General features: G+C 45.4%; 1 protein-coding gene across 1 annotated transcript; it reads left to right on the top strand.

The window, feature by feature from the left end:
* Window positions 1–30,717: 30,717 nt before the first annotated feature.
* On the top strand, window positions 30,718–38,813 carry meox1 (mesenchyme homeobox 1). Its single transcript, XM_034570725.1, has 3 exons — window positions 30,718–31,694; window positions 35,838–36,010; window positions 38,661–38,813. Exons 1-3 carry the CDS (start codon window positions 31,181–31,183, stop codon window positions 38,781–38,783), a joined length of 810 nt encoding a protein of 269 aa, XP_034426616.1. The 5' UTR covers window positions 30,718–31,180; the 3' UTR covers window positions 38,784–38,813.
* Window positions 38,814–67,038: the final 28,225 nt, after the last annotated feature.

Raw genomic sequence — 67,038 nt, forward strand, 5'->3', positions numbered from 1 at the left:
GCTCGCAGACCCGTCTACGTCTCCGCCTGTTAAACCTTACACCTCGTCCGCCAACCTGCTTTTCTTCACAGCATTGTCCTGCTGTCATAGCTCACACACGACCTTTGACCTCTCCAGGCAAACCGCAGGAATTCAAATTACATCGGCAAGTTTCCGTCTCTCCTCTCCTCTCCTTTGAAAGCCTCTCACACCCTTCCCTCTCCTCTCTGCCAGTCAGCCATTCATAAACACTCCTCCCACTCAGACCGAGACAAATCACGCCACATGTAAACAGGAAAGTCGGTGAATAGACTTGACCTCCTGCCGTTTCTACATATCAACCCGCATGCAGTCCCGAGCGGCCGGCCCACGAGGAGCCCTCCACATGCCTCTGATGTTCATAGTGTTATTCCTGTGTTTGATCCCCACTTGTCCTGACTTTTATTTTATTTTATTTTATTTTTTTCTGTGTGAATTTTCTCCCGCCGCCTAAGCAAAAGGGCGAGGAGCATGTGAGCACAACTGTCGGAGAGCGTAATCGCTTCTGACAGAGGAATATCTGTCACAGGGGAATAACGGCTCTGTGGTCAGATTCCCAGCGAGAGGAAAGTTCTCGGTGTTGGATGGAAGGATTTGCACGGGGAGCTTTGGAGTTTCCAGCGAAGATGCTGACTTCGAGGATACACATGCTGCACAGTTTGACTCAGATTCACGATTCTAATCAGAATTTCCACACTTATGCTGAAGACACAGAAAATAACGGATCCTCAGACTTGACTCGGAGAAAACAAAAATGGCATTGCTGAATTTCTAAACATTCTTATCATGTGATTGTTTTTTTCCAGGCGGATCCGCTTCACGCTTCTCATGAACCTGAGGTAATTTTCACCACGAAGGGTGTGTTCGGTTAAATCCTCGCTGTATTCACAAGATATGATCTTTTGACGGCTTGTTTGCTTATTTAAATTTTCCTGCGATTAGTCATATTTCTGTGGTGGCAAGGAAACGGATTATTATTAGTATTTGGGCCAAATATTTAATGTTCCCATTATTTCAGCGAGTGCATAAACAAATACGTCACCAGCGATTCATTGCTCGTACAATAACACAGCGGCTGTTTCCCACAGTTTGACCGGAGCTGGCAGCGGGGCTCCCCTCTGCCTCGGAGCGGCTGGGACGGAGCCAGCTCAGGGTTCAGACCACCGCCGCTCTGACACGCCCGCAGACCACCACCGCAGAGTCACACGGCGCTGTGCAATACACACTCACACACACAGAGCCCTACAGCTGTGGTCACTGACGACATACACCACAGCGTTGCATCATGGGTACAGGGTGCTGTCATGATCGACCTCGTCACCTTTCTGGGGTGCTTGTCAATTTCTGTTTTTCACTTATAAGTGCAGGGCTCCGTGTGTTTAATAGGTTCAATATCATCGGAGGAAAATACAAATTTTTAAGAAATCATGTGTTCGTGGATTGATTCTCAACCTGAGGGTCACGACCCCATCATTTCTGTGGGTTGCCAGATGCTTGTGGGGAAAATAATAACTATAATATGCTTAATTAAATACAGTTAAATTGTACCACAGCCTGAAGACATGACAGTTCTCAAAAGTGAAGCCAAAGCGTCTTGATTGCCCGCTCATGGTCACCTGCATAAAACCTGCCTCCTCCATGTTAGCAGATGGGACTTGGACCTGTAATTTTAGGTAGTTCATATCACACAGTTAATGTTTCCAGTAAGTTTGCTTTGCATTCATTAGTCGATATAAAAACGAGGTAAAGGCCGTGTGGTAAAGCGGGACCTGTCTACCGCGGCCCCCTCCCCCGATGTCCCAGGTGCGCATGCTAACCCACTAAGCTAAGATAATGACGGTGGTAAATATGCTTTTTAAAGAGCAGCCTGTTAGCATGACTGCAAACTGTTAATCTTGTTTGTTTGTGTATTTGGCTACGTTTTCTTTCTGTAATTCAATTTATCAAATTGAGCTCTTGTTCAGAGACGAAGTTCAGTGAGATTTGAAACATCTGCTTTGTGACTGTTTAAGTGGAAAAAAAAAAAAAGTCGTTGCCACTGGTGAAAACTAATTGCATAACTCTGTCATTAAGCAGAAACACGGAGCTAGAGGTCGCGACCCCGCCTCCTCGGTCTCTGTCATCATTCCGAGCTCCGGGGAGTCGTACAGAGGATGGTGATGTCACCACGAGGACCCTCCCTCCCTCACATTCCTGTGTCAGACCAAACCAAATGACATACGACTGCACTCTCAGCACACGCAATCGCCACTGGCTACATTTACACACTCTGCATAAACCTGACATGCGACCCACAGGACCCCCGGCTGTATCCACCCGTTAACTCGCATCTGTTTCTCAGCATTTCGTGGCACAGCGTGGTCACATCCCAAACTCGGAAAGAAAATCATTTTCACGTGTTTTATTTCCTCAGTTCATGTCATATCTTTGAATTTGATATCAGATACCAACAATAATCCATCTTTCAGCCTGAGTGCCTGCACAGTATGATCTACGAAATGTTTAGGCCTGTGGACGAAGTCATTTCACAAGTAAACCCACATGGAGAGTGACATTTCATCTCTGCACCACAGACATCTGAAAGTTCGGGGCTGTGTAAATAAACCCAGTTAAGACAAATAAAAAATATCAGATGCACGTCACTGAGACGACGGGTAAAAAGAGATGTGAGTCAGCAGTGCAGCCACAGCGGAGCCGTTGTGTCCCGTGCCATCGAGATTAACGGCTACACTCCAGCTTTGGATGTGGCCTCCGGGACCGGGGGGGGTGGGGGGGAAGTGTGTTGTGACGTTATTCTAGTATCTCAGTTTATTTGGTGGGAGACTTTCCAGAGCGCAGGGGCTGCAGCGAGAGAGACCCCACCGATCCCTTCTTCATTCTTCTGCTCTGACGTGCCGTGCTCTCACGGAGGGAGACGTGTAATCCGAACGAAATATATATCGACCGCGGGGAATATCCAGAGCAGCGCTGCAGCACTTGTCATCTGGCGTAAGAGTCTAAATCAAGAGCGTGAATGGGAAACGTGGAGATTCTCCTCCAGTGTGGCAACGATTTCCACGAGATTTACTTATTAACGCGATCCCAGCAAAAGGTGTGGTGGAGTCATCGTCATAGAAACTCTTTAATCCTCTAAAGACGAGGCTGAGTGCATCATTAAAAATAAAAAACGATCTGACGTGTGTAATTTACGTACGTGGTTGTTTCTGCCTGTGTGTGTGTGTGTGTGTGTGGTTGTGCGCTCTGGTGAAGGAAAAATAGTCGTGTTCTGATTTGATCTGAGATATTTTCTTTAGCTGCGCTGCTATTTAAAGAACCGCTGCAGTGACTCACAGGACAAATGCCAGCGAGCGTGCTGATACCCATCGCCAGAGCCTGGCCCCCGACCAAGTCTGACTTTTAGACTGGGTGCAGCATGACGTACAAATAACAGTATTATTGTCTGGATTTCCAGGAGATAGGAAGGACCAACACAATAAGAGTTTTTGCAGTTGTTTAGGTGTGTGTGTGTGTGTGTGTGTGTGTGTGTGTGTGTGTGTGTGCCATAAGGACAAACAGCCCTGAATAAATATCCGCTGGTTTGCTTTTGTATTTAAAGGAAGAGTTGGACATTTTGGGAATAAACTTTATTCTATCCAGCTTTAAAGATGCTGCAAGGGGGAGTTTCCCACCTTTGGACAGAGCCAGGCTTCCTGTTGCCCAATTTCTAGTCTGAACGCGCGGGGGGGGCCAGGGGTCAGCGGGTCGTCCACTAACCAGAAGGTCGGCGGTTTGGTCCCAGTCTCCCCCTCTCTGCCTAAAATACAGTGCAGCATCTCCCAGGGAATTTCTAATTAAGAGGGGAAACTTCCATTCTCACAATTTCCGGGTTGTGGAGTCAGGTGCTCACGAGATTCCAGAATGAATGGGCCCAAAGTAAAAATTCTGAATATTGAGATTAAATCGTAAGTGGACAGGCTTTGTAGACGATCTACTTGGCTTACACGCCATGAGTCTCTTCATGTACGCGTCCGTCACACGCGGCGCCACCCGCCCCCACACGTTACCTCTCAAACTGTGGGAAACACTGATTCAAAGGATTTCCATCAAACCTTTTGTCAGCCCAGGAAATTTATTGTTGTTATGGAACTTCTCAAAGCAGCACTGCAGCGCCACAGTGCTTCAGTGCACAGAAGGAGTTTACAGATCAATGCTTTCTAATCCGCTCCTTCAAAATAGTATCCAACTGCTCACACACACACAACCACACACACACACACACACGCACACACGCAAACACACACTTTACTTTACGCTCATCAATCATCCTTTTTTCCACAGGACTGTCCTCCAGGATTGAGTCTTGATGTCTGTTATGAAATCTGGACCATGTGTTGTAAACCAATATTAGTGCGCAGTCCCTGGGCCTTTCAGCCGAGCTTGGTCCCGTGCCTAAGTACTCCTCAAAATCAAATCCATTTATAACGCACTGGTGCATGAACATTTGCTTTCCCTTAAAGGCCCGAGCTGGAATCGAAGCTGCATCATTAAAATCACCCTGCCGGCTTTGCGATGGCATGCGTCATTGTGCTGAGAGCGTTCAGCGACGGACCGACCGACACAGACTTCTGACTTTAATGTGCGTTTTTGGAGCTATTTACAAACACGTGAATAAAATGATTCTTTTCCTTTTAGCTGTGCCTGTAAAACTGCCACTCTAAATAAGACCCATACAGAAATACTTACGTCCCTCCCCTCCCCTCCCCTCCCTCCGCTGTGGAGGGGCCACTGGCTCCGTCCCTCAAACCAAACTGCAGTGACAGTGATGGGGGAGAAGGTGTGGGGGCCGCGAGGGGCCGCGAGGGGCCTCTGCTGGCTGTGAAGCTGAGGTCCAGCAGGTTGACAGTTGGGAACCTTGTCCCTCGGATTTGCATTATTTAGCTGGACGTGTGCATCGTTAACACATGCTCCAACAGCTGGAGAGTAAAAAGGTTCAGTGATTTACATCCTCCATGGTGCAAAATATTTAATAGGAATCAAATGCATCAGTGTAATCATCCATTTAAAAGCTGGCCTGGTGTTTCTTCATCACGTTCAGTTCTTTCTTGTGTTATCACAAGAATCGGTCGTGTATTTTACCTTTCGTCGTACATCTGCGACCACAAGCGAACGCATGTTACGTGTGCAAGCTTTCCTTTTTTTTTTTAAATCCCTGCTCGTATCCACCCTGTGGGGTTTCCCAGGACAGGCCCCTCCCTGACGCCGCACCCGGGAGAGAAGACAAGAGAGCGAAGGAGGGTCCCCGCCTGACAGCACCAGGGAATGACTCCCTCCAAATGCTATGCAGGGTGACATCTGCAAACCATAACAACCCCTTTAAAACCCCCCGAAAACCTGATACAAAGAACAGGGCCACGGCCTTTTTTCTGTTCACATAATGAGGCCACGGGATAAGCATCTTCACAGAGAGGAGGAGGAGGAGGAGGACGAAGAGAGACTCCTTGAAGTTCAAGAGTGTCAGCTTTGTTTTACGCAGATGAATTAATAAGATGTCACTTTCCCGCTAAACATTTATATTACACCTCAGCGCTGCAATTACACACATGACAGAGACCATAAGCATCATCGCACTGAGCGATTCAGCGTGTTGCTCCTTCGCCGGGATGTTATTCGTCAAAATTATTTCAAACTGTTGCTCTCTTGCACTTTCGCTGAGCTCCACTCCACTTTGACAAATGCAGGTTATTACTCCACTTTGATACGATCTCCTCATCTCGGGTGAGTAGCGAGAGGAAATCCACGGCCTCTGAAATTCCTCTGCCCCCGCCCGCAACCCCTCGCAATTGTTCCAATTGTGTGGGTGCATCGAGTCGTGGCAGACTCGACGTCCTTAAACACAGACTGGCTCCTTTAAGGATCAACTCCATCAGACGCCGAAGCAGCCTGAGGACTCTGTGGTCTGCAGCCACGTTTGGAAAATGGCGGCCAGTTTCGCCCAGTCGTCGTTTACTGTAAAACCGGGTTTCGTGTGACGCAAGATGTTATCGGAACACCTGAATATCACTCACGCCAAGTGTGAGATTATGAACAGATCTAGAGTGTCTGATATTAAATCGAACAATGACCCGTGCAAACTAATCCTGCATATCGAGGCTTACGAAACCACCGGGCAGTGATCCGCTGTCAAAGGACCAGGTGGTATTCAATCGGACTGAACGTGGATACAGTTTGCTCGTCTGACCCAGAGAGGGAGTCGACCAGATGTCTTATCTTTGTTAAGTCAGTTGGAGGATCGGTGTCAGAAACGCCAGCACGCTCCACCAAAGCCCCGCGGCCGTTCCCGATGCAACCTTATCTCAGTGGCCGACTTACAGACGGCTGAGGAGGAGCTCCGGCGCTCAGACTTCACCTCGGCTTCCTCCTCTCATTTCCTCCTCTGTTGCCATTTTTGTTGAACACATGTAATTGCGATGTACTTTTCCCCTTCCCCCCCCCGCCCCCCCCCACCACCCCTCTGGCGAGCAGGGAAAGCCCTGTGGATTCATAGGCACTGAACCCTAATTGGGCTAATGGCGGTGGTGTATCTAAATTACCTCCCTCCATCCATGCGGGTTGCTGTGTTTATGTCTGCTGCCTTGGGTAAACTGCCCCCCCCCCCCTTCCTCCTGTCATTTATCGGGGCACTTGTTTGTTGTAGAATGCAGCTCCACTGCAGATCTTTATCGACGTGGCCAAGTGACCTGTCTGTTTTATTTTTTTTTCTAAACCCGCAGTTTGGAACCGCCGCTTGGCTGCGGAGGCCTTTTCCCTGATGACTTTTGTTTTGAAAGGTCTGAAATAGACGATTATAATTCAAAAATGCAGCCATTTTACATTGTTTGTTTGAGTATTGAATTACACACAGTGGAAAAAGTCTGTGACCATGAAAACACATCGTCTGTACACAAAACAATGAGGAAAAAAACGCGAGGAACGGTTTAACATTTCGGGAAATCGACTTGTTTAGTTTGTTTCTGACAGTTGAGATGGAATCTTGATCTGCAGTCAGACGAGTGCGAGAGCTGCTAAAGGCAAACGTTAGCCTAGCTTAGCTTAAAGAAAGGAGTCAAGGTCCGAGAGCGGATGTTTCACGGCTCTAAAGGAGCAGCGTGAGCGTGAAGAGCTGAAGCTGGAGCGCAGGGAGTGCAAGCAGGAGACGTTTGAGTGCGAGTGCAGAGCTTCGGGGGGGGGGGGAGCATTTCAAAATCTGTACGTGAAGTAAATAAGTCCTGTTCTAAAACTGAGAGACCACCAACCCACAGAGATTTCTCAACTTTCACTCATTTACTTTCTCTTGTTTTCACTTGAGTCACCTCCCAGTTTTGGTCTGTTTGTTTAGTTTGTTTGTTTGTGAGCAAGATGAAACAAAAGCAAATGGTCATATTCTCACCGAGTTCGGTGGAAGGTGGTTTGGTTTGGTGGTTTGGTTCAGAAAAGAATTTTGGTGCTTCATCCAGAGTTGTTTTCCTTTTGTCTTTAACATTGTGAGATGGTTCAGTTTGGACATTTTCACTAATCTCCCAGGGAATAACTCTGATCTGACTGAAAGAAATCTGGCACATTTAAGAAACTGATATCTACAAGTGCCAGAAATTTTGTGCAGCTTGATTTAATATAAGATAAGTCTTGCATTGAAATATGCATTTGACTGCCTTACGTATTTGTAGTTTTACTTGCTCCTCTTTTACCATTTTGTTATTTTATTATGACGGCTCGTAGGAAAACTAGAACCATGAAAACAAGATCCAAAGTTCTTCAAACCCAAATTTTCTGATACCTGATGACATAACTGAGGTTTATGTGATGTGATGTTTCTTTCATGTGGAGTTACTTTTCCCAAATGTGATGATTTTAAAACCCGAAGCCAAATGACAGAAATGAGCTAAACGCCAAGATCTGTGTGAGAAAAACAAGTGCAGGCCGTCATGGTAAATTATCTTCATCCACTTTCACCTTTCACTGTGCATCTGATGACATGTTGTTGTTTCCTCTCACAGTGAATCAGGCGGAGAGAAATAAAGAGAGGGCAAAAATGTGTCTGCCAATACTTCCTGTTAAACATGTTTAACCAGCACTCTGAGTGCTAACCCAAATAACACTCGCGACCTCGGCAAGAATGAAAACAAACCGAGGAGCGCGGTCGCTCGGTAGCTTCCCCCCCCTCATGCCTTCATGTTCGCATGTAGCCTGCTCCTGCCAGTGAGGAGGAGCCGCTGCACTGACAGATGGGATGTGTGGACCCACATGAGCAGTCACATCCTCCTGCAGGTGACCTTAGGCGACCCCTGGCTGCCCCTCGTCTCCGCAGGATCCACATGAACACACTCTGCCTCCGTGAATCCTGCTGTTGACACTTGATTTTGGGTATTTTGGGATTTCCCTGAGACCACAGCCTCTTCCAGCGAATTAAACTTTTGTTTATTAATTTTTTTTTAATTCAGTGCCTTATTATTTCCACCCGCAGAAGAAGCTTCCACTTCCACTTTCGCTGCTACTTTGGGAAAAGACAAAGAAAAACACACAAGGGCTTGACGTCCCATTTCCTGCCCTCGTCCCGTCTGTATCTGGTGAGTTTGGAGCTGTCCACTTCCAGCGATGCAGAGTGAACGTGACAGTGAATGGCAATTAGATGATGCACAAGATCGTGCAAGTAGCTCTGCAACCCACGACAGGAGCGAAGGAGTGAAAGGCAACACTTGGAACAGATGATTCAGCATGTCCCCGGTAACCTGGAAGAGACGAAATGAAACGAGGAATGAAATCGGAGGAGACAGGAAAAGATAAAAGTGGAGGAGACGAGATGTGACAAAGGGAGATGAGGAGATAAAACGGTGCCAAACGTCAGAAAATGTGACGTCAAGTGCAAATGGGAAGAGGAAGGGAGAAAGCAACAGCTCCACCACAGCACAAGAAAAGGTTCCTGTGTTATTGGAGGTGGATCGAATGAGGCAGTGCGCAAACAAACAAATCAAATTCAGGATGAGCAAGTTTAAATTACAAACTTTATAATAACAATATGTCAAAATGTTCTTCTCCTGACATTTGTTCGTGACTTGCGAGTGAGTCTGTTGTAGCGAATTAAGGAGATAAGATGAAATATGACGCCAAGAAAAGACAGGACACAAAATGAGACAAGAGAAAAAGGAAGAGATAAAACTTTTAATCTTAATACCTACTTTGCCTTCTTCCTCCCTCCCTCCCTCCTTCCCTTCCTCCCTCCCTCCCTCCCTCCCTCCCTCCCTCCCCAGCGCCCGGGCCCGGTCCAGGTTGAGACCTGGAGCGAAGGTCGTCCTCCCGAACCTGCGAGTTCTGCAGGAAAAGGTGATTGGAACCATGTGAGATGAAGCAAGCTCTGGAATCGGCTTTCCAGATGAGCTAACCGCCCGAAAGCTTAGCCGACAAAAATCTGGAGACGATGAAGAGGTCCCAGTTCTCCGCCCGAGCATAAACACACAAAAAAAACAAAAAGAGAAACAATAACCATACACACTGCTGGAGCGAATTTACTTGTATACGCAACAAAGGTGCCAGTACACAAACTTTGTACACGTACACTGTCAAAGTGACATTTCTAACTCTGGCATCGATTACACACCCCTGTGCACGACGCACACTCTTTGAACCGGGCTTTTCCAGAACATGACGGAGGCTTTTTCTTTATCAGGAATGTGACCAACGGGTTTTCACCAGATTCCCAACGACCTGAGACGTTCTGTGAGCCGCGCGTCACCGTTACCTCGGGAGGGAAATCCATCCCTGAGAAGTAGGTGTCACCACAGGGAGGCGGGTGTGCCACAGTGAAATGCATCTCACACAAACACAAACATGCAGCGCTGCCCAAACTCCTTTGTTTGTTTGTTTGTTTTTTGGGTGTAGCTCTGAAACCATGGTGCCGGTTCCACACAGACGCACCAATCCTCAACGGTTGTCTTGCTGTGTTTGCCGCCGCAGTTAAGTGTTTAAAGATCAACTGTGACCTCACAAAACAGGTTTGTGGCTCTAACGCAAAAAATGTATATGCTAATTAAGACCGTTTTTTGTGTCAAATAGGATAAAATGATGATGTGGAGACATTTCAGTCGCAAAAGTCAAAGGTCAGATTCACTGTGACTTCATCATGTCCGACAAAACAATCATCCACGCCGTAATAATAAAGATGGACGACGCTTCTCAGCAGCAGTGCTCAACCAATCATGAGACAGCTAAAAATCTCAGCTGTCAATAATTTGCATGTCAATCACTTACAGGAAAAATTTGTATTACTTAAAATGACAGAAACCATCTTTGAGGAAACTTTATTTGATTTACTTGGGTCACAACTTTGTACTTTAAAAAAAAATTCTCTCTGTTAGAATTAAAATGTTGCCAAAAATGACATTATTATTCAATATTTTCAATATATTACACCGACTGATTGGTGAAAGTTCACAACTGCGAGGAGGCACTGGTGAGTTTCTGTTCAGATTCCCTCTCACACACCCACACACACTGACGGATGAGAACTGGCTTCAGTGGAGCTGGCGAGGCGTCGCTGCAGCTAATCACACTCAGGCACCGCTCTCTGTGAACTCAACTGTTCCAGCAGCGACGCCAAACTCCCAAACTCCCATCTCCATCGCCACCGCCGCCATCGCCGCCGCCGCCGCCGCCGCCGCCTTCTCTCTTCTTGTGTGTCGTGCCATTACAGAAAAAGAAGAATGACCTTTTAAATGTGGTTTCTTGGTAGCTCGGTGTTATCTGTCACAATAAAGTCATGTATCTGGTGCTTGGCAAGTTCTTTTTCCCTTCTTTGGAAAATCAATAACATTACTAATCACTCAACAACGTAATTAGTCAAACTATTAGTTTCAGCGCTTAACAACTCGCCACATGCAAGTGAATTAAGTCGTAAACACAACGTTATCAACATATGAGGTTTTAATAGTGAATATGTTGGAAAACAGTTAATTATTTACACATTCAACTGCAGCTTTCATTAGAACTTAGTGCCTCAAATATTCACTTTCTTTCAACGTTGTTTCTTTCCACCAACTTCTGAGGAAAATATCTATTTAGCAGCTGAAGGCTCCATTGACTTCACCTGTTAGTTGCTAATTAGTCACTATTTCCAATGTTGTTACAAAAATATTGGTTATCTTTAATAGGAATAGAGACATTGGGGTTTTAAGTATGAATTGAGACGCCATGATTGACAGCTCAGACTGGCCGAGTGGGTCCTCGTTACTTCAACTCCAGATGATGTCATCAGCACAAGATGGCCGCACACGTCTCCGGGATGTTCTGGCTTCAGTTTTGTTCACATTGGGAGGAAGTGGAAACATGTCCATTCACTGGTTTATTTGCGGTTTTCAACTGTCCAATTTCTTTCAGTGGATGTGTTTGTATCAAACTTGTCAGAAACCAACCACTTCTAACGGATATTAACTGGTTTCCAGTGGCATCTGGTCACTGGGGTCTACCACCGTGTCCAGGTTTCATAGATCATGTCCGTGGTGAAGTAATCAATTCATCAGGTTATCCCCCCGTTCTCTCATCCTGCACCAGAGAATTAGTTCAAGATGGTTTGCATCAATTCCGGCTCTTTTCAAGTGGTCGGCGCTCGGTTAACCGCGACACAACATGTGGTGCGGTCCCTCCTCACTTCAGGGGCCACAGCTGATCGAGTTCCTGGGAGAGAGAGAGAGAAACTGCCACGTCATTCACGTTCATGTGCGTCTGCGGTGTTTTCTGCAACGAGGAAGACAAACAAGACAAGAGCACGTTTCTGCTTTTAAAGATGGGAACTCCTTTGACGATGCTGCCACATATAAGTATACACATGCTTTCCAGTTACAAAAGTGAGGACAACTCAGAATGAGAATCCAGGTTATTGACACTTCCAGTGAAACACAGTTCTCCTAAGGCTAAAGACAAAAGTCACAAAAGGACAAGTGCCTCTCCAGAAGACACAAGGTCTGTTTGTCTGCTTCACCATTTAGCTTTAACCAGAGATGACTGGTCTAGCTTACTTCCCCCTAATGACGCTTTCTGTGTATGAACTTACCGTATCAAACCTCCTGCTGACACCGCCAAGGGGCAAAATGTTGTTCACATACAGCCCAGAACCTAATGAGCAGTCTGTAGGCCCGCCGAGTCACACTGTGTCCTGTCATGGCTTCAATACAAGTCAATGACCCCCCCCCCCCCCCTTGGTCTTGGCCTGAGCAGAGTGTGTCTCCAGCTCTGCAGGCGTGTTCCTGTGGGTATTTCTCTTGTGTCAGCGAGGAGGTGGGGCCGTTCTGAGTCGGGGGGGATGTCGGAGCGAACCGGCCGCTGAGAAGGAAAGAAAATCTCGCAATCAGAGGAAAACAAGCGTGATTGGAAGTCAGCAATTTACCATGATGGAGATAACGGAATGGGGGGCGAGATAAGAGTGCCACGATTTAGCTGAATAGGCAAATCCCCTGTAGGTTTGTGTGAATGCAGCTCCACACGCACAGCACACGCTGACCACATCAGCAGACACGAGTCCTGTCCGAACCGTCCTCTCTCTCTCTCCCTCTCTCTCTCTCTCAGAGATATCGTGTTCCTCCTTCAGCAGCAGCTCGGGTGAACGTGACCTCAGCCCCAGTTCGCACTTTGTTAGAATAATATCTGATTTAACTCTATTTCCGGCTCGGCCATGCCGTCCAACAAACACGATTAGTCTGCGGTTGGGAAGCCGGTGAGGCGTCATGGCCACGTCGCCACACCACTGACTCCGGGTCGGGTCACGTGCATGACATGAGGATGGGATGTGGGGAGGGGGGGGGGGGGGAGCAGGTGATGGCATTGGAAAAAAGTGGGTGGAGACACTATCGGAGAACAAGGCTTTCGGTTTTATTATAGAAGAAGTCAACGATCATGTCTTTGTGCAAATTTTGAGACAGATTTCAAAGTAAGAGCATGGATGTCTTTGCTGGACTGACCCAATCAGGAAGCAACTATTACTGACGGACCTTTACTTTGTCATTTGTGTCGAATTAAAATGTTTGCGATATGTTTGGAGAATCGAGCCATGAGAATTATTTCTTACATGTGTTGTGTGATCGGCCCCAGTACATCGTAACGCTGCATGCTGAGCTGACACAAAGAAAAATGATTCAAAAAATATCTGTTTTCATATTTAAAAAATTGTTTTGATCATTACACAGTACAGCAATAACTGCATCAGTACACACACACAGACACACACACATACAGACCCACACACACACAGACCCACACACATGCAACACCCCTGGGAAAGATAAAAGAAAATGTTCGTTGAGCGACATGAGTTTGTATTTATTATTATTGCATCCACGATTTTTGGGCTGAAGTAAATTTGAAACAGTGAGAGCACCTGCACCAGTTTAGCTCCACAAGCTGCTCCCACTCGCCAGATTTCCCTCGAACAACATATAGTGTAATGTTGGACTCAGCAGAGACGTAATGAAGCAGAACGTTTTCTTTTTCAGTGAATTCACATTTCTCTCTGTGGCTTTGTGTGTTTTCCGTCCAAATACAAACTCAGGAAAGCCTGTTTATGAACGTTTCAATAGAGAATTCAAATCTGCTGTGAAATCTGATTTTAATCTCGGGGGTTGTTTAAAAATATCTCAAACATTATTTCTGATATTAATCGCTTTTTAGAATAATATCGTTAAGGTCGATGGAACTCACCTCAACTATTGTGCGAAGGTGCCGCATTAACTTGACCAAATATTTAGGCTTTTGTGTGAAGAAGTTTGTGCTTTGTGGTGTGTTATTTAATGGACAAACACATGTTGGCAGTATCGAGTCAGAGAGCAGTGAGAGTTTATATCTTTGTGAGGACCGTTCTCAGCATCGACCTTGTGGAGTTCAGGACATTTTGGGAAAATCACAACTTTTTCAAGGGTTGAGTTTGACGGGAAAGATAATTACTTTTAGAGTTAGAAGTTAAGAATCTGATAAGTGCTCTGAGGGACATGGGCACGTGTGGAAAGTGAATATTAAACACTGAGAAAGTTCCTCATTAAAACCATAATTGATCGGTTAATATCCTATAACAGAAGAAATAGATAAGAGAACAGTGGCAGGTCATCGGGAGCTTTAGCTGTCGTAAAACTTCCCCCGACCTCCGAGGCCTCTCCCCTGCTGTTAAAGTTAAAAAGATGAGAAGTGAATATATGACAATCTATATTAAATAATAACATAAGATGTATTATAGGAGAAGTGTATTCAAGATAATTGAATAAGTGTATTCAAACCGATTACAAACATCGTGGGTCAAGGGGTTAGGGGCTAGGAAAATGCGTTATACATTGTGTATGTGTGTGTGTGTACCTCTGTTATCTCCATTTCTGTGATTGTGTCCATGTGTTGGTGTCTTTAAATATATTTGTGCGTGCTGTTCCCTTTGTGTGTCTGTGTGTGTTTGCATGAACACAGTTGTGCAGAGCTTTGTGCGTCTGTGTCACAAAAACAGAGTCTCTGTTGGCATCCTGTCGCTGCTCTCCGGCCAGAATAACCACACACTTAATCTCTCCCTCTTCTTCTTCTTCTTCCTCTTCTCCTCCTCCTCCTCCTCCTCCTCCTCCTCTCTTCCCTCTGCCGTCACAACCAGCCTCTTCATCAAAGACATGGATGTCTCCAGGCTCTTTGTTAAAAGAGACTCTTCCTCAGCACAAACAAACAGGACTTGTTGTCGTCATGTTCACTTTCTCACTGACCACAAAGTCACAGAAGTTGCCTGTTTGCTAATCTGTGACTTTACCGTTCAGACTCTGGTTTGTGTTCGGCGTTTTACGGCCTCGTGTTTTCGCCAGCGAATAGCGAGGAACGCAGATGAGCTTTGAAGCAAGTTTTCCTCTAAAGCAAGTGACATAGCAGCATAATTCAAAACACAGTAAATCAACGTGGATTTCAATGGAAGAAGAAAACATAAACTTGATTCTCAGTCCAGGTGAATTATGCATCGCCCGCTTCTACTAATAGTCTCGGTTCTGAATCTGTATAAATAATCATCCTGGAAATGAGGACGACCTGAGCATATACGTTATGGGTCAAGGTCGCGGCGCCACATGTTTTCAAGTGAGGCAGCCTGTCAGCGGTGTTACGACCGCAGTCAAAATGCAAAGACGCTTTCTTTCGACGCAGCTGCAACCGATTCACAAAACAGACAAACACCTGTTAACGTCCTCGGCGTGAGCCAGCGCAGGCTCATGGTTGCACCCTAATAACTGCCTCGCAAAAAAAAAAGCGTGATGCATGTCAGGCTGACAGCCGGATATCTGCAACACGATTGAGGTGTAATTTCTTTACAGGCCGTCACTTTGTTCCCGACACCTTCTGCTGCCGCTCCGTGATCCACGTGGGCTGCGCTGCCCTCCCCTCGCAGTGAGGGACCTGAGGTAACCCACTCTGAGGTGGCCTGTTAAAAACGTTCCATCTCTAGTTTTTTACAGAAACGCTTTTAGATTTTAATTTCACAGATGTGTGGCTGCGGTGTGTTTCCAGCTGATATTGTCTTTTCTTCCCGTCTTATCTCCTTCCATCGTCATTCCATCTCCGAGCAGAAGGTTATGTGAGGCTGAGTGAGTCGGGATCAGAAGATCCGCTTTCTCCAAACATCGCAAAACCAAGCAAACACAGCTCCGTCCCAAAATATCTCCTCAAATGAGGACAGATGTCAATAGATGCGAAGGGTTTCCGGATAAGAATGAATCTCGAAAAATACACAAACAAAGTTGTTGTGCGAACAGCCGGCGGGACATGTGACGTGAGCATGTGACCTTTATTCTGTAATGTACGATAACTACAGGACACATATTAGACACAGTTTAACCTCATCTCCTCGTCCTCAGCCCCACAGTTTGACTTCTCTCCTTCTCTGCATGATTACACAAACAGACAACGTAAACACACACACACACACAGGAAGTAGAGGGCATCCGTCTGACAACTAATCACCCTAAACTGTGTGCTAATAGTGAAAGCGGTGCATGTGGAGGGGAAAGGAGGAGCGGAGCGGGGGGGGGGGGGGGGGAGGAGGGGAGAAAAGGAAAATAAACAGCGGCAATAGGAAGGGGAAAAGGGCAATTTCACCCGAAAAAATATTAATGTAATCAAGGCAAATTAGTCGGTTTGGGATAACATTCCTCCGGAGCAGTGTGTTTATTTTGAAAGTAAGTAATGGAAAGTAGTGGCGGGAACACGGGGGCAGAACCAGACTCACCTACTTAAACACTTTACTGTAACAACCACGGATTTTTTTCAACTTTTACCCTCTCGTGTTTATCGCAGGCGCAGATTACGTAATAACGCACAACAACGCACGATAAGCTGAAGTCGGGCTCTTTCTCTTTCGGTTTTCTGTCAAATTCCGGACAAACAGTCGTCGCGCTTCATTTGGAACTGTTTGGTTGCCCCGCCCGCACCGTGCCCATTCAAACCCAACGGCGTGAAGCGCGGTGATTTAGCTGAGGGGGGGAGCTGTCACTTGTGATCGACTGCGACCACATCCTGTTTTGTTTTTGCGCGTAAGTACAGTACAGTTTTATTCATCCCCTGTTCGCTGTAGCTGAGTGATGAGCAGCGGCGGAGGATGGAGACAGAAACGCTGTGATGCTTAACCAAACAAGATGTGCTGCGGGTCTTGAACTGTTCACACACACGGAGGAAACGCACTTCCTACTCCTGAATGACATATGTACGACGTCTGCGCACACATGCAGTGACTCCTGTTTATTGAGTCGGATGTAGAATTGTCCTCCAGGTTCACAAAGCGTGGAAACAGACTGTGAAGGATTTCCAAAACGCACGTTCCACAGTTCACCCTGGAGACGGACGCAGCTCGACCAGGCCACGTCACAAACCTTCTACTGGATCGATCGAGGCCTCGTCTTCTCCAAGAGCTACAACAATCCATATGTGCACGGAGCGGTGTGGAAACAAGGCGCTGGCCTGCTCAAGTCTGCTTTAAACAAGGTTTGTTTGTGTAACGTGGCTGCATTAGACACATGCTCGTGTGGAATTACATGATGGATGAGCCGGAGTTTAGCAGAAAATGTCATTTCTGTAGGTGCAACGTTAGTGAAGGTTTGAACAGAGCGGTGGAGAACGCAGTCGCACAGCTCCCACTGGTGGTCACACGCTGTACAGCCCCGTCTGTTCAGATCACACAGGCCTTCACTCAGGAGAAGCATTAAAAGCTCTGTTTCCACCGCAGCACAACAAGCTCCACAACAAATGACAGCAATCTAACGGAATCCCTCTCGCCTGCAGGACTCTCTGAGAACCAGGACACAGCGATCCCACGAAAAGGAATCTAATAAATGTTTCACAATGTGGCCTCTTCAGTCGACGTGGGGCTCGTTGTCAAACGGCATAAACAAACATGACGTAGCCGGACTGGTGTGAAGCACGAAAGCAACTCGGCGTCTTTGAATAATGAGAGGTCACGGCCTGGGTTGGTTTGCCGTCGATGTGAGACAGATGTGAGGGGAGAGAAACGCACGGGTGGTGTAATCTGGGTCAAGCTCACAGGCGGAGAGACGAGAGAGTCCGAGTGCAGGGGTCCTCTCTGAGCGCCGTGTGACCTCTCTGAGCGCCGTGTGACCTCTCTGAGCACCGTGTGACCTCTCTGAGCGCCGTGTGTCCTCTCTGAGCGCCGTGTGACCTCTCTGAGCGCCATGTGACCTCTCTGAGCGCCATGTGACCTCTCTGAGCGCCGTGTGACCTCTCTGAGCGCCATGTGACCTCTCTGAGCGCCATGTGACCTCTCTGAGCGCCATGTGACCTCTCTGAGCGCCGTGTGACCTCTCTGAGCGCCGTGTGACCTCTCTGAGCGCCGTGTGACCTCGAGCCGCTGGCCCCTGAGTCAGCGTCACTTCAGTCCCTATGGCAACACAGGAAATGGATTTTGGAAATATCACGTTAGCAGTTTCTTTATATTTAATTATGTTTACAGAAATGTTTAAACCTATACTTTCATTTAATTACAGTAATAGTACTTTTTATTGTGTAAAATCTAAATTTATGATGTATTTTTTATTATGAAAGTAGACGACAGGATCAAATTAAAAAGTAATATTAATAATTACTATTAATTGTACAGATTAAGAAGAAAGAAAAGAATGTAAATAAAAAATGTATTTACATTTAATATACAAAAAGCTGGTAATACTACTGACACATATCTTCAGGGTTTGTTTTATGGATAAATAACATCGTCCAGTAGCTGTTTTACTAAAATTGTATGATTCAAAACAAGATGTAACTTTCAGATTAATTTTCACAAATAAAAAACTTGTTAGAAATAGTTTCAACCATTGTATCCACATCTTTATTCTCAATATTAATTAATTTCAAGAACGGTCGACAAACCCTGAAGCTCCATGTTGTATTTTTGTGTCTTTGAGCTCTTTTGTTTTGGTTTGACTTCGTGTAGCTAAGTTGTTTCTATCGAATAAAGCTCAGAAGATGTTGCAGCTCCTCTGGCTCAGGAAGCCGGGGATCATGGGTAATTTCCAGCGTTCACTTTAATCAATATCAGCAGATATCTGGTTTGAGGCGTTTCCATCTTTGAGCGATTGTCAGAGTTCGTCGGTGCTGATGTATTTTCAAATGTTTGCTCTTAAAGGGCAAAAGGTTAAACGTGGTTTATCTCTGTAAACCACGTTTCTTCTTTTTTCCGTTAACAAGGTGATGATTCTCTTTACACTATATTTCACCAGGAGTTATGAATCTGTCATTTCTATTAAAACTACAGCCGGATGGTGACGTTTTCCTCCCAAACAAGCCCCAAGCTCCATTCAGGCTGAAGAGTTTATCAAACAGCGATGCCGCTTTCAATCAGTCACAACCGGGGCTCCAGCTGCAGAATCGGGGGCCGGAGATCCACAACCGAGCCCATTTCGTCGGTTGCTTTTCCTTTGCTCCGTTTCAACTGCTTGGATGGGAAACAACGTTCGCGGGTCACTGTTCGTGGGGTCAGCGAAAGGAGCTGTAAATGTTTCTATTGGCACGGACGAGCATGTCAACAGGAGTTTGGCAGAACAAGAAGCCTCAACCTATGTGTACATACCCAGAGCGCCACGCTGCACCTGACCTGCAGGAGGAAGAGGAGGAGGAGGAGGAGGAGAAGGAGGAGGTGGAGAAGGAGTTTGAGGTTTAACTACTCATTCCTTCTCTTCTTGACGTCCAGCCATCACTCTCCCTCCCTGCGGGGAGCAGAGGGATCAGAGCGGAGCCTTCATTCTGGCTCAGACTTAGCAACGAGCAGCTCTGGCCTCCAGGAGAACTCCTATTCTCTCTGGCACATGTTAAGGCGCTCTATCATCCCTCTCTCGCTCCCATGCTCTCCCATGCTCTCTCGTCCCCACTCCCTCCTGTCAGATCTGTCTTCACAGGGGCCTGTAAAATTACCTGGCAGGAACCAGTCAAAGCACTGGACGGGACCGATGTCCCCGGTGTCCCACAAACTTTTACAAACTTTTTTTTTGTTTCATTAAAATGGAGAGTTCACTGAGAAGCATTCCGCTCCTCGGTGCCAGAGGTTCAATTGTTGCTGCGAAAGCTACATGGTGATTCAATATGAATTTATCTAACTCCAAACTTCTCTGAACAACGGCTGTTCGATTAAATTTTACCAAACATGTTGAAGCCATTGCGGACCAGTGGGTGTGCATTCTTCTTTCCTGTTCTTGGACAGGACCTCGGTGAATGTTTGCGATGTTTGGATCACTGCTGTCGCTCGGCTCTGCAGGACGGAGCTGCTGCTGCTGCTGCTGCTTCAGGAAAACTCACAGTGACAGTCTTTGGATTTAGGAAAATTCACTAAATGAATCTGTAAAATGTAGAAACTCAGAATAGAACTATTTAAGTTATTATTGTGTCTCACGAATGACTCAAATTATATTAACCAGCAGATTTATAAACATAATTTTTAAACCTAAGCATCAAACCAAGAGTTAATTTGTGGATTTCATTACTTTTATCCACATTTATATTCACTAGATCCAGATTTTTATTTGAAAATTTCAACCAATCAATCCCCCAAACACGGCTGTTTATTTTCATCCATGAATTATTCTCTGAAAAATAAATGCAAATATCTCCCGATGTTTAAGAAAGCGAAAATATAAAAATAAATTGCTTCATCATTCGTCCGTCGACAAAAACATAACTTTCTTTGTTTAGGTTATGATACTAAATATCTAACAAAAACGTAAAGGTATCACAAAAACGTATCTATAGAAAAGACACTTGTAAACATACACGTGTGTGAATACTTATATAAAGTATTAGGCTTTTGTTTCAGAAATTAACTGAAGGATCTTCTGTTTGTAAATTATCTGACCTGCACCGAATACAGATCATAAGAAAACTCCCAGGTTTCACTTTGTTGTTCACTTGTTTTTATCATCATCCACCTTCACAGTTCAAGTCTGTCATCTTCAAAATAAAATAAATTCTGAACGTTGCACTGAATGAGAGCAAAGTCGTCCCCGCAGTTCCCTGAACAGGAGGTAGAGGGCAGTGTTGTATAAAATCTTCACACTTGAGGAGCCACTTGACTTAAAGTTGTTTTTTCTCCGCTGGTGCTTGAGCTGCTGAGTTCAGACGTTTAGTGAATTTAAAGAAAAACACAAATCTCAAAGTGGCTTCACTGTTTTCTGACATAAAGAAGTGACAGAGATTATTTCAACCAAAACTCTAAAATCCTCATAATGTTTAATGTGTTTTTGTTTAAAAGGTGAAACTGTTGAATTGTGTGGTCGTCATTTAATATTTGTAATTTTTTAACGTGCCATTTAAATGAATGGGACAAATTCATATGCCTTTTTAAAACATTTAGCTTGTAGGTTAATAATATTGATTTATTTTAAAATATTATATTTTATCACAGCATTTGTTACAACTGTTCAAACTACACTGTAAAATTCTCACCGTTTTACTCTCAATTTTTTAAGCGTTTAAATTCAGAAACCTACGATATCATCACAAAATAAACATTTTCATCGCTCTACGATGATTTTAAAGCAACAAACAGTGAAGAATGTGTTTCGTCTGTCGGTCCTGCAACAAACCGCATGTTATCCAGCGTCGTATTTCCCTGGACTTGTTTGGCAGTTGTCTCTCATTCTCGTGGTTGCAAAACATCTCCAATAGCGAAGCAGTGAGGGAGCCAACGGGTGGATTAGATACATGAGAGAGAGCCACCCAGACCTCATCATCACATTATACAACACTCAGCGAGCCACGTCTGGTTCAGCTCAAAACAAAGTGAAAGTGATGGGGACCATTTTCCCCCTCCAGGAGGGATGGTGCGTGGAGGAGTAATGGAGGAGTGATGGAGGAGGGGGGGGTGATTGTGGTTAAAGCACAGCCATGGGAAGAAGAACGCGGAAAAATGTTGGAAAGGAATCGTGCCCATCCACGGAGGTGACGAGCAAACTGAGCAGGACTGTGGACGACAGGATGATGAGTTTGGAAAAACCACAATCTGAACGATCACATCTTTTATGTGTGACACCCACACATGGAAACAACAAACACACACACACACATGGACACAAGATGAGAAATATGAGTGTGTAGACACGTCAGTGTTATATTAACTAAATATACATGAAATCATAATGTGTGTTAAATCATAACAGAATATAACATTATTATAAATTACATCACTGTCTTATTGTGACTGATGCTTGTCCTCTTCCTCCCATTGTACAAAAGTGAAGCTGTACTAAATAACACACAGTCTAATATCCCAGATACAGAGGCCACCATCTTGCACAAATGACTTCAGCGTCTGGAGCCACGGAATCAATCTCAGCTGTCAATCATGACGGATAACAAACTTATCAGAAACACGAACACGTGAACAAACATCTGTGCGATAAGAACTATAATGGAAGAAAAGTTTATCTGACGTGTAGCTGGATTTTCTTTTGGTTTGGTCCACGTTCTGTCCACTAACATGGAGGAGACAGGGTTTATGAGCTATACTGCAGCCAGCCACCAGATGGCGATTGAGACACTTTGGCTTCACTTTCGGGGGGGGGGCTGGCATGTCGTCCATCTTTAAATGAATTTAACACAAATGAGAATCAACTTGTCAATCCTTGTACTCTATGAGGAAATAAACCTATTGGAGTAAAAAGTACTGCATTTACTGTCCCTCATTAGAAATTCACCTGGTGATTGAGTAAATGTACTTTCCCCAGCTGCGCTCACATGAAAGAACACAGCGATACACGGAGGTGAGGACACGTTCAAACACGACACCACAGGATCAGGGCTCACACCTTCTTCCTCTCCTTCCCGCCCTGTCTTAGTACCGGAGCGGCGTTTGGAGCGGCGTTGTCGGGACGATGCTGCGGAGCCCGATCGAAGGACTTCCGAGAATTCGCTGGCTTTGTTGTGCAGCTCCCCCGAGCGCTGCAGCCGGAGGTAATGGCTTTAGCAGGGGCAGGTACACAAAGCTCCAGTGGCCACAAACCGGAGCTGGACAAACTTTACTGTTGACATCTGGAATTTCTCTCCTCCCTTTCTTTTTTTATTCTCTTCCTCCTCTTCTTCCTCTGTTCCCCCCCCCCCCCCCCCCCCCCCCCCCCCCCCCCCCCCCCCCCCCCCCCCCCCCCCCCCCCCCCCTGTTTGATGGAGGGCTGACTCACTCGGTGCAGGATCCATCATCGTAAAAGCGTCAGCCAGCTAAATATAGACATTTGTTTTCTTGTGCCTGGTCTGGCACAGCCTTACTTCACCACACATGATATCGTGCCCTCCTGTGCTGCCGGCCTGACCGCACCCTGAACCCCTATAAGGTTCCACTGGTGCGTGTACACACGGGGTAATTATCATAATGGAGCCTGTCAGTGGTAATTTATCTCACATCACACGTAGTTTGTGTCGGATCCTCGTCCGCTGCAGCTCTGACGGTTTCAGTTTTTACTTTATCTCTACTGAACATGCTGATTCTAATATTTCCACTTCAAACCCTCAGATGATGAAACTAATGAAGATACCTCATCCCAGTTATTAAGACTTGTCAGAGTATTAAAGAACGGTTCAAACACCATCTCCAAATATCTCTGGGACAGTAATTGCTGATGTGTGTGGTGGACCCCAGGAAGAATAACTAATGCTTGTGCTGGTGCTAATAGGATCCTAAGAAATAAAGAAACAAACAAACAAACCATCAGGTCCAATTAGACGTCACTGAAAACCAGAGTTTATCTTCGATATTCAGCAGGAAACTTTTGAAATATTAATAATTCTATGTTTGGTAGATTTGCTACAGCGTCTGGCTGCAGGGGGCGCTGTTGCTCAGTAAACAGTTACATCGTGTTGCTTTAACTCACAAATATAAATGTCTCCATTTATACCCAGAAACAACTACACACACATTCAGAGTCATACATGTGCATCGGTTTAAATGGGTAAATCTAATTGCACATGCATTTTACCTGCATCATTTGCACACACACAAACACACACACGGTCACAATCAGCTTCCGAGCACACAAACAGGATGCTGCTGCTCAGAAAAGACAAAAACAATGTCAACACAAATCACAACAACTCGTCCACCTACATCACTGCAGGGAAATGATGTGTGTGAGTCTGTCCACACACACGTTCAGATTCGTGGGGAGTCGTGCTCCCTCCGCCGTCCTCCTTGCATGTGAACGTCTTCTTTCCTGCGCACGGCTGAAATTCTCCAACCTCACCACAGTGAGCTCTGGGGAGTTGGTGCCCCTGAGCCTTGGAGGTGCAAACCCCAAAGAGCGAGTGTTCGCCGATGGAGGAAACGTTCGGCCCGGGGCCTTCGCTCCCTGCTGGAGGTGTTTGTTGGCCGAGGCCGATCCTGACAACCCTCCAGGGAGGACGCTCAGCCGGCCTCTTCAAAGAGTCCCAGCTCCCAGAGCAGGAAGTCCAGCCCTGTGCTGTTTGGAAACAAGATGAGGCCGACAGGAAGGAAGGTAATCCATGAACACGCAACTGTGCTACTGTCCACACAACTACACACACACACACAGACACACACACGTACTGGCATCAGTCCCTCAGCCACAAAAACCTGAGTATTCCTCGGACCGCACAGTTGTTCAGCCTGATTTATCTTGTGTTTCGTGCTGTTAAATAGTCGAGGTGATTGGTGTAGATGACTCTGGTTTCCTGTGTGGCAGCTGCATGTGAATATGTGAATTTACTCCACAGGTCCGAGCAGTTTCCCCTGAAGTGAAGCAGCTCTCAGACCTGCAGCCAGTTCCTTACCTCCTAAAATAACCTGAAATTTGAATGAAATTTGGTTTAACAAGACGGATGAGAGGTCCCTTCTTGGAGCCAGGTTGATTTATCTGTCTCTGGCATCTGATATCATAGAGCATGTGATGGTTCTTCACAGAAACTTCCTGCCGCTGAGAGAAAGATTGATGGCGACAGCGTTTTATGGGCTTGTCGAATAAGAAGAACCGAGATTCAAGGTTTAAAAACAAGTGAATACGTAGATGGAAATGACAAAAGTCTTTAATCCAGAGGAAAATATCACGACAGCGTCCACAAGGATGATCTGACTCCTACACGAGTGACTGCTCAGGTTTGCTTCAGCTGTTCCTGCTCAAAACCACCAGAGAGCACTCTTCAATTGATTTTCCACGGAGGAAGTATTCGCACTGCGGCCCACAGCTGAGTGAGAATGTGGCTGGAACAAAAATCTGCTGGAGCTGCCAATGAAATCAGGAGCCTGGCTTCCTCAGCGAGACGCGGGCTGCTCCTGCTCATATTATACAGCGTGTGGTAATATTGTGGCTGCAGGGAAATTAGCTGTTGCACAGCGGCGTCTGTGAGGTGGAGATTAGCTGTTTTCATTTTTGTAACGTGACCCAACGTGGAAGCTGCAGACGTATAATAAAAGACAAGACAACATGTTTGGGGTCGGTTCGCTGAGAACTGAGAAATTCAGCGTATTCCGTGCAGCGCAAGACGAGAAGTTTATTCTCAAAACCACCAGGACGAGTTCACTCTGAATTCAAGCAACACGATATTTCTGTTTAATAATAAGATATAAGATACATAAGATATGTTTAATCTTATGTATTTAGTGTTTGACAAATCTACCACATCTTTCTACGGAGCTTGATATTTTAATTTGACTAACATAAATATGAACGACACAACATCTACCAAAAGTGAAGCCAAATCTTCTTTATCGCCCCCTGGTGGCTGGATCCATTATAGGCTATAAACCCTGCCTCCTCCATGTCACCAGATGGGACATGGACCACTCTAAAAAGTCAAAGTCATTTTAGGTCGTTCCTATCACACTGATGTGTTCATGTTTCTTTAATTATATAAAAACGAGGTTAAACGTAATGATTGACAGCTGAGACTGATGATTGGTTGGCGTCGATGACCTCGATCCTGCGACTCCATCCCCGATCACTGTGGCTCCAAATCACGTCATGTACGCAAGATGACAGAGCTTCTATATTTTATATTCATTAACAGGAGAATATTGCAGGTTTAAGGTAAATCCTTTCTGTGTGATTGACCTAATATCTAAAGACTGAGATCTGTAAACTGACGAGCTGATCGACTTCGCCCCTCTGAGTCCTTATCATGATTCCCTACCGAGGCACCGTGGTGTGGAACCGGCCCCGAACCCGGAGGATACTCTCTGGGAATCGAACTGTAGAAATATGGTAAACAACTCTCACAATGCGAGATGATGATGAGCGGCCGGGGCCTCACGGAGCTCCGAGCTCTCACATCCCCTCACAATAGCAAGAAGCTGCTGCCAACACCTGATTCCAATCATATGTGATCATATGTGATTATTAGCACCTGTGGATGCCCCCCCCCTCCTCCACACACACACACACACACACTTCCAGAGACAAGATAGTTTGCAGACTGTCCCTTGTATTTGTACTAATATTGCAACAGCCACAGTTTTTAATGACGGATCTGACGTCCAGAGATTTTAAATCCACGTCTGATCCAAATCTTTGCAACACAACTATTAGTAAAAAATGCTGAGAGCTGCACTGTTGTGGCCAAGTATTGTTTATAATGAGCCTCGTCATGTGCACTGTTTCTTTTTTCATTTTACAGAAATTGCTTATTATTGGATGCAGCTTTTCTGTTACTTCTAAAGGAACTTGTTGGCTTGTGGCGATGTAATGGATCCAGATAGAGCTGTTCATTCGAGACGTGTCCTGATCACACGAGTGTCGACAGGACTCAGCTCATAAATGTTCATTACTCAATAATCTGATATTCTCCAGATTAATCCATTAATCGCCTAATTTGTAAAAAGACAGAAATCACTTTTTTTTTGCAGTTTTGCTTAAAAAATCATCTTGAACAACTGATTTATTTTTTAAATAATTGCTGACATCAGAGCTTCATTACCCAGCCAATCAAACTAAAAGTTGTCACAAACCTCTCAGTCTAGCAGCAACATCCACAGGGTTCATAAATAAATAAATACATAAAATATTATGGCGTTAATCTAACATTTTGGTCAAACTTGAATAAGCTGCTCTCGTCAATATCTTTCAGATTTAGAGTCGTATGAAAGTTGCAGCTCGAAGCTTCAAACCAGACTTCCAGAGAGTTTTAAACGTTTGCTGTTTTGGTTTCTCTCTCACTGATCTCATCGGTGCAGCAGGAGGCAGCTGCTCCGCTGGAAACCACAGATACAGTCAGAGAATAGCACAGAGAACATTTGGCAGAGAGTCAGATACTTCCGGATGAAGGTGGTGGAGACCAAACTAGAGCTAAAAAACAAATAGACTGGATGTTGGACGTTGGAAAATGAATGTGGAGAAACCTGAAAAGAACAGTCAACACACCTAATGACTGTTGGTGAAACTGTCAGCAAACTAAAGAATACAAAAAACACAACAACCCTTTCACCACATCTCAATTTGCCTGAAGCTACTTATGGAATCTATTGTGTTTTTTAAACTGTTACTGAAATGTGCTGCTCATGAATAATCACTTCCAGCTATAAGAGCTATTGTTCACGTAAACTCACAAACTCGACACATTTCACTGCACAATGAGCTTCCAGGTTGTTGACGCTAATTCAACTTGTGGTTCAGTTGCAGAAAATGCTTTTCAGGATGATGCTTTAAATGCCAAAGCTGTGACGCGCTCATATAATCTCATGCAGTGTTTATGTATTTGTAGACATGGGACATGGTTTTTAATGTGCAGCTGTGGGAGTAATCTGTGTAAAAAGTACTTCAGAATCTTCAGAATCAGTATTTTACCGCGTTTCATTCTATCATTTCAATAAGAGAGAAAAAGACAAATCCTAATGCAGAAGTTTCTCTTGTGCTACTGGTATTTCCTAATGACTACATGCGATGATGTCTTTCTTGGAAGTGAAAGAAAGCAGTTGTTTAGTCTGTGAAGTAATATCTCAGAGGTTCTGACAGTTACACAATCCTGGACTGAATCACCTGGTCGCATGGTTTCACCCATTCTGGGAAATGAACTTCCCTCTCTTCCCACTCTTCCCACTCTTCCCACCCTTCCCCTCCTTCTCGTGTCCATCCCCCGCTCGCAGCCCGGGACAGTAGCAGAGACCAGAGACTCCCACAGGCCGGGAAGACCCAGGTGATGTGAGCGAGGGGTCGCAGGGGGTCACGCTGTCAGACACAGGAGACTGATGGAGGGCCCCGGTCCTGCCAGTGTCACGAAGATGGATCAAATGAAAACACACACACACACACACACACACACACACACACACACACACACACACACAGACGCACACAAACAGATTTGTCTGGTATGAACAGATTTCTATGACATTGTGCAACACATGAAAATAGACCAACATTATGCAAAAATTACATCTGTGCACTTTGTCTCTATTTCATACTCTCACTTTCTCTGAGTTGTGAACACACACACACACACACACACACACACACACACAAGCACACACACACACACACTGAGACTGACAGAAACAGGTTGTCGGCAGGGTGAGGGGAGATGTGACTCACGTCCAGCTCATTTATCTGCAGTCCATGTGTATGACTGAGCTTGAGTTCACATACCCCCACATTTCTCAAACAAACAGGTTTCTCACACACACACACACACAAACACACACACTCACACACACACACACGCACGCACACACACACACACACACTGCTGCTACATTGAAGAAGATCAGACTCGTCATAAAAACTAAGCTGTGAAGTTTCTTAAAGGATGAGAGCGGTGTTATTTTCCTTTTCCCTTATTGTCAGTTAATCCCATGATAAGTTACGATGAAGGAAGATTCTAATAAAGTTAAAGAAAGTGTAGTGATGACTTTCATGTGATGAATGATTGGTAATAAGCCGTAGATCCTGTCTCTGTTGTTATGTGAGTATGAAGAACTCAGCTAGCTCTGCCAGTCACTTCACATTTAGAACCAATCATATTTAGATGAATCTTCTTTAGCCATTTATTGGTATATTCCAAGTAGCCAATTAAAGCTATTAACTGTCGTTTTGAAGCCTCGAGTTTGAAGCCTTTTGTCTGCGACCTGCTCCCATTGGACGGTACTAGCTGTCAATCACACTGTGTCCACGCCCCCAATGCAAACAGTGCTTCATCGTCTATTTGACTCTAAATGAAAGATCATTTGCTAAATGAGCATCGTGCTGTATTGAAGAAGACTTGAAACTTGACCATTAACTACTTAGGAAAACGTTTACTCACGTTATAAATCAAGCGAATGAGTAAAGTCGGTTTTATGGAAACAACAAGCGGAGTCGCCCTCTGGTGGTCGGTCGAGAGAACACAAGTTTTAAGACGTTTCCACAGATGTCCAAGGAAATGACTTCATCGTCTTGGTGATATCAAAAACGTGTCTTTCTCACTTTAGCAAAAATATGAGCAAACTCCCTTTATCTCTTTGTTTGAGACACACGTGCACTGACGTATGCACACACACACACACACACACACACACACTCTTAAATTTATACTGACACACAGATGGCCCCTGCTCCGACCACAAATGTAGTGTAACCCCTGGTCCCTGTGGTGCGGCCGGGGCTCAGACTGCCAGTAAAAGCGAGGGATGCTTCATGGCTCAACAATTTGCTGGGTAAATGGAAAGGGTTCGGTGTGTGACCTCAAACACTCTCCTCTCTGTCTCTCCCTCGCTCGCTCTATCTGACTTTCTCTTTCCCTCTCTCTCATCTCGTCTTCTCCTGATCTCATTGGTTTTTCTCCTAATCTGATTTTCTCTTGGCTTCTCTTTTCACGTCTTCTTTAACTTTTTCCTTCTTCCCCTCTTCGCCTTCGGGGCATTTTAATTCATTACCCTTGCAGATCACTTTTTTCTTGAATGATTTTGTCTGGTCCACAAAGGAGAGTCAGGTTATATTCTAGTATCCAGAGAATAATAAAGAGTAATTTTATCAGCTCTTAAGTCATATTTTCTTTTCCCCTTTTCCTCCTGGCTTAGTAATAGTCACCAGCAGACGTCCAAGAGAAGTTTTCCTGTGGTACAGTTTACATTTCTGTTATTTCATATTCCTTTTCTTCTTTTCTAGTAGCCTGAATCTCAGAAATCTCCTGGTCTCCCTCTCTGTCTCTGTCCTCTTGGACGGAGGTGTGACCCACTTCCCCGCCGGTCCGAGGGGTCAGGAGCAAAGTGAGGACACTCGAGGAGGAAGGAGAACCTCAGCGCGCAAATATGAGCAGCATGAAGAAAAAAAACTCTGCATTTCTGTAAAGTGTGGTTCAGTGGGTTTACTGGGTAACGGATACGCTGAAATTCAATCCAAAGTCGGGTTTAGCCAAAAAGGTTTTAATGGTATTAGAGACATTACTTCATGGAGAAGTGGCTTCTCTCGTGAGCAGCGTGCAGAGATTAAAAATCAGTGATCAGAAAATTGAATAATTACATCCTTGCTTGATCCAGATGTGGGTCATCTACATGCGATTGCTGTCACACACACACACACACACAAATGCAGCTACCGCTTCGTATCTTAAGACGTAAAAAAACTCTGACGCAGAGTTTTCTGAGAGAAAATACGAGCTTGTACTTTTGAAATATGGCTCTGAAATTTCATATTGTGTTTCACTAAAGCGAGAAAAACCTCAAGAGAGCGGCGAGCGCAACCGACGTCGGACCCGGTCCTCTTATCACCTCGGAAAGTGAGGGAAAGTCCTGCCAGGTGGATTTGGGTGTGTTGCTTTAATGTGCACACACAACCACACATGCACACACATGCACACACATGCACAAAAGCAGAGGAAGGGGGAAAAGAAAAGAGTTTTGGGATTGGACGGGACAGGCAGGGATCAGGGGGTTAACTTTCCCCCAAAGGGTGTCAAAAAAGGAACTAAATTGGGTGTCAGAAAGTGCTAAAGAGCTGAAGTAAGTCCGGGTCCCCGGTTCCCATGTGGGTGGGTGCTCGCTTTTATATTTTATATTTTACAGACAATGTCCCTTTAAAAAGCCCCACGTCTGGAAAGCCCATTAGATGTGCATATAAAATTTCCCCCGTGATTAATAGTTGATGAAGCAGGGTTGTTTGGAGGGTACTACCAACATGTGGCCGGCAGGGCTCCTCCTCTGCAATCTCACGTTACACCCCATAAACTTGCCACTCTTTCCCACCTATATGTTTAAAAAGGAGGAGGGCTCACTTGTCAAGAAAGCCTTAGAAGAGTTGTGAAAACAGCCAGCCCGAGGAGGGGAGTCCTGCAGTTGCGGATGCAGCTCTCCTGTCGAGCCACAGGCCAACTCAGATCAGCCAAGGGGGGGGAGAGGGTGTGTGTGCGAGAGCAAGGCATTGGGGGAAAGTGTGAGAGGACCAGAGGCTCCAAAGGACGTCACGCACTCTCCCAGAGAGAGAGAGGGAAACACGCCGCCACAGGAAGGTGTCTGTCCTCACGCGTTCTGGACTCTGGACGAGTCGGAGGCCTCTGACAGGAGTGAGTATTTCCAAGTATTGCAGCGGTGGAGACGAAGATGTGCTGAAGTGGATGATTCTCCAAAGAGACAAAGATACAGATTTGCAGTTGTGACTCACTTTCTGAGACGAGGGTTCAAATTCCTCGAGAAGGACGAGACTTGTGTTAAGACGTATCTGAAGAGTGTGAGAAGAGTTTCTGCATCACCATGGATCAGCCGGCCAGCAGCTGCATGCGGAGCGCCCACCCCGGCAGTCCCATCTGGGGCTGCATGAGGAACCCTCACGCAGGGGTCCCGGGGGCCAACCTGCAGTCGCCCTACCAGCAGGGACCTTTCTCCCTGCACCAGAAGCCTGACTTCCTGGCCTACACGGACTTCTCCAGCACCTGCCTGGTGCCGACCGCGCCGCACGCAGCCTACCCCCGCGACGACAGACTGTACCAGGAGAGCCAGGGCGGCTACCAGAGAGCCGAGTGGCAGTTCAACCCCTGCGAGACGCGGGTGAGAGCGCCCGAGGCCTGCCCGCCCGTCGTCGCCCCCGCCGCAGTGGTGGGCGGCGGCGGCGGTGGCGGCGGCGGAGGGCCCGACCTGGACAGTGTGGGGGGAGAGAGGCTGCCAGGTGCTGTGCCCGGGTGCCTGGAGGGAGAGTACTCACCCCAGAGCGTGGCGTCGGCCGACTCCGACAAGAAGAGCTCCAATAAGAGGAAGAGAGATGTCACAGGTGAGTGAGGGGCATGCTGGGATACATGGCAGCTGGTGTATAGAGGGAGCAGATCTTAGAGGAGGAAAACATCCTTTAACAGAACATTGGGGAGTATTAGAAAAGATAGTGGACATTCCTCTTCTTCTACTGCACACTGGTGGAAATACTGAGGAAAAGAAGGGGAGGAAACATGGACACGATCCAAGGAATCAGCTCGACCCAAAGTTCTGAGAAACTTTCCTAATTTAATTGGATCAAAAGCAAAAAAAAATGTGAAATCAGGATTACTCATATTTCTGTTCTGTGCAGCCACAGACGAGTGTAAACAAAAAAGCTACGCAGCCGGTTTGTGCTGCTTTAAATCTCAAGGTCCAGGACGTCTTCCCTGGCACCGACAAACTCTCGCTCCATTTCCTCACCAAATTGGTCTGGAAGCAGCGCCCTCACCACATCGCTATGTGAAAGGTGAGTAGGTGACGAGACTTTTGTGTTCGAGACACACGCTCGGAGCTGCAGTTGCATCCTCGTATTGTTCGGGGGGGAATTCAAAAAGGCCCGTGTGATTAACGAGGCTTCTGAACGTTTCATTGCGCCCCTGTATCCGTTGGAAATAGACCATTGTTTTATAACGGTCGCGGGTTAAGAGGCATCGCAGGTGCTTCAGGCTGCTGGTAGCTGTGGATCTATCATCTCTAAAGTCCAACTAATACACAACAGAGCTGCAGTAAACGATGAAAGATGAAATAATGGTTAATTTAACAACACTTAACGATTCAAAATAAAAAGTGACATCATGTAAAAAATGTTTTTTTAAGGATTTTTCACAGATTTGAGTTTGTCAGCTGCTTCACAAAAGACATAAGATGATAAAATTCAGATTCTAGAGTATTTCCATTAGAGCTCAGTGTCGTCTCATATCCAAGTTGTGTAGCACTGAAATCAGATCATTGTACGTTTGTGGATTAACAGTAAAAATTAATATTTTCTATCATAGCTCATCTTACTGATGGGAAGCAAGCTTAATTCTTAAAAGTGCAACACTTAAGACTAAGAGCAAGAGTAACAGACGAAAGGAGTAATGTAAAAGTTTAAATACGCTAAATTTCAAACTGTTTAAATGGAGATAAAACAACATCCAACATCTGGATCGTCATCACAAACTCTACTTTCCGCCTGTTTCCCCTCACACAGGATTTATGCAGTCAGATTAGTATTTTACACCGTTAATGAAATTACATTAATATTTTGGATATAATTGTCTGTAGTAAAACTTTAAGAGTATTTGTTTGTATATATTTTGAGTGATATTTAACGATATGTCTCAGTATATATGTGAATCCACTCGTAGATGGGTGGAGTTAGCACCATCATAGAGTCCAGATGTCGTTACACACATTGATCCTGTTTGTTGTTCCTGTTACACACAGTTTTAAAGTGGACGTCAAGTTCGTCCAAATCTGACTAAGTAATTATCAGGGAATAAAAAAAAACGACTTGACGAGCAGTGAAGAGGAGTGGGGGGTGCAGACCTCCCCCATCCTCCCCCCCCCCCTCCATCCCTTCCTTACCTTATTGTAACCTCCACTGAAAACATGCCAGACCACGTCTGCTAAAATCACTTGCCCGTGAGCGAGCCCACTCTTTTTTTTTTTTTTTTACATTCTTATCCATTGACATTTTCCTGTCGTTAAGCCGTAACACAATCTCCCACTGAGTGCATGCAACATGTCTGACCACCACATCAGCTCGTGGGTTTTGGGGGGGGGGGGGTTCAGAAAAGAGCCGTTCAGTCGTGCATCGACTACAGAGCGAATATTAGGAAAATGTCCTGAAGGCATTTCTATAGAGCTGCTGTACAGTCTGTGTGTGTCTGTGTGTGTCTGTGTGGGTCTGTGTGAAAATGTGCTGCACACGTCTGATACTAACTATAACACGAGGTTTGACAAATATCTTTTTATAATATAGAAAATCTAGCTTCATTTCTACTGTTATAATTAGTATTAGTAGAATTATTATTATTATTATATGTGAGTAATTCCTATGATTTTATAAATTTCTGAAAAACATAAAAAACGTCTGTGTCATGATCAAATAAAACATGGAATCTTAATTCTTATTCCGTACTAAACATTCACTGGCAGTTTATAAACACTTTATAAAAGAACAACATCATAGTTGCGAGCAAATGAGACGTTTTAAATGTTTATTAACAGATAAATAATAATTATAACTCCTCTTGTGAAGCGTTAATAACAGTTAATAAACGTATAATAACAAATGATTACACATGTGAACAAACCCACTATGTTGTAAAGCATCTTACACACACGTGCTAATCTATCACAGTTGGATTTAAAGGTGTTCATGTATCTTCATGTAACTAAATAATTAAATAATTTGTTATCAAGCAAACATTATTGTTCTATTCATGAATTGATCGCTGCCTTCGATAAACAAGTGGTCACCGACAAAAGAAACTAATTCATTGTGAATCCCGGCCGTGACTTTTACACACAAATTACGTGATCAGTCACTCGTGTAATTTTCCTTCTGGAGTATTTACTTTGAAACATTTGTTAACTCACAACAGGTTTCGTTTTCGGTCCCGATTCAGACAAACGACTTTTTCGCACCATCTGCCCGAAAAGGCACCAAATGCTGTTTGTCTCTGGGACCCTGCTGAGTGCAGGAGCCTCCTCGCTGAGAGTTTACGGCCTCTGGCTGTGCAGGATATTTATTGGGGGCCTGTTCAGCGAGAGCCAGTGTGTGCCCCTGCCAGGTGTTCAGTCTGACTGAAGCTGGCCTGGCACGGCTCCCGACCAGGCCTGGCCAGGCCAGGCAGCGCCGGCACACTCAGAGCGGCGTGCCATTAATGATGTTTGAACCGCAGCGAGGAGGTTTTCCGACATGACACACGCACACACGTCAGGTTTTTGCACACGTTAAGCAGATATGCACAAACTGCACACATGTCCTGGTCTGCCCAGTCACATCTGGACCGGTGCAGTTCACGTCCTGGCCCGGCGCTCTGGCAAGCGCCGAGCAAAACTCCTCGCTCTGACAAATTAGAACCATTTTCTGGAGATTACATCAGCTGCTGGTGTCGCTACTAATGCGCAGTTATTACAAAAAGCTAATTCGCTTTTAATGCAGCAGAGAGGTTTTCACTGAACGTTAAGTCTCCCAGCTTTCGTTTATATTTATCCTGGTAAGTGAGCTTTCAAATTGTGCCATGTCTTCAGAAATATGGCGGCAGAGAAATCTATAAATCGGAGCAATAAAACGTCACACGACTCGTTGTTTTAAAAGCTTTTAATAATATCGAGCCCGCCGCCACATTCATAGAGATCTCAAGCTTTTTCTCTGCTGTACTCGCTGTCATGTAGAGATGAGTTAATGTGAATTTCCCCCGAGTGCTCCAGTAGGAAATATCTCACACACACAGACACACACACAGACACACACACTGAGACCTGGACACATCCGCACCTTTGTTCTTTTGTTAGAGGCTTTAACGATGTTCCGCTGCATTCCTCCCCTAACTCAGTCCCTCTGTGGCTGGTTTGGTGGCCCCTGCCCCGCGCCGGCACATTCTCACACGCACCGCGGCCGAATGCTAAAAATGCACACATGTCTAGTTGCACATTCATGCACGTAAACAAACAAACAAAGGCTGAATAGACATGATTTACGTGTGCACATGCATGCTCACCGTGCACGGGCGATACAGGTGAACAGGGGCTCAGGGTGGTCTCTCTTTTAAAAGTGCTTGGGTTTGGGTGTTTACTATACGAGGGGCCTCCCACTAAAGAGGCTTTGAGGTTGTGGTTTGTTGGTTGGAAAAGTCTTTAAGTTCTGTTTTAATAGTCGACTGGAGGCTGGTCAACAAATTACCGGACAGCTCATCCAAATCGAATTAGCCGTGGATACAAATTTAAATAGAAGCGTTTATGGGTCAAGTGGTGCAATCGTGTGTGTGTGAGACAAACTGGAGGCTTGAAGAAAGAATAGAGATGTAGTGTTTATATGAACGTGATGCAAAAGGTTCAAGGAATAAATGCACGATGCCGTCTGGTGGAATAACGTGAAGTGCATTGACAGAAGTAGAAAACCAGGCGTCCCAACTCACACTGCACGAAACGCATCTCTCTCTCTCTCCAGATATCCAGGAGTCCGGTTTTAAGGTGGACTCCACCTGCAAGGCCCGGAAAGAGCGCACGGCGTTCACCAAGGAGCAGCTGAGAGAGCTGGAGGCCGAGTTCACCCACCACAACTACCTGACCAGGCTGCGCCGCTACGAGATCGCCGTCAACCTGGACCTCACAGAGAGACAGGTAACCCGGCCTTCGAGGAGGGATGAGGGATAATAAATATCATTCCACAGTCACTGCACATCTCTCTGTGTTCAAACATCTGCACTACGTGAAGAAGGGAGCGTTGGTTTTTAGTTTTATTTCTGTAAAGTGCAACAAATGGTGAGAAATCCCCCCCAAAAAACTCAAATCTAGTCGAAATATTAACGTTAAAAAACCTAAAAGATTTCAGGGAACATTTGATTTTAAATAATTGAAGAATGAAAAGCTCCTTTTTGCTACAGAAGAATGAACCACAAAATATTTTCACTGAGCTGGAACTAAAAGTGAATCACTCATTTCTCAAGGTGGTGAATCTTTTGAAATGACTCCACGTCCACTCTAGTTTTATCACAAAGCCTGAACACGACTGCAGTTGAATTACAATGAGCCGTTTTTTCCAGAATACTTTTCATCCTGTGGTCGCAGCAGAATGACATGCAGCTTTAATGAGTGGGCGGCTGCTCCAGACCTGATGAAATCGGCCGAACATGTGTCGATGCTGCTGGATAAAAAAAAAAAACCCCAGTCTGTCTGTGTGTCTGTCAGGCCCAGTGTCCCAGCTCCTCCTAATGAGGCCGCGGTGCCACAGTGACCACACATACTGCCGTCTGCTGCTAAATCTATTTCACAGACCCTCTGAAAAACACACACACACACACACAGTTGTACAGAGAGGCCGACACACACGCACACACACACACACACACACACACAGAGCCCGGTTCCATCCTCGCTCAGAGCTCCCTCTGCTCCCACTCATCCTACATGCTTTGGCCATGTGCCGTCCTTTCAATCAGTCACGATGAGCAGCAGACGAGGAGGCTTCAGTTTGTGGGAACAGATTGGTCCAGGGTTGCAGGGGGGGGGGGGGCTCAGTGGGATGTACAGAGGTTGGATGGACGGAGCCGTGAGCTGCTCTAATCATCTTACAGACTAATTTCTATCTTATTGTGTAAAAAACGTGAATCCCCACATTCTGGAGAAGAAGCTTGAGCTTTGTCTCGCTGGTTCCAGACGTAATCCAACTGGTTTTACCTGGGTTTTATCGTTTTAAAAGGCTGCTGGTATTTTTATTTTTCAACCTAAGGTCTGATTCATGAGGTGTCCTGATGCTGTAACTATCAGTCAGCTGCAGAAAAGAGTTCCCATGCAAACAAATGCAATATTTCCGACAGTTTGAATGATGTTTATTAAAAACAACAGAATCCAGCTGTGAGGAAGTGATCAAACCTCAGACGTGCACATCCCTCCGCCAAGTTCTTTCTTATCAAGCTCTATGAATTATTCCCTGGGAAATAAGTGAAAATGTATATTTGTAAAAACTATTTTTCAATGTTGAAGAAAGTAATAAAGTAATAAAAGCGGTGGATCTGCTGCCTGATCCAGATCTGCACCAAGATTGAATTGGTCCTTTCCAGGCTGATGTTGCATCCTCCCAGTTTCACGGTGACCCGTCCAGTAGTGTTTGTGTAAAATAGCTGGAAAACAAACTCACATTGTCGCTTCTCGAGGATTCTGTAGACCCAAAAAATGAATGTATAGAATATTATGAAAGATTAAAGCAAACAAGCAGAACTTTGAATTTGAATCTGAGCCTTCTGGGGGAAGCTCTGCACTGCAGCTCCTGTGGACTGTCACCGTATTTAATCAGTGTGTGACATCGTCCATCACAGATTTACGTGCAGTTGTTTTTCGCTGCCGCCGTTTCCCTGGAATTTTCCCTCCACCCTCAGGAAGTGCATGTTGCTGCTGCTTTTCTTGGCCGCACAGTCAGAGCATGATATTCTCATTCCAGAGCAGTGGATCCACGTTGTGAGTAAACTCACATCCTGTGTACGCTGACTTCCTGACAGACGACTCTTTTGACTCACTGTCCATATGATACTCTCCGCCCGCATGAGGCAGACGCCTTGAGCCAGAGCCAAGGGCTTTGCACCGACAACTCGTGCAACTAGCAAGGCCAACGTGAACCAAGCCAACTCCTATAGAGCATCGGGAGATTTGAGGGGGGATTATTTTGTCTATTTTTCTGCTGACTCTGTTGTAAATTGTGATAAAAATGGCAAAACACAGAGAAAACCACGGTGATCCTGTTTCAGGCTCAAATATGGTAAAACCCACCATGTACAGTGCGTACGGTGCAATACTTGTTATTTTAAGGTCGTGTGCACAGTATTTATTTGTAGTTTGAACTCTTTCAGATTCACGAAGCTTCAACTAATGAGTATTTTAAGTTATTTATTAAAACCGATGATTATATCGAGAAAATAAACACGTGAGGAGAAAGATTCGGATCTAGAATCAAACTGAATCGTTTATTTTCTCAGACCAACAGTGAAAAACTTAAATAAATTAAGTTTAAAATCAGCAGTCATTCGTATCTGAGACGCCTGAACGTGTGTTTTTCTTTGCATAGATTATTTAAATGGTTGCAGACGAATGTTCGGCCGCATTAATATTAAATTACTGCAAAGGGGGAAACACCAGGGAGTCGTCTGCCCGAGGCTCAAATTAATCACAACAATTTCCTCCATGTATACTGATTATAGCTGCATAATAAAACAGCTGGAACATGGTTTTAATTTCCCTCTGTCAGCGTTGATACCCTGTGTTTCTCCTCCGCTTGCAGGTGAAAGTGTGGTTCCAGAACAGGAGGATGAAGTGGAAGAGGGTGAAGGGGGGGCAGTCGGCTTCTCCCAACGACGCGGAGAACGACGACATCGACTCGGCGGCCTCGCCCAGCTCTGAGTGAACGAGGGGGGGAGGAACCAGAGGAGACGCTAATCGACCCGCAGAGAGAGAGAGAGAGAGAGCGACTGGGGATCGAAGGGACACTCGCGCAGCACAATGCGACGTTTTCAGTGGAAACGCTGCAACAATCAAACAATCCCAGAGACTTTTCATGTTGTTTTTATTCCCAGGATGAAATCACTGAGCATCTCCTTCGCTGTCATTTGTTGTAAATAGTTGATTTCTGTGCATAACGAGGTGACTCTCGATGATACGTGGTCATTGTAGATCAGTGACAGAGTCCTGCGGTCTGATAACTCACGGTATCAGACGCTGACGTGATTGTGTTTGAGGGCATCCCCTTCGGTTCCAGTTTTGTAATCATGGCCTTTGACGCTTGACTACAACCACCTGGGAAAACTCAGACTGCACACGTGCTGCCAAGCCATGAGTGCCTCCCACTCTGGGGTTTTTATTTTGTGTATTTTGTTAGTTTCCTTCCCTAGAATATAGTTTTTTCCTGTCAAGCAATTTTTTTACTCTTCCTTTTTTATACATTTTGAATGTTATTGATAAAACACAGATGTTGCCTGTTTCTGCAAATAGAATAAATCATCTGCTGCAAAAAACGGGGGAAATATCCTGATAATTTCTTCCACACGCAACGACGGCGTTACGATTTGGAAAGTCGCTCGACGTGTTCTCTTGGCCGACGGCTTCATCACGTGTCGACCGTTTGGTCCCGATATTATCTGACCACACTTCCTGAGACTTGAGAGCAAAATAACCGAGGAGCAGTTTGCTTCCATTTTAGCTTTTGATGTCGACGTTGAAGGTAATCCATCATGAGTGCGTGAACGTGCGTGGCCCTTTACGCACACGCTAAAGCGCTTTAGCCGAGTTCCACAGAGATGATGTGGTGATAAAGCAGCTCCAGAGTTCTGCTCATTGATATTTTCTCGAGCTGAAAAAAGCAGCTCGACAATCAGACCTTTGTAGTCGTGATTAATATCGACCTTCCTGTGGCGGAGGCAGAACAATGACCATGAGATCGGGGACATGCGTGGATGCAGATGATGCTGTAAGATGACTTAAAGTGAATTCCACCACATAAATGTTGTCATCCACCTGTGTCTCTAACTCCAACTGAGTTGTCTGCTGGATGTTCAAACAGGAAACGGTTTGTTATCACATTAACAATTTGACGATGTGTTTACAACTTGTTTCTCTATAACCAAGTAGTAAATAAATAATGAATACTGCTTAAATTAACCTGCTGATAATTATTATCATGACCTTGGACACAATCTGTGCCAAAGGGTAAACTACACAGCAGATATCACTTTGAAAATATATTTTCCTTATTTTGACATGTTACATTACAGCTTCTTACGTCTCTAATATACGCAATGTACAGAAAAGTCTATACATCTTTAGTAGTTTATATAGATGAACATCAAATGAAGCACAAAGCCAGACACGACCACACAAACCTGCAGGGGAAATCACATTTACTCCAGAATTTAATAAAATCTAGTAAATAATAACAAAAATGTTTAAAAAAGAGAAACAGCCCTTGACACGTGCCCACTTTGCACATCATTGGTGGTGACTGGAAATGACAGCTGGGCCAATTTGCCACTTGCCTCTGATTGGTTGAGGAAACGTCCTCGGTTTCAAAAATCAACAAACATCGGACTGAAAAATGAATCAGACTGAATTAGACTCAAATCATCTCAGTGCATCTCCGCATGTCATCGTCTCATCAGTGAAATCCTCCTGCATGTGTATCGAGAGGAATCCCGACGCCCCGACGTGTAACATGGGTGTTCTCCGAGCGCTCCTGTGACAGAGCGAGCTTTACACGTAATCCCTCCAGATGATGCCATAATTATCTTCATTAATATCTCATACGGGGGTCGGATATCCCTGAGGTCAGAGCAGAATCGGCCCCCATCAACGCCCACAGAGATCCTGGCTGTAATCCTGCAGAATGTTTTCACAGAGGCAAGTGCTCTCCTGCAGACCCGACATCGTCTGACGGCTGCACACGACTGGTCTGAGGTGACCTGACGAGCACTAACACGGCTAGAAGTGGACGTGTGTGTGTGTGTGTGTGTGTGTCTGTGTGTGTGAGTGTGTGTGTGTGTTTGAGGGTTTAAACTGGTTCTTGCACACCATCACTGTCATTGCACTCAGCTCACAAAGAGCCATCAACTTGACAAGGTGGAGTCGGGCTCCAAAAGCTAAAAGTATTTGGCCCCCGCACACTATTTTTAACGGAAGCATCTGGATGGGGCCAATTTGATCTCAACCTGAGTGGAACGTGGACAAACCCACGCACGGGGCCCCCAGGACCAGAGGAGGAAAAAAAAGAAAAAGGTTTGCTGGCTGACCACTTGCGTATGATGGAAAAGGGAAATAATAGGTGGGTATGGGTGAAAAGACGGCTTCTCAAGTACAGGATGTTGTTGTAGCAGGTAGCCAGTCATCCAATTTCCTGCTTCCCAAAGAAAACAAGAGCCTGAGCATAGGAGTCCCCAGACTTACAATAGTGGGCCTATGCTCAGACTCCGGCCAACCAAACAAAGCCTTCAGAGGTTACTGCCCTTTCTGCTGGTCTGCAGGGACCGGAGCAGGCGGGAGGCTGGTATGCACGATCCACACACACACACACACACACACACACACACACACAATCACACACACACTCACAGGGATTCGGGGTCAAGTGTTACTGTACGTCTGACCCCTGTGGGCCCCTGCTGCAGCTGCTGGGGGTGGAACAGCTCCGAGTGGATCCTGTGCCCGTTTTCCCCTCGTTCAGCCTCTATTAGGGTCTATTATTGTATTAGTGGTAATAGTAGTCAAAATAAACCATGTCCAATGGTAATGATAGTATTAATATCAGCAGTGTAAACTAATGAAACTGGAATGTTGTTCTTTCACCATAGAGGTTCCTTTAAAAGGCGCAGGGGGTGGTCAAATTTATGGATTAGATTTAATTGGGTGGTATTGTGAGTGCGGGATGTAAACGCTTGCCAAAACACCCAAGACGGCAGATTGTGTTTTTAGTGGAGTCGTTCATCCACTGAGTTTAACATATTTTCTTTCATCGCCTCAACAGCCGCGTACACCTTGTTCTGTTTTTATTGATTTGTCGTAAATGGGTTCGGCGAAGTCTCCTCCGCCGTGATGATAAAAGCAGATTCAGCTGCAGAAAACATTCTTGAAATGTCTCCTCGTCTTTGACTTCAACCTTCTCTGTGGGCGAAGAGCAATAAGAAAACATTCATCAGAGTTTCAAAGCGCTCGCTGACTTCACCCTCAACAGGAATATTCTTATAACTTCTGCACACGAGAGGTTCTCCTGCCACTAAAAGCACCGATTACTGTACCGACTGGATTCAGCCAGATGCTCTCAAGTGGACCACGTCACCGGCACGGAGCCGGAGCACAAATGCAAGTTGTGGTCACACAGAGCAGCTGCTCTTCACTGTTTCCATTTTTAAACATTTCCAGTTATGAATCATTCTGCTGGATTAAATGGTTTTATTAAAAAATGTGGCAAGACATTTAAAAAAATACAGTTGTCGTCCTGCTCGGTATACAGGTCGTGTTAATATGATATAGTATATTTATTAATTATAATCCTACATCAACTTAATATAAGGGTTGCACAGGTTTCAAACACTAGACAGTGTCATAGGATTAGATATTAGATGTTGAAAAGTAAGTTTTCTTTCATTCTTAAACACAGTTTTAACAACATGGCTGACGTGCAGCTCCACTCGATCCTCCACAGTCTGACTTTGAGTCGGCTTCACCAGGAAGAGGTTTATTTTGAAACCCAGCGCTCGCTCCTCAGCTCCAGCAGCTCTTGGCGGGAAAGATCTTGATGGATCGCCGGAGGTGTGAAGGTCATCTCTACGAGAGGCAACCGTAGAAATTAAAGCATGTCCTCCTCCTACTGGGCCCGTGCACGCTCTCCCCTCCACCAGCTCCATCTGCACACTGTTATTGTGCAACTGGCTGGCGGGGTTACATCAAAGACTCGCTCCACAGAGTCTGACAGGCTGATGGAGAAGGACAGCGCCGTGTGAGAGTTAACGTAACATCATAATGAGATGATATTGTAGAGGGAGGAGGAAGAGGAGGGTTGAGCGTGTTTGTTCATAAAATATCTGGACGCTGGTGAGCGATCGTCTCCGTTGGACTGAACATGACCATGGGAATGTTTTTTTCGACTCTGCTCTTGTGGATCATCTTTTCAATCTGACGCTAAGAGTCTGACATGTCTGGCTCACCCGGCTCGCGGCTGCACAACAGACTGACGCGCGCTGGGTTTTGTCAAATGAAATGGACCCAGGAGGAACTTAATGTTACAAGACTGTTCCTCTTTCTTCCTGCTCTGCCCTGCTCTCTGTGATCCTTCATCCAAGAAGCACTGGACACAAATCCTCTTTCTTCTCATCCTCGTTGTTATTTTAGGCCACCTGCGAATCCATTCCTCCGTCTCAGCCCCTCTGCACGTCTGTTTCCAGGCTCTCGCACATGCAAGGCAGAAACCGCCAAAGAGCAAGAAAAGGGAGGAGAACACATGTGATGTCTTCCGCACATCCTCCCAAGACGGCCGTTGTGTTGAAGGAGGCATATAAGGAACGTGTGTTAGCATGTGTGTCACGTCAGGGTGAGCATCTTTGCATGTGTGTGAGCTTGCGTGTCAGTCCGTGTACCTGAGAGTGAGTGAACACGCCTGGCGAGCAGACCCAGTCGGACGCAGGCAGCGACGGACCGCCCCTGCTCATCCTTCCACCCCCTCAAGCCCCCTCTCGTCTCCGGTGATTAGCGGCTCCTGCAGGAGTTATAAATCTTCAATTTCCATTGCACAATCAGTCAGGACGGGCCAACGTCGAGGAGCTGCACAACATTAAATTATCTGAGACTTCCTGCAAAGGCTGCTTTGGATGTCAGAAAGGATTCTGCAGCCTCGGGCCCTGGGACCCTGGTCTATGGCTCCCTCTGGTTGGTACTTCTGACCTGCTGTGTCCTGCCTGTGTGGAGCCAGGAAACACGGCAGCACTTTGACTCTGCAAATCATCACACAGAGGACCACTCAATCACACCATAGAAGTGAACATAGAAGGCCTTGTTCACCTGAAAGCACACGGCGAGCAGCGCCCAGCGTGAGCGTTGGAGAGTGAGGCTTCGCTGTCCGACTCTGAGACATCAACAAAACCAACGACAAAAACAATCGCACGTCTCGAACTCCAGATCTGTGTTTCTGAGAGTGAAGGACACAGCGACACAGCTTTAAGTAACAAGTCCCAAGCACTGGAGCAAAAATAAGTCGGCCTATAGTTAAACAGTTCAAAATAGTCAAATCAGTAGACTAATTAACTGCTACGTTTACCTTTCCATTTTTCTCACAATCACAAGAAGGCGCTTCTCAAGAAAACATAAATCCTGGTTGTTTTCGTGGGTTTGAACCATCGACTCTAAATAAAGATGGACGACGCGTCTCCACTTTCTCCCACTAAGCCTGAGATGAAGCCAAACTGCCATCACCAGTTGCGATTGGGGGGGGATGGAGCCGTGGTATTTAACATGTACTTTTACTTTTTTAGTTTGTTTCATATCCCAACTACTGACATGGGGAGGCAGGATTTATGACCTAACCTGCAGCCAGCCGCCAGGGAGCGATCGAGACACTTTGGTTTGAGCTAATGTGTCACTGATGTCATATAAAAACCAATTTAGTGCAACGGTTTAAAATCTGAATTGTTTTTCTGCTCGTCATCTTCATTATTGAAGATTCATTTTTTAAGTTTCCTGAACCTTCTGTGAGGTTTGAGTTCCAGAACATTTTAGACCTTCTGTCTGCGTCAACCTGACAAGAGACGGCCCATAAACATGATCTACAATTGAATTATGTTCGTGTCACGTCATCGCAGCAACGTCCGCACCTGAGCCCACATGCCAGGAAAACTCAGAGAATAACGGTGAAACATCATAAAATGCCGACCAGCCCGTAAAGGACACAGGCAGCATAGAAAAACATATCAATCAAATACATCAACAGCTTCTGGTTCGCTCTGTTAAAACAGTAGACTTTGTCTTGGGGGTAAGCCTAGAACCTCCGACCCTCTGCTGCAAGCAGCAAGCCGCTCCATCTCACACAGACGCTCATTCAGCCATTGTGACCAGGTCTCCATTCATGCTGCTGCCTCGCAGGTCCCCTGTCCAAACAGCCGCAGCCTGAGGAGCACTGGGGAAATGGTCCTGGAGGCAATGGCATCGGTCATCAGAGGAATCATCCATCAACGCGAGGGCTCCCAGAGTGCACCGGGATCAGGCTGCTGTCATAAAGGTGTCACGGCAGCCAGACGGCCCGAACCTGGGACAACAAAGGCACAAATGTCTCTCATGACCACAAGGACTCAACGTGAGCCTGGTGTCTGGAATCCGGTTTTCCCAGAAGCACATGAAGATTAGGACCAGTGGAAAAATGCACATGTAACCGAGCAAGCTTTTCCAATAAGTTGCTCTAGATCACACATAATTTAATTTGAAAACATTCTAAACTACTTGTGTCGATACGATTGTAATCACGTAGAACTTCTGGTTGTTTAAAGTATTGTCGCTCCCTAGAAAACCGTCTTTGAGTCACAGATTAAAAACAGGTTGTAACTGTAAAATGTAAAATATGAAAATAAGACTTTTTGTCATTCTGCCTTTTATTTGAAAAGTTTCTTACGAAGGTCTTCGGCCATGAATTGTTGCAATTACATCATATGAGCTTTAATGCAGCTTTAATGTCAAGATATCTGGGGAACAATGACAATCAAACATTCAGTGTGTGTGTGTGTGTGTGTGTGTGTCTGTGTGTGTGTGTGTGTGTGTGTGTGTGTGGATGTAAGGGAAGAAGTTTAACACCCACAGGCTGATCAATAAATCGGAGGGTTACTGAGCGGCAGCCGCACGTTTACTAGGCCCCCAATAAATTCCAGGGATTTGGGTTTCCATACAAAGTTTTAGACCCAAGATGGCCGAGGTTTTCAAGTACAGGTGTTGTCGTAAAAAAGATGACCGAGCTCCAATAAGGGGTCGTCTGTATGAGGTCAGACCCTCAACAAGGGCACGGTCGCGTCAACACCAGCAGGTCACAGTTTCAAGGGGTCTCAGGGGAAATGGAACCATTTACACATAATTTATTAAACTATATTCACATTGTGGCCTTTTTTCTGAAATGACAACGCTGCGAAATATTTACAAAACCTAAATAAAAGCTGCAGTGGTGTAAAGTCCCAGAAAACATCTGTGCGGTTGACCACAGGTTTAAGCTGAATTCATTTTCACATTGTGTAAAATGTCCCGACCATCTGGTGCTCGAGCAGAATGAAAAAAAAAAAATCTGCACAAATATTTGCAAACAGTATTTCATCCAGGCCTGCAGATGATTTCAATAAATGCAGATGCAGCCACACAATGAGCTGCAGCTCCGCTTGAAGCTACACAGACTCCCCAGCTCTGTCCTGCCTGTGTTTTTAATGATCTGTGGGGACCGTGAGCCAAGAGTGTGACTGTGTTCACCTGTGCCAGCACACTCAGCCTGGCCCGCATCCAAACCAGCTTTGAGCAGAACCAGGAGTGGGCTCAGGGATCGTGAACCAAGGCTGTTTAAATCTCCTCATCCATCCAGTCCACCACCACCCATCGATCTGTCCGGCTACCCATCTCTCCTAGACACACTCCACACTCTGTTTCTGGGCTGTGTGAGTCTGTAGCGTGACAACACCGAGTGTGTACCTGCATGGATATCTGTGTGCGGGTACATGCGCCTGCAGTGCATCTCTGCAGAGAGCCCGGTGTCTAGGAGCCTGGCGTTTGTTATTCTCTCTGCACTCACACTGTCTTTCATCAGGACCCGTCCTGCAGCCCACAGACTCTCCGTATACAGTTTCACAGTCTCGGGCCCCCGTCTGCTGCAGCACGTGGGTGGATGATTTCTAACACATGGGAACCTTGGGAGCCCACGCAATGCTGGAACAATAGAGGACCTGTCAGGATCAGGGCACTGGAAGAGGACGAGACGGCAGGCGGTGATGATGTCAGAGTCATTCACACCCACCCACACTTCCTCCGCCCCTCTTGGCTCCCGGCCACAGGGACGCACGCATACAGAAGCATTCTCAAGTGCCAAAAGAATTATTACTTCTTGGTTTGATGGTACATATAAATCTTGCTTGGCTCATACTACGCAACCACATGAGCACGTATATATATACACAAAATGACTCGTAAAACTCAGCTGAACTCCAGACTAAAGGTTTATTTTTATTTTTTTTGCACACTAGCTTTAGATATAAGAGTCGGTCACTTTACCACTTTGGTCCAGACTGAAAGATCCAAACATTTATGAATGGATGACCTCAAAACTGGGCATAGCCGACACATCCATGGTTCCCAGAAAATATATCCCAATGACTTTGTTCAGCTGAATTTTCACGTTCATCTAGCGCCACCACAAGTCTGACTTGTCGAGCACCCATGTTGTTATTAAAGATTAAAATGAAAACGTAAGAAACTATAGAAATGAGACACAGAATGTCCTATTTTCTGGACTGTCTGAGCCTGACAGGATGATTTGTGTGTACGTCTGTATACGCACTCTGTGTGTGCACCCTGTATGTATGAAATCCCACTTAAATCCCTGAGGATTTGGCCTCTTCCAGCCCTTCTCCAGCTGCAGACCTCTCGCACGCCCAGTGGATAGCAATCTGACTTCCCGTGACACCTCCGCCTCCCTGAAAGTGAGAACCAGCACTCCAGCACCATATGGGCAGTAGACAGTGTGCGTGTCAGCGAGTTGGCAGAAACGAGCGTCTTTAGATTCTGTTGCTCTTATCCTGAACATTATTTATTAGGTCTTGCTGGCCTGGATGTGTGTTTGTGTAGTGCATCTGCAGAAAATGTTTTGTTGGACACAGGGCGAGACGATAGCCAGATTCCATATACCTCTCTCCTTACTCTCAGCATCGTCTTGAACAGAAACCAAAAGCATAGACGTTGGCTCCGCTTCTCTTTATTGTCTTGATGCAGATTCAAGACAACAGCAGAATCCATCCTGCTCATCTGCCAGTGTTGGAAAAATAACAGGCGATGCAATATGGTCGTAAGGGAAAGGAGTGACGGTGGTAGGCTGGTAATGATGGAGCTGCTGACTGTTTGGAGGTTTTTGGATCGAGGGAGAGGGAAAAACAGGACAGTTTCCCAACGGTCGGCGAGAGTCCGGCGAGGCCACAGCACACGCCAAGCAGCGAGAGTGAGGAAGCAATCCATCACTGGAGGCGCAGGAGGAGGAGTGGGGGGGGCTGCGCACACTGGGCCAAACCATAACAATATGTGTGTGTGCCATTGTTAGTCAGTCAGGGTCATTGTATGTTGCTGGGAGCCTCCACACCCTCTGACATCAGTGAGAGTCAAAAACCTCCAGCGACTCCCAAGAGCAAGTGGGACCTGTGGAGTCGTACAGCGTAGAGATCTTTCCATTCACACACACACTTAATATGCCAAGCAATGGGAATGTACTATGTCCAAGGGAAAGGAAAAACATTGCACTAGTGGTTTGCAATTCTCAAGTGAGCAAACACCATTAAGGTTGTGAATAATCTTGGGTCCAGCATTTCGTTTGTTTATCTTTTGGAGGTAATTGCTTCCACTGTAACCCCTGAGAACCAAATCTTACTGGACCATCTTTAGTGTTTAAGCTTCTATAGATATATGTGTATATATATGTTACTACAATGAATGGTTGGTTTCCCTCATTTCTCAAAACAGAAATGCTAATTGAGCAGAAATGTAAGTTGTGGCGTTCCTCAGGGCAGCATCCTGGGGCCACAATCGTTTATTGTTTTTTCATTGTGTGATGTGTATGTGTGATCTTTTTCCTGACTCCTATGGCTACACACACATTTATATACTCGTCCTTTTCACACATGTGTTTGATTAATTGTATCTGCTTTGTGTTTACATTTTCAGCTTTGAGGATTTTAGTTTTTAACTTCAGGAAAATCATAGAAGTTGAATTTCTCCATGTTTTTTACGAGGAAATACTTCACACAAGGAGGAAGGTGAAGACAAAATACATCAAAATACAATAATATATTGAAATAAGAAATGGATTAATCATTTCAAGCTTCATCGGTTTAGGTTCCTGCCACATCGATTCTCGTCTCGGTGAGCTGACAGCTTGTTATGGCAGTCAGCAGGCTATCTGGGCCTAAACCAAACAATCCTGGGATTACCTCTGTGTTTGTTTAACTGTTTACTCTGGGCCAGGTTCACTCCCGCCCCACTGACGGCAACACGAGCCATTACTGCAGAGACCATCTGTGGACACGGGTCAGTGTTGACCTACCGCTCTCCAAACACCATTCAGCTACATCCAGAGGGAATCCGTCAGGCCAGCACAAACACAAATGCTGTCAATAAGGACATACGATGCCTGTGTCTGTGCCGTTTAGCACCACGTCGGCTTGTGGTTCTACCGAGCTGTTTGAAAACGTGATGAAACTTTCTCATTTTAGTACTTTGGAAACTTTTTATGTGAGACAGAGAAGTAATTCTATGCACCTACCCAATTCAAATCATGACTTCAATAAAGAAGAAAACAGCAAGCGGTTATAAATCATGCTGTAGATGGTGTGAGAACTATTTGAAGAGGATTTAAACTACTCACACTAAACGGTCAAAGGATGATTGTTTTTTAATGTGACAGCGAGTCAATTAATCAGTCAGTTCTGTCTGTTCTCCACAGAGCAGCCTGTCACATTCAGGCAGTTGTTAAGTTCCATCTCTGGCCGGGCGTGTAAATATTTTCTGCGTTGTGGAAATATCTTAACAAATGACACAGCTCTCAAATAGACACTGTGTCAAACCAGTAAGCGAGTGTTGGGATGGTTTCAAGTGAGGAAATTAATACATTTAATGCGCTGGTGAGAATGTGGTGAATTTATAATACTCAAATGCAGTGATTTCCAGGTAAACTGTAATTCGGTAACTTTGCGAAGCAGCTGGATTTCTTCAATTCCCTGAGCTTTTTGTTTTGTTTCCAAACCACAGTGGTTTCGGACCAATCTGGGTCGTGTGAGGAAGAAATGACTGGTAACTACAAATTACTTCCACATTGAAAAACGTTTAGCTTTATAACGTATTACTGTTGCTGTCCACACTACTCTGCAGTTTCTGAGCGACTAAAACCACAAAGTTTGGAAACGCTGCTGTCCCAGTTATAGGTTGAAAGCTCCCGGGGGCTGTGTTGAAGTATGGACAAGCAGAAATGGAGTGGTTTGGAAACGATGGTGTGGTCACCTGCCTTGTTTCCTGATTGGTTCTTATCATTCTCGCCTTGAACCAATCACCTGTAAGATGTCAAAGTTTGAAATGTCATCTCCTCTCAAACCATCCAATCAGAAGCCTTCATCAGACGTCCCAACTTCGTGCTCCTTCTATCCAAAGCATCAAAGTCTATTCCCCTTCTTCGCGATACATTTTATTCCGTGTTACAGCTAACATTGAGCCAGGTTCGTTGTTTTGGGGTTTTTATGGCGAATGATTCTACGTCTGCTCCGTCAATGCGGAGACATTCCAACAAATGAGGGGGCTGCACTCTTTCCCACGCAGTACCGTTGTCTGTCTGGACCTGGACGCAGCCGGAGTCGACTGAGACTCTGGCCCAAAGGAACACGTCGCTTCCTGGATCTAAAACATAATATCTTTGAAGAGAACCTGCCGGGGATGTGAGCTCTGTGAAATAAGAAATGTATACGAGGAAGTCTTCGGGAAAACTATGTCGATTTTGTAGTTACGGCTTGAAATTAATCTCCTCAGGTCTCAACACTTCCTACTGTCAGACTGCCCGATTATTATGGCCATTTAACACCACATCAAAAAGAGTGTCGGATAAAGCGAATGCGCACAAGAATCTCGGACACCAGCTGGTGCGAAACCAACAGCCTGTATCCTTTTCCCCTTAATCCGGACCCGCGGAGGACAGGAACTCTCCCAGAGACGAGTCCACCACCCTCGTCTTTCAGCGAAAAACACCTGGAGACCCCAGTGGCCAGAAGTGCCACCTCCCTGCGATACATCATCATCACCAGCTCTCATAACCTCGGAGTCTGTCTTCATCACTCTGCCATCATCCAGTTTCCACTGCTCGACGCGCCGCGGGTCTGAACACACAAATATTCGCAGACAGGAAAGCTACCCTTACACCAATTACACTTAGGCCTGCGTCTGAAGGGGAAGTCTCAGCATCTACAAGTGTCGGCTGCCTTGGCTGTAAACCAACTCCTGCCAGGCTATCACCTTTCAGCCCCGAGTCCCTGAGTTATTACACTCGCTGCTGAGAACAGCCGGCCCAGCGTGGTCTGGTCTGGCCCGGCCCGGCACTGAGCCTCGGCAGCCAGCCACCTCACCCCTCAGGGCCCCCCCCTCCTCTCGTCTCCAACCAAACTGTGTGCTGAGGGGCTTCCGCTGCAGGTGTCTGAAACTTTCTTGTCCTCCTTCTGTCAGTCTTTCTCCTCTTTGACGGGAGCTTTAATTCCCCCCCCCCCCCCCAGTTCACTCCCTCCCACGCTCCTTCTCTCTCTCTCTCTCTCTCTCTCTCTCTCTCTCTCTCTGGGTGAGTCGGCTCACACAGATTGTTCTCATTTAGTCTGGTGACTTCAGGGCTCGCTATCTCGCCGTCTGTCACACATGCACATACGCACATATTCCTTTCTTCATCAGTCCCTCGCTTGGTTTTACAAGTCCGGGCAGCTGGTTGGGCTACTGAGTCCCCGGGGATTGGAGATAGTTAAAAAAGATGAAGCTCGAGGGAGGTGACGGAGGAAAGAGTTCAAGGCTCGACACCTCCGTTGGTTTTGGGGGTGTGTTTGTTGAAGGAAAGTGAGACTTGTTGCCACCTCAACTGACACTAACCTGACGGAGTTTAAAGACACTGTTTACATGTGAAACACACACTTTTCAGGTTGTTCTGACAAAGGTGTGGAACCACAGTGACATGCAGTCAAATCAAATCACGTTGTTTAATCACCTCCTGGTCTTTCTGTGTTCTCCCCGTGTCTGCGTGGGTTTTCTCCGCTGACTCCGACTTCCTCCCGCCGTCCGAAGACGAAGCAGATTGTGGTTGAATTGATTGCAGACTGTAAATTGTCCAAGATGTGAATGTTACTATGAACAGCGTTTGAATCTAAAGACATTTACATGAACTCCAAAAAATTTGAATACAGTTATTTAGGTTTTTTGAAGTACACAATGTGTAATTTGTGGCCCCTTTGTGGACTTTGTGTTTCACATGTGAAGAAGCAGCAGGAGATTGTCCGGGTCAGACACGTTCACAATAACAGGAACATGTCTGGAACCTTCAGGCGAGCCGTGGCGCCCATGTGGTGTCTGGGTCGAGCTGCAGGAGGAAGGACCTGACGAATAAAATCCACTGTGGAAATCACGTGTCTTGTTTACAGCACATTGACATCAGTCTCAGCTCTTATCGCCAAAAGCTCTCGTATCTCTTCGTCTTTCCAAGTTGATTTTCATCTGTGTCTTCTATGTGTATGTCTGTTTGTCTAAATCGCTGCACATCTTCGTCTTCATCGACATTTTCATCTGGATAAAGTTGTGTTTGTGCAGCTTCCTCATTAATTTCATTAGACTACTGTGTTGGCGCACAAGACTCCAACAACATGTTCAACTTTAGCGGCCATTCAGATATGCACCAGCACACATTTTTACTATTACCTTGTTCCACGTGAACAGTGTAATTCTACTGTTTATCTCGCAATTGTTAGCAAACTCCCCAGAGTTGTAAAATCTTGTGTCGGAGGATTATAAATCGCTGTAAACGCTCCCAGCAGCGCAGCTCATCTCATTGTTGAACTCAGCTCTGCTCTCTGTTTGCACATTTGTTCTTTTAATGGAGCCAAACTCAAAATTGAGTTGTTTCCATTTACATAGTTTCACTGTAAAACGATCGGACGAGAGTAAAACAGTGATTTTATCACGGATTATAAATTCCTGCACTGCTGCAGTTGACTAAATAAAAAAAATGTAACCTCCATAGACAGAAGCTGTGCGGACTGAGTGCATATTGACATTAGGGCTCAAAGAGAAAATGAGCGGAGACAAGCTAAACTGTCGGCTGAAGTACTTCCTTGTTTTCAGGTAAGGGGAAAATACATAATTATGGACGGAGAGAAAAACTCATTTTCTATTTCAGCTTGATTTGAAGTCTTATTTTCCACTCGTCTACAAATTTTGGAATTTGCAGACAAGAGCCCCGGGAGTCGGCTCTGATCGGCAAATTGCTTTGTGTGAAGTCTGTCCACACTAACACACCTGAAAACGCTCATCACATGGTTCACTGGGCCTGTAGGAGCTGTTATAAACTGAAGGCAGATTGTCTACTATGCAGTTGTATGATTAGTCAGGAAGTTACACGAGAAAAGCTTAAAAACTTTTTATAAATAGAGCACAGGTCAGGCTGACAGTACATTCCAGAGTAGTGTGGTTTGCAGGACATATTGCAATAAGCAGACAAGTCAATAAAATACCTGTCGAATACGTTTTTATGCGTGTGCAGTTTTTATGCCAGTTTCTTTTTTATTTCCCCGACACCAGCTGTGCCACTGCAAAAGGCCATAAAGTCCCTTAAGCTCTGTGTAATTTCCCTCCGACACAATCGACAGAAAGTGAGAAAGCGAGAAGCCGTCCAACACGGTAGCACCACCTCTCCCTCAGCTGTCCCGCGGAGTGGGAGGCCATGTTGTTTGTGTTGGGTAACTACCACTGGTGAACCAAAGCACCGGCGGTAATAAAGCCCCCCCAAAGAATCACAGCCTCTAGTTGAATATTTACCTTAGACTAATCTGACCATGGTTTATATCATCCGAGCTCTGTGAGTGGATGGAAAAAAGACGTGTCTGCGGGGAGAAGGGGGGGGGGGGGGGGGGGGGGGCAGGGACCCAGGCACCTCGTCTTGACCCTTTGAGAAAACCAGTGGACACTTTTGAGGAAACCTGATCAGCAACGAAAACAAGTATGAAGTCAGATCTTTATTTAAGGTAGCCGGCAGGAGCGCAGATCAGTGATATCCAGAGGAGAGGAGACGAGAGGGGGGGGGTGGAGGAGGTGTGTGAGGAACCCCCCCCCTCACCACACACACACACACACACACACACACACACACATAGACACACACACACACCCCGTCCTCCATCCCTTCTCTCCTCTGAGTTGTTTTCTGAATTCCTGCCAGGAAAGTTTAATGGCTGTGGAATTTGGACAGGAAAAAAGCGGCGCTGGAAGTTTCAGAGGAAGTGGGGATTTGTGCCTCACGAAGGCAGCACCTCTGTTTGTGTTCCTCCGGCCCGGAGAGAGACGGACAGACACCGACGAATGAAAGACGGAGGAAGAGCGTCACCGAGCTTTTCCAATGCACAGCGCCGGGGGCCCCCCTGGGGGACGCCGACCTCAGCCAGACAGGCCGTGATCATTTAACCTCGCACATACATGACCGTGCATAGAACAATACACAAACAGCCTTCCGGACACACACACACCCAGCTAACGCAATCACAAACCACCGCACTAAATATGCGCACGTATAAATATTCAGGTACACAAACTGCTGCAAACCGCTGACACACACATGGCGACGTTCACCCTCACACGCCGTTTACATCTCCTCCTGACCCGCGACAAGATCCTTACTTCAACACACACTCACGTCTAACCTCGGCCCAGCTGTTTCCCACTGCCACTTCAGACAGTAGGAGACAGATGTTGCTCCAGCAGATACTCCCGGTTTGAGGATATTCAGATTTACTGATATGCAAGAGGAAGAGTTGAACTTGATACTTTTTTCGGGGGGGTGGGGGCGAGGAACTTTTGACTTTGATCTTTAAAGGTTCAGTTCCCACAAAATATCATGAACTCATCCCTGCAGTGGTGTGGAAGGGCCAGACATGAGACAAAGAATGAGAGGAGGCTTTTTGAGAATAAAGTCAAACTGTCAAGAATAAAGTTGACCTGAATCAAAGGAGAATTTTTTAATGTTGTATATTGAGAATAAACAATAACTGTGTTATGTGTGATGCTCACGTCATCGTCTCACTTATCTCTATAGTGTCGTCTACCTAGCAGATCATTTCTGAGGTTATGTGTTGAGATCTCCACCTCTGAGGTCTCTGCCTCCGACCTGCCACAATCAAGGAAAATGGAATTTCACTTGCGTTTCTAAAAACAATAAAAATTCAACAGGAGCATCACTTTCCCAGATTTCCTGGCTCCTCTGGATAATCCACAAACTTCATCTTTGGCTGTTTGACGACTATAAAAATGAAAGTACATAAAAAACTATGTAATACACATAAAAAAATGAATATATAGAAATTTGATGTATTTTCTTTGGGAATGTCGACGTCCTCCAGGTTCACTAAATCCAAGCTTCTGCATTCCCAGATGCTCTCAGACCCGAGGCTCTCACCCATGTCACCACTTAATGGTTGTACATCTGCCTGGCTCCCCATCCGTCAGCCCACACCTCTCCGAGCCGAGCCCAGAGACAGATGGGTAGACATGGGGACAGACAGGCCAGGCGCCCCCCCAGCCAGCCAGCCAGGCCTCCAGCTCCACCAGCAGCCAGCCAGTCAGTCATTCCGTCCTGGATAGAAGCCCCTGATGTTGGAGACCACTGTATCCATTACACACACACATGCAAACATAAAACAACACTCTCGGGTTCCTTGATCCCGCAGCATGGCATCAGCTACCAGGGGATTCCTTAGCACTCACATGGAGGCACAGATGCACATGCACACACATGCACACACATGCTCACACATGTGCGTCCATTATACTCACATCCTCCAAACATGCAGCAGCATCAGATGGAGACTCATCCACCTCTCACCACTCGAGACGTCTTTTCGAGGCCAGTGCACGAAGACTTTTTAACAGTGGATGAACTGAAGGTTATAATAAACTGATATGTCCGTTAGAAAGGAGGGTTTTTTTTAAGTGGCTGCGATGAAAAGCTGTGTTTTTTTATTCAAGACAAATAACCTTCTAAAGGGGGGTTTCCAGCGTCAGGTTCAGTTTACTCAAGGTGGGGAGTCGAGTGTGGATACCTGACCCGATACCTCATCGGTTTGGACAAAGATTATGAAATTTGGCACGTATAATGCCGTCCAATGGGTGCAGGTCATAGGTGTAGGTGGGTGTGCAGTGATCTCATGCTCTCAGTCAGGCTCCACCCCCTTGCTCCTCCAAATATGGTTACTTCTGGTTCCAAAAAACCAAGATGGCGCCGGACAAGATGACAAACTCAAGGCTTCGAGACGGCAGCTCACGAACCAATGGGTGACGTCCCGGTTGACTGACACACTTGAGCCCCATTAATCTCCCAACTCTTGTCGTTCCCCCCCACCCCCCCCCCCCCCCCCCCCCCCCCCCCCCCCCCCCCTCTGTTTTTGATAATCTCATAACAGATCAAAATTAAAGCTTTGAGAATAAGACACACATTCTTATGAATTGAAATTATCCATCCACACAAGAGCGTTGCACATCTGCTCCAGCTGTTCCAGTGGAACCGGCCTGTTGGGACTGGGCTGTTTGTTTGGCCTGTGGTTGACGCCGGTTGGAGCTTTTCTTTCTGAAACTGTAAAAGTGACCTGCGGTGCTGAGCTGTTCAACCTGTTTATTCAAAGTGCAGTGAACCCCGAACTGGAGAATCCGTTGTTGTTACAGTTGTTGTGAACTCTCCGTCGTCTGGATCGAGTCTCGGCCGCCGCAGCTACAGAGCGCCGGTCGAGACGAGATGAGCGGTTCTTCACACGGGGACAGACGGAGGTTTTCTCAGAGATTCAAGCTGTGCAGTGATGGACTCACTCTAATCACAGAATTGAAAGCTGTCAAAAGGTGTAATGAAGTCGTTTAATGCTATCAAGCTGCAGCTCTGTGTCGGGGGGGTGCAGGGTGTTATGTTCAACACGTTCAAAGACAAACACACACAAAAGAGGAAATGCCTGTCGACAAATGGCCCCCAAAGTGAAGTGACCGCTTTATAGGGCCCTCGTCACATCACCTGTGAAGAAGAGTAGTTAAACCCAGTTCGTGGCTGTTGGTGCAGAAAGCCCCCCCGCTGGGTCTGGGACATAACAGCCTGACATGGGAAACAAACTTTTGGCACCAGGGCCTGCTCGGAGCAAACTGGGAGCTCCGCTGGACACGAGTGGACACGAGTCTTGATAAGTAATAGAATCGGAGCAGGAGTCAGGAGGAATTTGTCGCCATCGCAGATTAGACTTGACGCGTGGTATTCCTCCACGTGGAAAGTATTTCGCGTTCCGGTGGCTGTGGGAGTGAAAACGCAGTCGAGTGAAGCTGTTTTAAATTCCACATGCTGCTGGCAATTACGTTGTTTTCTGCCCACCAGTAATGCCTTTGTCGTCTAGGTATCTGTTTAGATTAGCCGTCCTGTCAGAGCGCGGGGATCAAAAGATCAATCTGGCACCAAGCGGCCAAAAGAAAATCTGAGCGAGAATCTGGCAATACTCATCTGGGATGTATCTGCAAATAAGCAGACAATATTCATGTGGTTTGTATAAACCTCCGAAAGAAGTTTATGACTTTTATAGAATATTTTTTAAGAGAAAGCTAAAGGTTATTTATTGATATTTCTTATTAGTTGCAAATAAGAAAATGTGTTGGTCTGAATGGGGAAACGGGGGGGGGGGGGGGAAGCAACTTAATGTAACTGATTTCAAAGGGAAATAATGATTCATCATCCTGGTCACCACTTCATTCTGTGTTTTATATATTCGGCCCTTTCACACATTAGTATAATCAGGCGTCATTCATCATTTCTTTATGATGTAACTTGCTCTCAGCAGGTTTCAGGAGCCACAATACGCTCTCATTGCCTGCATTTAAAAAAAGAACATGTAAGAAAGTAATAAATCAGCAGCCACAGCCTGTGCTTTAAAAAAAGAAAAGCAAAAAGGAAGAAGTCAAAACGCAGTCTCTCATGAACTGCTTGACCATGAGGAGGCTGCATGTGTGTGTGTGTGTGTGTGTGTGTGTGTGGGTGTGTGTGTGTGTGTGTGTGTGTGTGTGTGTGTGTGTGTGCGTGCCACACATGTTCATGGAGGTTGAGCATTAAGGGAGATGTTCAGGACGTTGGTTCCCTTCACCCACCGACACCCAGCTCGCTCCTTGTTGGATCTCGTGCATCACAATATCTCCCGACTCTCAGCGGCGCGGGCTCTTCTCTGAAAAAAAGCTGTGACAGATCTCGTGAGTTGCTACCTGCAGTAAGGGGTTCCCCGCCGACCCACCGCAGGCGCAGGACCGTGGCCAGCGGGGTGGAACAGTGGCCGGGGCCTGTTTACTCAGCTGTGGGGCTCCCCAGGTCCAGGGGAAAGAGAGGATGTGTTCAGGGCCTCATTAATCATGGCTGCTTCGGAAGAGATAAACAGGCAGGGCCCAGCAGGGATGCTGCAGCTCCTCCTGCTGAGGGGGTTGCAGGGGTGGTGGGGGGGACAGTGGAGAGGTGAAGTGGACCGGGTGGAGGGAGGGGAGGAGGTGAGTATGTGTGTGTGTGTGTGGGGTAGGTGGAAGGCCAGAGAGACGAGGAGAGGAGACAGCGGACTCACACACCAGGGGATACACCATAACACTTGCTCTTTGGTTCCACATCTGCATGGCTGCGCAGGCTTGTAAATCTACATTCCTCGTCTGGCCGGATACAAACAGAGCGCACGATGCAAGTGCATGAACCCGAGGCCACTTTTCTTTTCTTTTTTTTTTTTCGGTGTTACACAGTGTTGCATTGTTTAGCTTTATCATTTATTCCTCTGGAGAATCATATTTAATTTCCCCTCTAACTTGTGTGTAACTCAATTACACATCAGCCACACAAGCGACCATGTATGGACAGTATACAGCATATTTCATTAGAAGGGAGATACTAATATAATAAAATATAGAAGGGCACCAAGTAGAGTTACACAGTCTCCTTATGAAACCACATTTACATTCACTAGATCTGGATTTTTACTTGGATCTGCACCGACTGTCACACATACATGATAAATATCAGTCCCCTGAACATTTCAGATTTTTCTTCCATCAAGCTTCACAGTCGAGGATCAGAAAACAACCGAAAGCTCATTCAGCAGCTTTTTCATATTTCTGACTCCTGGAACAAACGAGGAACAAAAGATCACCGGTGGCTTCGTGTTTTAGAAGCAGGTCAGGGAGGTTCGGAGCAGCGAGGCCGTGCAGGATTTACACTCGAGCAGTAAAAGGATCAATTCAGAGATTTGAGAGCAGGTGAGACGTGATGTGAATTCATCTTTTATTTTTTTAACTCTGTCAACAGGGAGAGGATTCTTCGTATCCAGGAGTTGTAATAAACTCAAATATTAACAATAACTTTGATTCATGAGAATATTATTAAACTTTTTATTGAAGTTTTACTCACTAAATCATGAATGCTGACACCCGATGGATCTTCGTCTCTTTGCAGGTGGATTGTTGAACGACCAGAGAATAAGGAAAAGCATCAGACAGTTCAATTCAATTCAATTCAAACAACTTTATCAAAGTTAATGTTAAAGGGGATAAAAAAAGAAAAGGGAAGAGTTTAATAATCTATGTACCATGACAGGAAGTTCTTTATTTTGGTTCCATGGGGAATTGAACATTAAATGGCAGAGGGTAAATTTAACTTTCTCTAAAGATTCAACTTTCGGTGACATCTTTGTTGCTAGAAACACATTTTAAGTTCATGTATATATTGTTCTTTATGTTTATCACAGTGTCCCGAGCAGCAGCTGCTACGATGTGTTGCAGAGCCGCAGCATCACGTCTGACTTATTCAGAAATGTGAAATTCTGGGCTCCAAAATAAACTGGAACCACAACTACTGGGACTTATTTGATAAACATTAAAACGTTCCCCTCCCAGTGTTCCCCGTCAAACTCTGCTGGCCCCAGTTCCCTCCTCGTCCCCTCCGTACTTCTCACTTTTCTCATTAAAGGGAAAGAACACTTGGGAGATTTGCCTTCGACTGTAAGGAGAAGACGGAGAGAAATAGTGTTTCTGTCAATCTGTCATGCGGATGAGAGACGGGGTCACGGACGCCGGGTTATTCTACACCCCCGCGCTCCGAGGAGAGGTTCCGCGTGGAAACCTGCTCCGGCTGAGGCCCGTTCCAAAGGGGAGCTCACAGTTATTACCTGCCTCTGCTCTCCCTCGGACGCTGCACTTCCTCCCGGACCTCTCTCTAACCACCCCTGCGTGTCAGAGCAGGCAAAATTTCACTCATCCCCTGCACAATATTTCATCAGTCTGAGGGAAAAATAAAACGTCTCGGGGAGAAGGAAGGAGACGGACCAATCAGTTCGAGCGACCTGACAAATGCAATAAGCCAAAGGTTTATTTCAGTGCTCGCTCCAAATGGGTTTTAAGATATTGTATTACTCTGTTTATGTAAGTCTATTTCTTAATTACAGTGTGTGAGTGCACGTGCGTACGCGTGTTTGTGTGCGTCTGTCTTTGCCTGTGTGCACGTGTCCTTGTGTGGGACACTGATTGGTCTTGATGGGCTCGGAAAAGTGACATCATTACCAGATTGTCTGGATTTCCCCCAGAGGTCAAACAAGTGGGCAAGAGTGAGAATATCCGCTCTGCACTCGGCTACCATGAAAACTCTCATCTGTGCTGAAGGTAACTGCTTCAGACACTGCAGAGGAGCGGGGGGGGGGGGGGGGGGGATATTCATGCTTTTCACTTCTTAATCTAGAGTTTCAGGACGAGACGCGTTATCTCGAACATCTGAGGGACGAGAAACAGAAGAGAGGAGAAGGCAAATCCATCGAGACGCTGCACGACCTCAGCTCCCGTTAGATCTGCTGCTCGGAGCCTGAGGATCCCGATGGGACTTCAGGAAGCTTTTAGAAAAGTTTTAGAATCACGTTGGATGATTGTTTATGACTCATTATGTGAGCAAAGCACAAGCAAAACTCTGGCTTGTTGTTTTTGAAATGCTCCTGTTGGTTTATAAAGCTCTGAATCATTTAGAATAATCTGTTTTAGCTTATTCTCATCTTTTATTACATTTGACTCTTTTTTACTCTCATGTATTTGTCTGTTTAGATGGTCTCGGGTTGCTTTTATTTATCTTTATGTCTAATATAAAGCACAGTGAACAGTTGTTATGTTGGAATAGTAGATAATATCTCATCATATCAGTCCTTAAATTAATAATTAATATAAGTAAAGCAGTGATAGGTCAACAATGAAGAAATTAAAAATCTTTGAGTTTCACAGTAGCTCTCACGTTTAAACAGAATAAGTTCTATATGTAGAAAAGCTTTTTTTAAATATATCACTGTTGAGGTATTTACCTAAACTGAAATAAATATATTTTATACAACTAACTTCATTTGTGCTCAAAGGTCAAACTTGAGATGTTATGACTGACACACATTAAACCATATTTAAGTTTAAGCAACATGAAAATAACTCTAAGTCTAAACTCTGTCTATTGACACTGGGTATAATTAACCAATTATCGTGTTTTTTAATACTATATATACTTTTTTTAAAATTTATTATAAACATCATAACGCCTAGATTGTTTTCTGTATGAGTGTTTTTCCAATAATTTTTTTTATTAGTTTGATTTGTTATTTTTATCAAATTTCCCCCAATTGTTTACATTATTATTTCAGTCACTGTGTTATGTCTCTTTTTCAGTTTTTTTAATCTAGTGCTGTTTTTCTGTGATATTTGTTTAAAACCTTTTTAAATTTAAACTTTATATTTCACATCTTGTCTGTGCTCTCATCCCTCTGAGCTTCTTCTGGCTGCCAGAGCTGAAAACAACAGTGGCTCACTGGCACCACCTAGTGGTGATGGTCACAACACTCCAATGGCAAAAAATAATGTGTATTTAAATTGTTCCCTAATGATCCTATTGGTGCAAAAGTGTTACCACATATTGGATGATGATCACCACGACCCCCTCGACCTGTTTATATTCAACAGGTATTTTTCACAGCAGACCTTTTGACTTGATGTTTGACATTTGAAAATAGAATTAAATTGTAAAAAAAATGAGTTGTTGCTTTTATTTTCCAAACGAAACAGGACCAACTTATATAAAACACGATACATATGCCTATAAAAGCCCTTCATACCCACAGAGGAGGTATTTTACTGCCTCCAGTTATCGTGGCTGATTCGGCCTCACGCAGTTAAAGCTGTGCTGAGATTTATGTGATGACATCATCAATAAATTGTGTAATCCGACAACAAAACCAACAGGCGTGACCCCCTGAAGTACAAAAACACATTATGTTTCCTCTTGTTGAACAAAATACTGTTTGTGCACATAAAACCTTTCAGGACCTTTAGGGCTCCATAATTTAAAACACCTCCGAAAGGAGTCATTACGCATAATGAGTACTTTTACCTGTGAATACTTTAAGTATCAGTTTGCTGGTTGTAGTACAGCGTTGAGTCACACACTGAAACCACAGCAGATAAATGGAATAGAGCCATGAATCCTTTATTATTATTTACATCTGTAACGTTCCTACACTGACAAGTCAAATGTTTCTGTTGGAAAAGTCTGATGATGAAATCCTCCTCAAATCGATTCATGGGAAATTGTTCTGCATTAAAATTGTTTCACTTCCTTCAGCATCTTTTATACACAGAGTTTTTACCTTCGCCGAGGAGGTTTATTAGCTGGATTACTGGATGGATATGATGAAACTTGGTGGGAGGATGTGGTGCTGGTCAGGGAAGAACCCAGTAGATGTTGGTGCAGATCTTGACATACTTTTAGGGTTTTTATCAATAAGTTTGTGCAATATTATGCAGATCCAAATAAAAATGTGGATGTAGCAGATTTGGTTTAATAAATGGTCTATATAAGGGTGTATGCTGTTTTTAGGCGCTATATGGTAACAAATAAGCTGTAATAATAAGAATTACAATAATAGAATATATAAATAAACCTGTAACTAACCGCCAATGTGTAGCTGAGAAAAATTATGTGGCCTTTATATTAGTCTTGTTTTTAATCTAAAGGGTCAGTTGGGCCTCAGAGAAGGTCTGTGCCGTACTGAGATCCATCCTAGTTCAAGTTGTCCTCTCCATTTAAAAATAATTGTTCTATTATTGGCTCGGTCCGTGTGTGTCTTTCTGTTTTGTCGTCGCCGTACGGCCGCGTTGTGACGGCCGCACAGTCACGAAAAGCAAACACGATTACACAGTGGCTATGATACACAAGCTGACACCTTTTGTATCCGTGTGTGACTCACTGTTGACTGTTTTCTTTCCACTCATAAAAAAAACAGGTCGTGTCCTTTCAGCCTCATGAGCTAAATCAAACAATATTCAAAGTTTTCTCCAGTATTTGTTTCCCCCGGTTTGAGGTTTTGTAGATTTTTAAAGTGTTGCTCTGCATAAAAGAAAGAAAGAAGTTCAGATTCAGTTTAAATGCTGCTCTATGGCCTTTCTGACCTTTGCTCCAACTACGTCACAAACACTGATTAAATATCCGTCTCCAGGCCCTGGAGAGGAATCCTGCAGCACCAGAAACGTCCTCATGGTGGCGTGTGTGACTGCAACATGATCAGTGCCTGGATGAATCAGATCTCGGGTCATAAACCTCCCATTTCCCTCTCAGGAGAACATTTCTGGAAACAGGGAGCAAACAACAAGCTCAGTAAAACACCAGCGAGGCGCTTGCACACTCAACTCCTCGTTCATTACCAGCGACACCGAATGTGGCCAACGCGGTCGTGAGGTCACCACCCTCCAAAAATATTTACCCAAACCAAACAGAGCGTCCAGAGTTTTATCTCAGCAGCAGCGTGTTGCCCGGGGACGTCACCATAAAGCTTATCGTCTCCTCTCAGTTCATCACCTCTGCCATCTGCTCTCGTTTACGTTCTGCGGGGAACAGCCTCTCGCTCAGGTACCGTCGCGGTCAGAGAGCGGACTCCAGCGGCACATGGTGTTTTTTCCCGTTCTTTGTCCAAGCTGAGAGTTAACAAATAGAATAAAGTCCAAAATTAAAGCATATTTTATCAAAGGGGACGTTTTATACCAGAGCGGGAATATATTCAAAATGGCTTGCATGAAGAAAACTTATAATACACATCATAAACAATATGTTTGTTAGTAAGCTTTACCATGAAGTGTGCATAAAGATGGAGGACATGTCAGCTCCTCAAAAGTGAAGCCAAAGCGCCTTGGTCGCCCCCTGGTGGCCGGCTACAGTATAGGTCATAAAGAAGTCAAAGTACACAATTCATTTTCAAACATGGTTCATGTTTCTAAGTTTGGTTTTAATCAGTCACGATTCAGGCCGACTCTCGATTGGTCGAGTGCGTGTGTCAGCGGGACGTCGTTACCACGGCTCCACAATAAGAGCTGCGCAGATGGCAGCGTTCATATCGGGGATATTTTTGGCTTCATTTCTGGATAGTGGGAGGAAATGGAGACACGTCCCCCATCTTTATTTATAGTCTATGGTGCTGACAGACTTTTATTTTAAGTTTGGACAGAGCCAGACTTGTTTTAGACTTGCTAAGCTAAGCTCTGTTAAACTAAGCTAAACTAATTTTAGCCTCATATTTACCCCACAGACATGAAAGTGCTATTAAACTTCTGATCTAACGCTCAGCAAGAAAGTGAATGAGGAAATTTCACAAAAGTTCAAACTGATGTTTTAATTTAACCTAAATTAATTTTATTGTATTGTACTTTATTGGCCACTTGGGGGCAGTGAAAAAAGGGTGTGAATGTAACAATGACACATCATCTCGGTATTAAACTTGTTAGCAAACATTAGCATAATAACCATTCACATGCAGCTTATAATTAGAACACTACGTACTTTCCCATTCAACAAAACCTTGTTGCAGTGAAAATTAAATAACAAACTTTATTTTAATACATCAAATCGCCCTTGATTTCTGAATCTCGTTTCATGAAGAAGGTACGAGGTGCGGTGAGGTCTCTGTAGCTCGGCTCTCTGCTGCATGCGACGCTTTCTGAATCAATCATTCTATCTTTATCGCCCGATCAATTCCCATGTGAAACTGGACTCCGAGCCAGATCAATTGGCATGAATGTCAAAACAGGTCCTCCAACGGTCTTAAATAACAAGTGCCTGAATGACCCATTTAGAATCACTTCTGATTATGCAATGGTATGTGTAACAGAATAGCACAGGGAACGTGTTTTCACCGAACCGGACCCACCCGTATCAGATGTGCTCCGTGTCATAATATGGCGTTATTACCCTCAGGGATGGAGAAGGGTTTTCTTCACATGCAGGTTGGCAAGAAAGGTCACCAAACAGTTTCTTGTAAAGTTATCTGACTGCTCTTTTTTGAGCAACAACGGGAAACAACCTTCTGAGTGATGTTCGTCGCTCTCTCGGTTCTCTGAGCTGATGATGGCACTAAAAGAAGAGTTTCGAGGATTAGCCAGGTTTTACAATTAATCCGAATGGAAACAGATATATAGCAGATACCTCATTTCGTTTTTTAAGACTCATGGTGCCACCACACGGGATGTCAAAGTCACCAGGATTCATTATCTTGGCACTGTGGAAATTCTCATTGCCAACCAGTGCTGCTAACATTGACAAAAATGTCCTTAATACCTGGACACCTGACCCGTGCCTGTCGGGACGGGGTCAGACAAACGTTTGAGGTGATATGTGGGTTCGGTTTGGGTTCAGTCACGTTGGCAGGCCTATCTACTTGATTATTTACAGTGCACATGCCTGTAATTGGGGAGAATATGGGCTTGGGTCGGGTTCGGACACAAAAAACAGAACTGGATCGGATCAGGCTCAGTTAGTTTCCTCTTTGTTCGGACAGAAAATCGCAGCCCGAGCTGCACTCGATCCAGCCATATCTATCCAGTGTAGCTCTACGTGAGACCAGACTGAGGTTTTCTGCTGCCACACAGGTGTTATCATCAAATCAGAGCTACAGTACAAGTGTGGGCTGTGCTTAACGCCTCTTTACATCTGAACCACAGCTCCCACGAGAAAGTAGCGTGAGGGACACATGATACACCTGTGCTCTGCTCTCGTACAATAAGTTAATGGCAAGAATGTGTGGGAAACATGTTGCGACCGAAGCTGTAAACAATACAACAACCAAACCGGTGGATTACCTGCCAAGACAGAAACTGGTTTGAGGAATGCTATTGATTATTTGATGATGGAGATATTACGTCTCCTCAGAGCGTATCAAGGTTAAAGTTCGATTTGTGAACATGTTCTATTCTGGTCTGTTCCGCAGCGACGTGTGAGATCCCTGTGCATTCCTTCCTCCGTGTTGCCGGTGAAGTGATTACTGAGTATCATTTCCTCTGGCTGTGGAAACCCATTTTCTGGGTCAGTGGACCCCACCAAAGGACTGATTGAGTCTTAAAAGGAGCTCCCTCAAGCATACGTTTGCTCTCCTTGTACCCGGGACAATGGGCCCAATGCACCAGCGAAGACGCAACGCCCCTCGCAACACTGCTGGGAAGTACGGTGACATCAGACGGACAGGCCACGTCAAGCAACATGTGACTTACAGTCGGGCTTTTCCTCATTCGTGCTGCGATTCAAGGAACTGGGATATCTCTAAAGTCAGCTGCTGTTTGATTTCCCCAAAACCATTAAACCTCCCGGTGGTGCTACATGAAAGATCACGAGGATGCATCCTCTGGGGACCATAAATATCTGTGGATTCGAGGTTGATGTGAGAGCAATTTAATATGTCTTCTTCAGTTTTAGTATGTGTTTGTTTTTCCTCCTTTTACGCAAATTTCCGCTCCATGTGCTCATCGTTTCGCCTCGGAGTCGCTCATGCATGGCATCAGTGGTGGTGAGGACAGGCAGCGGTGGAGTGGTGGGGCTGGAGGAGGAGGAGGAGGAGGAGGAGGAGGAGGAGGAGGAGCAGGAGGAGCAGGAAGAAGGGAGGGATCCGTTGCTCCCTGTGTAACGAGATTCCCAGCTAATCAGTGACTTTCCTGCCTTATCTCTTGCCATCAGGACACTCGGGAGGCCGAGTAACTCAGGACGAGCTGATGTCATGCTGAGATGGGTAGAGGGGGGGGGGAGTGTGTGTCTGTGTGTGTGTGTGTGTGTGTGTGTGTGTGTGTGTGTGTGTGTGTGTGTG

Source organism: Hippoglossus hippoglossus, chromosome 19 (assembly GCF_009819705.1).
Source record: "Hippoglossus hippoglossus isolate fHipHip1 chromosome 19, fHipHip1.pri, whole genome shotgun sequence".
NCBI classification, from domain to species: Eukaryota; Metazoa; Chordata; class Actinopteri; order Pleuronectiformes; family Pleuronectidae; genus Hippoglossus; species Hippoglossus hippoglossus.

Excerpts from the sequence above, each read along its gene's own strand:
- meox1 (XM_034570725.1), top strand. The coding sequence starts at position 31,181 with ATGGATCAGCCGGCCAGCAGCTGCATGCGGAGCGCCCACCCCGGCAGT. Across the intron at positions 31,695-35,837 it reads GAGGAAGAGAGATGTCACAG|ATATCCAGGAGTCCGGTTTT; the intron begins GTGAGTGAGGGG and ends CTCTCTCTCCAG. Across the intron at positions 36,011-38,660 it reads TGGACCTCACAGAGAGACAG|GTGAAAGTGTGGTTCCAGAA; the intron begins GTAACCCGGCCT and ends CTCCGCTTGCAG.